Raw genomic sequence first — 70543 nt, 5'->3', positions numbered from 1 at the left:
TGAAAATACAAATATTATCCAGACACGGTGGCACGCGCCTGTAGTCCCAGCTACTCAGGAGGCTGAGGCAGGAGAATCACTTGAACCCAGGAGGCAGAGGCTGCAGTGAGCCAAGATAGTGCCACTGCGCTCCAGCCCAGGAGACAGAGCAAGACTCTGTGTCAAAAGAAGGAGAAGGAGAAGAAGAAGACGTAAGGAAGGCAAGGAAAAAAGGAAGGAAAGAAAAGAGAGAGAGAGAAAGTAGGAAGGTGATAGTCTTAGAATAATGAACATTTCTTTCAATGGAATAACTTAGGGGGAAAAAATCATCCAGGGTTCCTCATTTTTCTCCATTTCCCTGGACTAATAACAAGCTCACCATGAGCTGTGTGACTCTACAGTTTATTGCTGTGTTTTGTTTGCTTAGGAGCATTTGCTCTTTGCTATGCATAGAAGTGCAAGGAAAGCCCTCAGGCCCCGTCCCATGACGTATCTCATGACCATGTTTATTCCATCCCCTGAATACTGAAACTTACCTAAGACCTCTGAGGGAGGGCCACACTTTAGGAAACACAGTAATTCTGGTTGCTCTTAAAATAGGGACACAGGGGCCAGGCACAGTGGCTCATGCCTGTAATCCCAGCACTTTGGGAGGCCAAGGCAGGTGGATCACCTGAGGTCGGGAGTTCGAGACCAGCCTGACCAACATGGAGAAACCCTGTCTCTACTAAAAATACAAAATTAGCCAGGCATGGTGGTGCATGCCTGTAATCCCAGCTACTTGGGAGGCTGAGACAGGAGAATTGCTTGAACCTGGAAGGCAGAGGTTGCGGTGAGCCAAGATCGTGACATTACACTCCAGCCTAGACAACAAGAGCGAAACACTGTCTCAAAAATAAATAAATAAATAAATAAATAAATAAATAAATAAATAAATAAATAAATGAGGGGGTGGGCACAGGATTCAAGAGTCAGGAGAAAGTGGAATGTCTCAAAGTTCAGCCAGAACATCACCTGCTATGAAATACGAGAGTCAGTCGGTCTCTGCTCAAATGGTCACAGGGATGGAGGACTGGAAAAGCAGATTTTAACTCCTAAGCATGTGGACACTTGCCACCTGTACTTCTCATCCCTTGTTCTATGTTCTGTCTTCCAGGTTACAAAGAAGTCTTGAATCCTCCTCCACGATACCCACCGCACTATCTGTTAGCACAGCTGTGATTGTTTTCACTCCTAAGGGCAGTGGTGCCCGGCAAGGTGACCTGGAGCCAGGCCATCCTGGTTACCCACCCAGCTTTCCAGGAGCCTGTTAGAATTTGGAAGGACACTTAGCTCTGTTTGTAAAGCTTGGCTTTTTGTTGAAAGCCAGGGTCTCAAAAATTTTGTTTTATTAATAGAAGCTAAACCCCAAACATTTGGCTCTATTTTGTTCCATTTCCTTTTTCATAATCTTAAATATTCCCAAGACAATGGATAATTCTGCCTGTATCGAGGACAGATTGCTGATAGGAAAATCAACAAGAAATAAACATTATTATTTCAAAAATACTATCCTCATCCATTTAAAATTAAAGGGCTAAGATAAAAGGATATGAAGATTTACTGCTGAATGGGTTAGGAGTTTCAGTTTGGGATGAAGAGAAAGTTCTGGAGATGGATGGTGGTGATGGTGGCACAACAATGTGAATGAACTTGATGCCACTCTCAAAAATAGTGAAAATGGTCAAGTTTATGTTACGTCTATTTTACTATAAAAGAAATTGGTTTTCGGTGGGCAGGTGAATAAGGAAACCCTCTTGCCACCTCCTGGCAAGAGCAAGAAAAGAGGTTGGAATATCAGCAGTGCGACCTCTTCCGAGGGCAGTGGTGACAACCTGGGAGACTGGTGAAAGTAGCAAGGGCACGTTCAGGTCCCTGGTCCTAGAGCGTGAGTGTGGCAAGTCAGCCTTGACTTCTGCTTGCCTAGGAGACATCCTAGGAGGTGAGCCTGAGTGAGCAGGCGTGAGCTCTGTGTGTCCTGCATGGAGCAGTAAGTAGATGATCTGGCTGCCCATGCAGACTTTGTAGACTGCACAGAGTTGCCTAGAGGGAGGTCCTGCAGGGCCTGAATTTCAGCCTGCACTCAACTCATCAAGCCATGGGCTCTCCCGGGGCCGTGTCTGTCCACCCCTGCAAAGGGATGGGTGATCTAGATGGGTGATCCTGGGCACTAAGCCTTGACCATTCTAAAACACTATTTGGCACAGCCTGGATGAGGTTTGTACCTAAAGTAGATCCCTCGAGTTCCCTGAACACTATACCATGCGAGTCATGTAAAGTCAGCCAGGAGGAAGACAGGGTGTGGAAAACAAGAGCACCAGCCAGGAAGCATCACGCCGAAGCTGAGTGCATGAGGCTGATGAAGAGAACGTCCACACCATTAAAGACACTCTAGCATTCCTTTTCTATGTTTGTCAGCCTTTGTCTTGGTTAATGCCTGAGTAAAACTGGACATGAGAGTGTGGCCATGGGAATTACGGTACAGGCCTAAGAGAAGTTGTACACTTGAATTTTCCAAGCTTCATCAACACTTTACCATTTCTTCCCACTTTGTGGTAACTCATTAGCCCCTTTCTGTTTCACCCACGCAGTACCCTGCTCTTGGGCTTAATTACTCCAGTAAGCTTTCCAGAACTATCATATCACGTTAATCTTCTTGAAATTAATTTGGCTTAGATCACACTCACCCAAATCTAGTCTCTTTCATTGTTCAGGGAACCATTCGTCCTCCCCATGGTTGTGCAAGTGTCCTGGGGTCTTCTGAGTGGTCTGTGTTTGCTGCCTCTGGTCATCCCAACATGTCTGACCTGCCTCCCCACCCTCCATGCAACCAGGAGTGTGGAAATATTCCAGAGCCCACATGCTCTAAGCTCAGCCCCCCAAGGCATGAGTGCAAGGAGGTCACAGCCCTCAGCCTCTTGCAGAAAACTCGTCACTCCCCCAGTTTTGGAGATGACCCTTCTCTCCTCTTTCTTCAACTCCACCAAGCTATGGACAATTAATTCCTTCATAACACTGACATCTAAGTTCATAGGAGACATTTTCAGACTGGCTCCAGGAATTTAGAAAACCTTTTCCTCTCTCTTCAGCCTTGGCTTTTGGACCATTGTAAACTCAGAAATCTATTGGGAAAGTCTAATTCTGAACACTGATTCTTTCTTCTCTTTACATTCCTATTGTTAAAATCCTGATCTTCTGTGAGAAAACAATACTCCTGTCTGTATAGCAGAGACGTCCTTGTAAAGGGAAACACACACACACACACACACACACACACACACACACACACAAAATTATATATTTTCATAAAAAAGTATCACTACCCTTGTGTTATATAAACCACGGGTCTGCAGGCATGAGACTGAGGTCACACTGTGAGTATTCTCTCCTCCGTCCCACCCCACACCTGCCCTATGACCTGCTCCAGAACCCCAGGGAGAAGATAAGATTTTTCCAAAACTCAGTGGAAAGTCACAGAAAACAGGAAGTGCTTTTGAGGAAGTTTTCTATGGAAGCAGGAGGTGAGAGTTAGGAACCGTGTGGTGGGAAATGACCTCTCCGTTGGGGCCCTCGGGAAGGGTGCGGTGTCTTGGTCACTGCTCCTGGGAACTGTGGAGAAGGTCGGGTTTAGCACAAACCGTTCCCTGTGGTCCTCCTGCAATTCTCCTAACAACTGGCAGCCCTCAGTACCAGGGTCCCATGCTCCCCTGCAGCACCGCATCCCAGTTTGTCAGGAGGTCCACTTCCTGAGATCAAATCCTGGCTTCCTCTCTTCCTAGCCCTGTGCCTTTGGGCAAGCTCCATAACCTCACTAACCTCCCTGTACTCATCTGTAAAATAGGGATGAGGGTTATTCTGATGATCAAATGCCATAATACATGACAAGGTGACTGCAGTGCTTGCCAAGTGAGTGAGCAGTGGGTTCCCAGTTGACCACTGCTTCCACCAGTCCAAAAAGGACAGTGGGATTTTGGGTGAGTCTTTGGATATTTTTCCCCTCTTTGTCTTGTTTATCTGTATTTTCTATGTTTTTCATAATGATTACTTGTTTTATTTGTTTTTCACCTAAAAAATTGATTGAAAAATAACGGATGAAACTGCTAGAAAGATGAAGGCTCAGGTCCTCTGAGAATCCTTGAGAATAGCCACCAGCAAGTTATTCATTGGAAATTTCAAAGGGAGGAAACCAAGCCACCTCAACGACAGGCTTCGTGTTTTAGGAACAAGGTGGAAGGAATGTGGGACATTATTGCTTATAAGCCAGACAACCAGTGGGTTACTTGCTCTGTCTGGTAATTAAACATTCATATATTTTACATGTTTAAACAAATAAATGACTTTTTCATCAAATTATGAACAGGTCAAGAGTACAGACTGAAGTTTGAAGGCAGATGTTCACTCCTGTCTGCTCCACATCTGGTTTGCCAGGACAACACAGCAATGGTCAGTCCACTATAAGCCAAGGAAGTCATGATTCTTTTTTGCTAGAAATCAAGGAAGTCATTTTTGATGTGTTTATTATGTTTCTGTGAATATGCAAGAGAAGAAAGAGAAAAACACAAGCCTTCCAGAGGGGCCACTGCCAGTTAAGCTTGCGTTTTAGGCAGAGATTATGCCCACTTTTACAGCCTCTTTAGAGGCATCACACATATTGGGGCTCAACGACCGAGAAACAACAGGAGTAAAAGCAATGATAATGGGAGGCGGTTTGGCTGAGAAACCGCAAGCGCCTAGAAGCTCTTTCACCTTATATCAAACTGTAGAAAACAGCTCACCAGAAGTAGTTTGTGGGCATGGCTCCAGGTCATGTTTATGGCCCTACATCCCTAATCCATCCCTCTCTGCTCTGTCCTAAGACTTCGGTTGACTGGCCTTCCCCAAGTCTCAAGGGCTTGTCATATTCTCCATTACTTTTCTGTGTTTTTTGACAATTTTGACTGGCCTTCCCCAAGTCTCAAGGGCTTGTCATATTCTCCATTACTTTTCTGTGTTTTTTGACAATTCTATCTAAAATCTTCAGTAATATGTGTTTTTTGACAATTCTATCTAAAATGTTAAGGTATGGCTCCCATAAGAGTGTTTCAATAATTCAGGGGCACCCTAACCTTCCAAAACATTTTTAAGAACAGTAGCAGTGTGCTTGGAACTGCTTTCTAAGCACTACCTAACCTATATACTTCAATCTTCTCAACACCTACTTTTTTTTTTTTTGAGATGGAGTTTCGCTCTTGTTACTCAGGCTGGAGTGCAATGGCTCGATCTCTGCTCATCGCAACCTCCGCCTCCTGGGTGCAGGCAATTCTCCTGCCTCAGCCTCCTGAGTAGCTGGGATTACAGGCACGCGCCACCATGCCCAGCTAATTTTTTTTGTATTTTTAGTAGAGACGGGGTTTCACCATGTTGACCAGGATGGTCTTGATCTCTTGACCTCATGATCCACCAGCCTCAGCCTCGCAAAGTGCTGGGATTACAGGCTTGAGCCACCGCACCTGGCCTATACCTACATTTTTAATTCTTCTTTACAGGCAAGGAAATGGAAGCTCTACAGGTTTAAGTGTCTCACCCAAAGTGACACGGTTGTAAAGAAACTGAAATATGATTTGAACCCAAAACTATTTAATTCCAAAATAAGTGGCCTTAATTACTCTTTACTCATTTACTTGATTATTGTCTGTGTCTGCCTGTCAACCATCACGCTTACCACTCACCTGACAAGTAGTACGTCCTAAATAAATGTTTGTAGAATGGACAAATACTATCTTCCCTTGAGGCACGGAGATTGGAGGCCTCATGGTGGAACAGGAGCAGATCAGTGCTTCGCTTCACAGTTCACTGAAATATCCAGACCAGTGTCCTTGTGGCTCCTAAGGAGTGCAGACAACTTTGGAGTCCCTGGTAAAAAAGCAGGAATTCCTTGCTTACATGGCAGAAACATTTCATGTTGAGACTTTCGTAGTCTTCTTCCTTCTTCTTTTTTTATTTTGCTGTTTCTCTTTCATACTTTCCTTCCTTCCTTTCTTCCTTTCTTCTTTTCCCTCCTTCCTTCCTTCCTGCCTGCATGCAAGCTAGATCAACCAGTTTGAGTAGTTACAAAATGAGAAAATCTGAATCAAACATGTTTCAGAGGGGAGGAACTAAATCTAGCCTCAAATGAGACGCGTATTTTCCAAAACAGCAAAGCCTTTAAAAATTATGGGCAACATTGTTTTCCTTTTTCTATCAGGACACCAAAATCAAGTCTACAGGTGTCTGATTTTCATAGACTTCATAGATTTTGGGGCATGCCTCAGCACCCAGCCTCATACCTCCTCTTCTCTTAGATTCAGTCCCTTCTCCTAAGTTGGGAGGTTGTCTGGACAGTGTCCTTGTCATCTGCGTTGCTCCTCTCCCCACCACCCACGTGCATTTGTCCCATCATCTCTCAGTGCACTTCCCCCAGGATGTTCTGGCCACACTGATCAGGTGTCTCCATCTCTGCCCCTTCTCTTTCCCCTGAGTACTGTCCAGTGTTTGCTGGAACCTGTGAACTTCTTGTGAATGATAACTACTAAGAGCTTCTCAAAAGGAACCTCCATGTTCTAAACAGAACCCGCAGTCAGGATTCCAGGGAAGGTCAGCTGGCTCCCACCCCCAGAAGCACGCTTCTCTGTAAGAGGTTGTCCATGGAACATCAATATCACTTGGGGCCTTGGAAAGACATCCAGAAAGGGAGTTACCAAGTTTGCATTTCTGGAGATGTGTTTAGTAGGGAAAAGTCAATATAATACATGAATGAGCCACTGATTTCTAGAAGGCTCATGAATGTTTCTTTTTGAAACTCAGGACTGGACCTCTGAATCAGTGCAGAACATAAATGAGAGAGGTCAGGGGAGTTCTGGAGGATGCAGATGAAGGTTGGAGGGCTTGCAGTCACCCACATGTGCTTATCTCTAAGTGGTAAGAATGCACGGGCAGCAGGACCTGGCTTATCACTACCCTATATTTGTTACAGGAGAGATGACCTTCCTGCCACAGGTCAGAGCTTTTGTTAAGGTGACAGTGCAGGATGCCTTCTTACTCCTGACTTCTTGCTGTAAATAGAGTTCCTGAGTGGCGTTGGTTTGTTTCTAATTGGGAAGCCAGTTCAATCATGTGTTTCACTAGATTCAAGTTTGCTGAAAATACTGGCAAATCCCCTAACTAATAAGTCACTATAAGTTACTCAAGGGCATCAGTCCTGCTCCCCGAATAAAAGAGTACTGGTGCTGAGGAAATGGGACCACATAAATAAGGAACAAAAGTGATATGATGGGCCATGATGGTGTGATGAGTATCCCAGTGATCGCTTTGGGTAAATTTTGCTGGTCATATTGGTTTCAGTTCCTCTATGTAGACAAGGAAATGCTCCTCATGACTGACAAAAGCTCTTGCACCAAGGCTGCCTAGTCATTAGAATGGTCTCTAGAAGACAGTATCATCAGCAATCACTGTTAGCAAGGAGCCTGCTTCTGTGGTGCTGTGTTGCTGCTAATAGCTTTTGTTAGAGCAACTGCAGTGTGGGAGACCTGATCCAGGGAAAGCAGAAACCAAAGCCTGTGCTTCCAAGGAGGTTATGAGAAATGAAGAAACAATACCAGCCCCTCTGCAGGAGGAAGCTGGAAATGTTTGGAAGGGCCACCCATGGCTAGAGCCCCAGCACTTGAGTCATGACTCACCCTGAGCAGGTCAAGTGCAGGCCCCATTTCTTCAGGCCTTGGTTGTGAATCACACCCTGGATTCTTCTCTTCCAGGTATATCCCAGTTGCCACGATGCTCCATGAGTCAATGAGCTCTTTGGTCTGCTCTTCTGCTCAAGGAAAGCAAGAACCAAGGTGGCAGAACACGGATATATCCTGCAGGTGCTCCCGACATCTCTCCTGGCTCAGGTGCCAGAGGCTTGGAGTTTTCCAGCTCTTGACCTCACACCCTCGAATGTTTGTTTTCCAATTCCTTCATGAATAACAAGGTGAACATGGTATCCCTCCTGCTGGTGAATGGGGTTCCCGAGAGCTGAGGCCACAGTCCAGATTCTGAGGCTTTTCAGCAAGCAGGTGCTGTAGAGCAAACCACTCACTCGCAACTCTCTCTTTCTCTTTCAAATTTGGGAAAGAGGAGGCCATCTAAGCAGTTTCTCTCACACTCCCCAGTAAGGAAATCACAAAGAATCAAGCGAGCTCTAAGCGCCCAGTAGAAATATTCAGCTGTCCCAATGAATTTCTTGCGATCCTGAAATCTACAAAGTTAGAACCAAGACAGATGTAGGTACTCCAGTTATACAACACCACAAAATAGTGCTTCTATTTCATAAAATAATAAGTTTAAAAACTGCTGTGGTTTCCGTGTCTGCGCCCTCCAAATCTCTCATTGGAACTTATCTCCAATGTGGCAGCATTAAAATGTGGGGCATTTAAGAGGTGATTAGCTCACAGGAGCTTTTCCCTAATGATAAATAGATTAATCCATTCATGGAATAATGAGTTAATAGGTTATCTTGAGAATAAGACTGATGCCTTTTGTGTGCGTGTGCTTTTCTTACAGACAGACTCTCGCTCTGTCACCCAGGCTGGAGTTCAGGGGAGCGATTTCAGCTTGGCTCACTGCAACCTCCACCTCCCAGGTTCAAGAGATTCTCCCACCTCAGTCTCCCAAGTAGCTGGGATTACAGGCGTGCACCACCATGCCCCACTAAATTGTGTATTTTTCATAGAGACAGGGTTTCACTCTATTGGCCAGGCTGGTCTCGAACTCCTGACCTCAAGTGATCTGCCTGCCTTGGCCTCCCAAAGTGCTAGGATTACACGCGTGAGCCATGGTGCCCAGCCGGGACTGATGGCTTTAAAAGAAGGGGAAGAGAGACCCGAGATAGGACACTCAGTCCCCTGTAATGTCCTGTGCCACCTTTGGCCTCTGCAAAGAATCCCCACAAGCAAGAAGGCCCCCTCACAAGATGCACTCCTGGACCTCAGACTTTCCAGACTCTAAAACTGTAAGAAATAAATGTTGTTGCTCATAAATTACACAGTGCCAGGTATTCTGTTATTAGCATCAGAAAAGAGACTAGGACAGATATCAGTTAGATTGTATTCTACATGCTCTGACTGGTTCTCCAGGGAAGTCATGCATAAAAAGAGGAATAATCTCTAAATACAGTAAACAAATTCCTGCAGATAGGAAATATAATGGTGGATGCCTGCGCTAGGAGAGGGGGAATGGAACTTATCTTCTTCAGTTCAGGAAGTTAAGTTCTGGGATAAACAAGGAGTAATGGGAACACAAGGTGAATGTACTTCATGGCACTGAATTATACACTTAAAATTGATTAAAATGGTACTTGCTATGTTAGGCATATTTTAACCACTTAGAAAAGTATAGGTGATTGCGCTTTAAAAGAATTATCAGTTTAATCTTCAGTAGAAATCAATTGACAACAAATACACAGTGATTTCATTTTTAACAAAGTCAAAATATGCATAAGAAAAGGTCATGGGCCAGGCGCGGTCGCTCACGCCTATAATCCCAGCACTTTGGGAGGCCGAGGCGGGTGGATCACGAGGTCAAGAGATAGAGAACATCCTGGTCAACATGGTGAAACCCCGTCTCTACTAAAAATACAAAAATTAGCTGGGCATGGTGGCGCATGCCTGTAGTCCCAGCAACTCGGAAGGCTGAGGCAGGAGAATTGCTTGAACCCAGGAGGCGGAGGTTGTGGTGAGCCGAGATTGTGCCATTGCACTCCAGTCTGGGTAACAACAGCGAAACTCCATCTTAAAAAAAAGAAAAAAAAAAAAAAAGAAAAGAAAAGAAAAAGAAAGAAAGAAAGAAAAGATCATGAAGGAAAGGGCAGACATAATTAACTTTTTCCCCGGAAGGTATTTTCTACAATGAATATTTTTATGTAATAAAAAATGAAATGACAAAAGTTTAGAATGTTTGTGAGTTTTATTCCTTAAATCCTTAATTATATTAATATCCATATGGATTAAGATACATATTTTTCCTCTATCTACATTTCTCCATTCTCAATATCTTAAATCCTGACATTAAATGTCATTACATTTCCTAAATTTCAAGAGAAAGACTGTTACCAAGGAAGACATAATCCATAACCTAGAGAGTGGGCAGCTTCTAATTGTCTTGACTACTTTTCTTCTTCCTGTTAACCAAATGTTCCTGTAAATAACTCATTTCTGTTGGTTTCAGGAAAGACGTGGGAGAAGGAAGAATTCCTGAATGGAGAGGACGCGTGACAAGACGCTCCGGGGTCTCCTCCCTCCTAGGGTCTGGTCTTGACGACCGCATCTCGTGTTTGGGAAGTGCCTTTCCCCATCAGATTCTTCTAAAGCCCAGCTGCACCACCCGTAAGTGGGCGGTAATGCTTCTGCCCCCGGGCTCCGCGTTTTTCCACCCGGCCCCACCTTTGCTGTGGACTAAACAGGACCCACTGGACTAGAGCACACTGGCTCTCGGCTCTGCGGACTCCAAGACTAAGAAAAAGCAGGGTTAGGTTGAAAGTCCACACAGGGCTTGCTGTAAACGTCTTTTCAGGAGCCACCCGCCCAGGGCAGTAAGTCGGGTACTTAGTTGACCCGGGCGCTCCACGGAGACGCCCGACCCTATTCTGCGCGGCCCCCAGGCACTAGCTCCGCTTCCCCCAAGTCCAGTGAGGCAGGAGCGCCCCGCTCCGGGATGGTCAATACCAAGCCACGAACCGCGCCGGGGGTCAGAGGACCCGGAGGTCCCGCCCAGCTGCCGGCTCAGCCTATCGCAGCGCAGCCAGGCGGTGGGACGGTGCCAGCTGAGCCCAGATCCGATGTTTCAGAGGCAGAGTCAGGCGAAACTGGGCCAGAACCGCGACCTCCGCAACCTGAAGAGCAGCCTCCGCCGAGTGCGCCTGCGCAGCTACGACCGCAGCAGGAAAGCGCCGCCCGGCAGGCCCAGCTGTGGCCGGACCAGGACTGGAAGAGAGGACGCGGTGGAGGAGGTGTGCATCAGCCCCGGGAACGAGAACGTGTGCCCTTAGCTCTGCCGGCCTTGAGGTGGGGAAGCGGGGGAGGGCCATTGAGGACCCCCCGGAGGCGCGGAGACCACGCGGGCGGGGTCCCAGGTTGAGCGGGCCGGCCAGCCTCCGGGCGGGGTGGACGCCAGTATCGCAGCCAGGCCGCGCGGCGCCGACTTGGCCTGACCCGGCCAGACCGGGAAGCTCGGCCTCCGCATGCCAGACGGCGGGATTCCTGCTGGCGTCACCGCAAACATCCTCTGACCGCTACAGACTGTGTGTGGAGCAGGCGGCAGGTCCCCGGCACTGCCACGCCGGCAGCCCGCGCAGGGCGCTGGCTTCCCGTGTGCGGCCACTTGACCCCGTCCCTGATTTAGGGGAGCAATTTGGGGTGTCCGCAGCACAGGCCGAAGTGAGTGAAGGAGGGAGCAGTACGTGCTCTCCTTCCCAGTTTTTCTTGGGAAAGCATTTCAGAAAGATTTCCTATAAGAAGGAGAGGTTGGCCCGGGCGCGGTGGCTCACGCCTGTAATCCCAGCACTTTGGGAGGCCGAGGCGGGTGGATCACGAGGTCAAGAGATCGAGACCATCTTTGTCAACATGGTGAAACCCCGTCTCTACTAAAAATACAAAAAATTAGCGGGGCATGGTGGCGCTTGCCTGTAATCCCAGCTACTCAGGAGGCTGAGGCAGGAGAATCACTTGAACCCAGGAGGCGGAGGTTGCGGTGAGCCGAGATCGCGCCGTTGCACTCCAGCCTGGGTAACAAGAGCGAAACTCCGTCTCAAAGAAAAAAAAAAAAGGAAAGAAGGGGAGGTTGGTCGGGCGTGGTGGCTCACGCCTGTAATCCCAGCACTTTGGGAGGCCGAGGTGGGCAAATCACCTGAGATCAGGAGCTCAAGACCAGCTTGGCTATGGTGAAACCCCGTCTGTACTAAAAATACAAAATTAGCCCAGTGAGGTGGTTGGCACCTGTAGTCCCAGCTACTCGGGAGGCTGAGGAAGGAGAATGGATTTAATCCCGGAGGTGGAGGTTGTCGTGAGCCTAGATCACACCATTGTACTCCAACCTGGGCAACACACCAAGACTATCTCAAAAAATTTTTTTTAAAGAAGTTGGAAAACATATCTCATCTTCTGCTGTTTGTTAGTCAAGAAGGTGTGTGAAGACCTCTTAACTCTTGGGGGTCTCTTTGCCCCTAGTTGGGATCACACCTTATCATTAGTGAGGTTTTGCCTGGGCACTAAACATGGATTTTTTGCCATTGGTACAAAACCTGGATCAACTGTTTCCTGGTTTCCTAGTTATTGCCTTAAGCTTCTCACCCACAAGGTACTTTCTTACCTTTCTCATAACCTAAATTATCGTCGCATAAACCGTTTCAACTCCTACAGCTCTGGACAGGCTGCTTTTCATTTGGTGGATCCATCCAGCACCTCCACTTGCCCTGTTTTTTTCCAACTACATCCTTGGCCTCTTCCGCAGTCCTTGGGTAAATGCTTGGGATAATCATTTAAATATCTGTATTCTACCATGGTGGCCCTAGTACCTCAGAGGGCAGTAAGATGGCTTTTTAGTACTAGTCTAATCAGATCCTCATTTCTTTTCCCTTCTTAGGTTTTGAAACATGAATCCTACACTTATCCTCACGGCGTTTTGCCTGGGATTAGCCTCATCTGCTTTAACATTCGATCGCAGTTTAGAGGCACAGTGGATCAAGTGGAAGGCGATGCACAACAGATTATACGGCATGGTTAGTGGCACCTGAAACTGCTTCAGAAAGAACAGGCCTTACTGTTGAGAAGTTATAGCCAGAGAGTAGCTTCTGGAGGCCAGCTTTTACCAATAGTATAATGTAATACCCTAAGGGCACTGATTATGAGCACAACGTGGGCATTCATCCCTGTGTGTCTCAGTTTGGAGAACAGCAGCTCCCAGAGGTGTCAGGCCTTCCCTTGCCATGGTTTCTCTTCCATCTCTGTCTGCAGATTCACTTGGTGAGCATGAGTTGGGTTTCAGGTAGTTATAAAGAGCATCAGTTACATATTTTCCTCTAGAATGAAGAAGAATGGAGGAGAGCAGTGTGGGAGAAGAACATGAAGATGATTGAACTGCACAATCATGAATACAACCAAGGGAAACACAGCTTCACAATGGCCATGAACGCCTTTGGAGACATGGTGAGTGTGCTGTGGACTGCTGAACTCCTGTGCTTCCCCTCCTCCCTTTTGTACCAAAGTAATCTCTTGCTCTGCAACATTTTGTTTACTTTTCCTTGAAGACCAATGAAGAATTCAGGCAGGTGATGAATGGCTTTCAAAACCGTAAGCCCAGGAACGGGAAGGTGTTCCAGGAACCTCTGTTTCATGAGGCCCCCAGATCTGTGGATTGGAGAGAGAAAGGCTACGTGACTCCTGTGAAGAATCAGGTGAGACAGTGTTAGGTTCAGACCTCCCATCTTCCCAGGAAAGCCAAGAAGCGATTGACATCTTTGTTTTGGTAGACTTTAAAGCGATGTGCAGTTCACTTTTTAAGAGTATTCAGATATGTGAGCTGTAAAGTCTTACTATTTGTTTTTGCAAATGACAGCTTTTTAAATTTCCTCTTTAGGGTCAGTGTGGTTCTTGTTGGGCTTTTAGCGCGACTGGTGCTCTTGAAGGACAGATGTTCCGGAAAACTGGGAAACTTGTCTCACTGAGTGAACAGAATCTGGTAGACTGCTCTGGGCCTCAAGGCAATCAGGGCTGCGATGGTGGCCTAATGGATTATGCCTTCCAGTATGTTCAGGAGAACGGAGGCCTGGACTCTGAGGAATCCTATCCATATGAGGCAACAGTAAGTGGAGCTCTTCATCTTATCATTCCAGCTCAGCTTCTGGAAAGTGGAACACTTTCAGAGATAACAGATACCTTTTTCAGAATTAATATATTAGGGCTGGATGGGGTGGCTCACACCTGTAATCCCAGCACTTTAGGAGGCTGAGCCGGGCAGATCGCTTGAGCTCAGGACCAGCCTAGGCAACAAGGTAAAACCCTGACTCTATCAAAAATAATAAAATTAGCCGTCTGGGGTGATGTGCATCTGTGGTACCAGCTAGGCTGAGGTAGGAGGATTGCTTAAGCCTGGGAGGTGGTTATGCAAATGCACTCCTGTCTGAGTGACAGAGTGAGACCCTGTCTCAAAAAAAAAGAGGGAAAAAAAAAATTCACAGATGGTAGAATCTATCTGCAAATTGTCAGTACTGTCATTATAAATTATTAAGCCTTTGTGCAGTCCGGTGATTAGATGGTTAACAGACAACTGTTCTTGCTTCTATGTAATATGAAGAGTATACAAACCATTCTACATCTACACATTTCTTTATTGTGAAAAATTTCTTATGGTAATAAACCTGGGGTCTCATGGAAGAGACTGGAGCCAATTTTCAGTTTCAAATTAACTAACAGCATTTCACGCCCTGGGATGATTTATAACAATGGTGACTTGGAAATCCTAAGCTGCAAACTGCTGAGTGTTGTGGTTCTAACTCCTGTTGCCCAGGAGAGCAGTAATCAAGTCCTTTTTGCCCTTTATCTTTGAAAGGAAGAATCCTGTAAGTACAATCCCGAGTATTCTGTTGCTAATGACACTGGCTTTGTGGACATCCCTAAGCTGGAGAAGGCCCTGATGAAGGCAGTTGCAACTGTGGGGCCCATTTCTGTTGCTATTGATGCAGGTCACGAGTCCTTCCAGTTTTATAAAGAAGGTAAGTATTTTTTTCTTTGTAGAAATTGATGCAGAAAGAGAGTATGACATACTAGCATGATAGACTCTGGTTTGTAAAGTTCAATGTAGATACTTAGGTGCTTAGCATCATAGCTATTAATTCTGTACATGCAGTATTTATACCTGATGTTTCCATTTGACATGTTGAACACATCTCCATGAATATAAGTACTTTGTAACTTTTTATAAATTACAAATACCCAGCTATATTATTTACTGGGTAGTTTAATATACTTAAATATTCTGTGATTGTCGAATTTTTGTAATTTTTACAAAGATTTTACTTCTGTTTTTAAATCCGAGAAGAGCCTTTTGATTCAAGGATTTTGGTGTTCTATGCTGTGTTTTTAGATTGATAGCCTAGAGTAGAATTACAAGCTTTCAAAGAATGGTCCTTTATTCCCTTAGCAAAGTCTTTATATGAAGGATTTATGTTGATTTCTATTTCTGCTAGTTGTAGATGAGAGCCTAAATCCCTAGCCTTGACAACAATAGATCTAATTGTTAAGTACTATCTAGAATGTGTGTCACTTCACTGAATTCAGAGATGCCTCATTCCCTGTGGGTGACAGGATGGGTTACTGTCATGGTCCTCTGCAGCTTCTCACCCCAGCCTTCATTTTACTATCCCAGGCATTTATTTTGAGCCAGAATGTAGCAGTGAAGACATGGATCATGGTGTGCTGGTGGTTGGCTATGGATTTGAAAGAACAGGATCAGATAACAGTAAATATTGGCTGGTGAAGAACAGGTATAAATTGCCAATAATACTTATATTTGAAATTCAAAAGAGAGTACTTATTTGCAATCAGTGTTTGTATAGTTTCACATGCCCTTAGGCATACTTCTGAAATCCCAGAACTCTAAGTTGAACATAGAATGTTAATGTTGGATTATAAAGGTAAGGATGCTGGGTGTATTAATATAGTATTTGTACCATTGTACAAATGTGTATCTAAATCTGAACATTTTCTTAATTCTGAGGCATATCTGGCTGCAAAGACATCCTATTCCTTTCCTGTCTCTGATTGGCAGTTCTGTGAAATGTCATAGTTTTGAGACTGGGATGGAAGTTATGTGCAGATTCAGCCTCAATAATTTTTTAAGGATAAACAGGAACATGGCCTCTCTTGATTCTTTCTGTTAAGTCTGTGGCCTCTGGCACAGTGTTTAAGTTGGATGTTCCTGTTAATAACCCTTTGGGCTTTATTCTTTCTCTGACACGGAAAACCTGCTGTTTTTTCAGCTGGGGTGAAAAATGGGGCATGGATGGTTACATAAAGATGGCCAAAGACCGGAAAAACCACTGTGGAATTGCCTCAGCAGCCAGCTACCCCACTGTATGAGCTGATGGACAGTGATGAGGAAGGACTTGACTGGGGATGGTGCATGCATGGGAGTTCATCTCAATCTTCCAGCCCCTGCTGTGATGGATACACACTCGAATCATTGAAGATCCAAGTGTGATTTGAATTCTGTGATATTTTCACACTGGTAAATGTTACCTCTATTTTAATTACTCTATAAATAGGTTTATATTATTGATTTGCTTACTGACTTTGCATTTTTGTTTTTAAAAGGATGTGTAAATTTTTACCTGATTAAATAAATGTAATTTCAAATGTAGTGGCAAGGCTTCTTTCTATTTTTGATGCACTGAATTTTTGTGTAATAAAAAACATAATTAGGCTGTAAGCCCTACCTGCTGCCAGTGGCTCTCTAGGAGGAAGAGTGGGCGACCTTCTGGGTCTTCTAATTACAAACGTACAGATCTCACATCAGCTGCCCAGTGGCTGTGTCTGAGTCTGACTCAATCGTTGATTGGAGCAAAATTTGAAAATGATCTCTGAGGACAAAGGAAAATTGTTTGAATAAAGAAAAAAATTCACTTTTTAGAAAGGTGAACAGACATATATATGATTTTAATACTAGAAAAAGACCTTAGTGATTGTGTTTATTTCACCCAAGTTGGTTGCATCTTTAGTCAAGTTACAGGACAAAGGTCTCAGAGCCTATTTCTGGATCATCTTATCCCACTGCTGGTGAAGACCCTGTTGACACTTTGCAGTCGAGTTGGGTTAGGAACGAGTGCATTGCCAAGGCTGTTTGTTTTTGGGTCCTCAAGGGATGAGGAATAAACTTCAGGATTTCAGGCTGGGATTCAGAAATGGTGCTCTGGTGTCAGAAGGCAAAAGACAGGTGAGAGGCTCAGAAATGATCATCTGTCCCCCATTTAGAGCAAATTACCTGTAAACACCTGAATTACTGCTTAAATAAAAAAACTTCCCACATTGTACTAGCTAAACAGCCCATACTTCCATCACCTGTGTGTTTTCAGAAGTCTCATGTTCCAACTGAAGGAAATAGAAAGAACAGGTGAGACTGTTTAGTGACTAGACTACGTAATCCCAGAGGAGGGAAACCAGATGCCCAGTGGAGTCTCAGCTCAGAAAGCATGCAGCAGGGTCTGTCCAGTTCTGTCTGGATTGGACCATGTGCCATGCTGGATTCTCATGTGCCCTTTCTGAGTAGTTGCTAAAATTTCAAAGTTTTTGGCCTAAAATGACAAATATGGCATCTGTGAAATTCTTTGGGTTTTGTAATAAAAGTCACCAGTGGTAGCAAGAAGATTTAGGGAGGTTCCCAAGCTAAATCCCTCGTTCAGGTTGAAGCTTAGATTTGAGACAACTAGAATTTATATACAATACCCACTGCGTGCTGGTCATCACTACTATGGAAGAGACACACCCTGACCTCAAGGAATTGAACTGTTAGGGATCAGGGAGGGCTTCCAGGAAGAAGTTAAAACAGATGGCTAGAGCAGTTGGTCAATAAAGATGAAGAGGTGAGCACCAGCAGAGACTAGCACACCCTGAGAAAAGACCCTGTGGTGAAAAGACCGAAAGTCCCTGGGTCCAGGTGTTCCAGAGGGAGGTTTTCAGGATAAAGGAACCACTGGGAAAACAGTGAATAGATTGTTTTGGTTGTCTGTTTAACAGTAAAACAAACCATCCAGAAACCCCACAGTTTGGAATGTTTGGAAGAAACATCTGTCACATTTTCTGCCTGGACTCACTTGGAGGTCTCTTATCTGTGCTTGAGACATTTGTAGGTTTGACTGGACTGGACATCTGTGAGGGCTCACTCCCATGGCTGGCTGCAGATTGGCTGGACATTCAGTTTGGGCTGTTGACCAGAGTACCTGCCTGGGGCCTCTCCATGGCTTGGGCTTCCCACAGCATCGACAATGGAGGAAATATATATATAGTGAAATTCAGTGTTCAAAGCTTGCCAACTTCGAAGGTGTATATGTATACCTTTAAACACTGAATTTCACAATTGTTCACGATGATTTGTGAATAAGTTAATAAGAAAAATGATTTCCAGGAGACTTGGTCTTTTCTCCAGTACTACAGTTTAAACATTCCATAATTCACATGTTTAAAATTTTTTATTTACACTTTCAACAAGTATTCATTGAGCACCATGTATGAGGCAGTGCTGAGCTGCCAACACAAAAGTGAAGCAAATACTCATAACCCCTTCCTCTGTAGCTCACGTTCCTATGTGAACAAGCAAATCAAAGCCTGGCAGAAACCCAAGGGCAAGTGCAGCGCTAGGGAGGTCTCAAGGGAGCCCAGGGACAGTCAGGGCACACACCAGGGACATGTCACCCTCTAGGGTCAGAGTAGGTATGAGCAGGGGCCATCTGATGCCAATTTAAAGTGTTTATAGCTGTTATATCTTGGGCAGGATATGAGGGGACAGTTTCTCTTTGTGTGTATTATTTCAATTTTTAAGTAACGGACCTTCATTATTTTCACAACATAACAGATTCAGATCAGAAAGTATGCAGTTCAAAAAAAAAAAGTTAAAAGAATTGATAAAGGAGGAGGAGGAAGAGGTGGAGAAACAGGGTCCTCAGATAACTTGATAAAGGTGAGTGTCCCGTTTGGGGACTGATGTTCCTGAGATCTGCACGAACGCTGCTCAGCGGGTCCATCACACAGCGCAGGCGTGAGGAAGCGCCACTGCCCAGCTGGACTCCAGGGCGCTCCACCCATGTCTCAGTCAGACAGAACCTCTCTGAGGATGGTGGCTGTTGGCTCCAACTGACCATTCCCAGGCAAGAGAAACGGGGGGCTTTGCTAAGGGCTAAAGGAAAGGAGGGATGGACAATGAGGGGATGGACCAGGAACAGTTCTAATGAGGCTGCTTTAGTGAGGACGCAGAGTGGCTCTGCTCAGCACTCCAGAACACTTGCTCCCTTCAGCTGCCCCACTCCCCACAACCATGCACACTCCCCTCATCCCAACCTGGGGCAGCATGTTGAGCTCTTAACAGAAGAGCTCTTTCCCTGGCGTTTTATATTCTTTCCTCTTCAGTCACATTCAAAGCAGCACAAATTGCAAATCACCCAGTACTCAGAGGAGTCCAATATAGGTAAAAAATAAGAGCAAATTCGGCGTCACGAAGCGGTTTCTTGGCGCCACTACGCGCGGGAAGATGGCGGAGCTGGCCACCAAGTCTGTGCTGTTTGTGTGTCTGGGTAACATTTGTCGATCACCCATTGCAGAAGCTTTCAGGAAACTTGTAACTGATCAAAACATCTCAGAGAATTGGAGGGCGACTTCCAGGTAGGAGATAGGGAACCCCCCTGACTACCGAGGGCAGAAATGCATGAAGAGGCACAGCATTCCCAAGAGCCACGTTGCCCGGCAGATTACCAAAGAAGATTTTGCCACATTTGATTATATACTATGTATGGATGAAAGCAATCTGAGAGATTTGAATAGAAGAAGTAATCAAGTTGAAATCTGCAAAGCTAAAATTGAACTACTTGGGAGCTATGATCCACAAAAACAACTTATTATTGAAGATGCTTATTATGGGAATGACTCTGACTTTGAGGCGGTGTACCAGCAGTGTGTCTGGTGCTGCAGAGCGTTCTTGGAGAAGGCCCACTGAGGCAGGTTCGTGCCCTGCTGCAGCCAGCCTGATTAGACCCCACCGAGAGGCCCTGCGTTTCCCAGTCAGTGTGTAATAATGTTCCAGAGCCCAAAGCCCCAGCTCTTTGTTCAGTTGACTTACCGTTTCTTACCTTAAAAAATAATTGTAGGTGGAAATCAGTTGTGATTGGCAGAATAATAAATAAAAACCTTGGATTCAGGCAAAAAAAAAAAAAAGCAAATTCTTGGCTTTGGGTCCGTAATTCTTCTGGAAAAAAAAAAAATTCCTAGCAGCAACTTCCTGTTTCCATTACAGCATGGATGAAATTTGGAAGTTGTAACCATCTACTAATAAAACTCTGAAGAAATCTTAAAATCAACAACTCTTCTTAGATCCCTAAGACAAACAAAGTCATGGAGCAAACCACTGCCCTAATAACTGGAGAGAGAAAGGAATACCAAGAATCACAATTCACAGGAGCAGAGACCTCTGCAGGAACAAGTGCCTAGCAGGAAAAACCAAGCTGTAACTGACAAATTGCTGGAGGCAGGGTATGGACAAGTCTGAGCATTAAAACTCAGTGGTGGGTTTGGTCCAGGGTTCCGTCCTGGGGGTAACCTCAGGTTGCAGAGCTTCAGTAGCTCCACCAGACTCTCAAAGTGAAAATCTGAGAATTCCCTTATGAATCCTGCAGGGGAAGGGAAAAGTAACAATTTTGGAACCCGCCAGCGCGTTCTTTTCTTCTTAAGTCCTACACTCAAGAGACACTGTTTTACCAAACTCTAACCTATTTGGGTTTTATCAAAGCTTAACCAATCTGAGGGGTGGAAATATCCAACTCCAGCCTGCTTTAGCCTTCCAGGTGGAGAAGGGTAGGACCCAATATCAGCCTACTTTGGCCACACTGTTCTATCTAAGGAGGGAAAAACTAAGAAGCACTTGTGAATTCCATGGCGCAGAAACACAGACTTGTTAAAAAAACTGCAACTCATAGGACCAAGGAGTGCTTCTCCTAAACCACACCATCACTTTCCTAGCAGGTCATTTATCAGAGTTTCTTTCACCGTACGAGTTCCTCTTTCAACAGAAAATTACAAGGCATTCTAAAAGGCAAAAGGTGAGGCAGGAAAATAGGGTCTGGAGGCAGGGAACATAAGGCAGATTCACACTTCAGCTATGACAAGAAATATCCTCTCCCTAGGGTGTAGGCCAAGTAAATGACATTGTAACTTTATACTCTCCATTTACATATGGCAAACCCCAAGTAACCAATGGAATCCTCTTGAGGGTTTTTGTAAAAATTCTGTAAAGGGGTCTTTGAGTCCGTATGCTCAGGCCCTCCCCCCCAACTATGGAGTATTTTCAATACAACACTTTAGTCCTTCCTTGCTTCGTTTGTGCATTTTGTCCAATTCTTTGTTGAAGACACCAAGAACCTGGACACCCTCCACCATTAATAAAAGCACAACCTGAAGAGACAAAACCAGCCTCACAGTAAGAATTAGATTTGTCATGGGTCCCAGGAACTTGAAATAGCTATGATTACTATGCTAAGGGTTAATGGAAAAAATAGCAACCTGAGAACACATGGAGAAGGTAAAAAGAGAGATTAAAATTCTAAGAAAGAATAAACAAAATGGTCCCCCAAACTACAGGGTTAAGTTGTTCTCTGAAGCTGCCTTATCTGCCTAAACTTCCAGACCTTCCAAAGAGGAAAATAATTGCCTCCGTTTCCCTCTCTGAGCTTTCATTAACTGAGCTCATGTAAGAGGAAGGAAGACTGAAGTCTGTCAACAAACCTGGACAGAGTTTTGTCACAAACCACTGTCTGCTCTGTGGGCCCAACAATCTTTGTCCCAGACCGCTGTATGTTCTTCAAGCCCATCGAATTCTTCCTGGCCTTCATTTATTGCCCCTCAGCAGAATTCTTCTTCTACCCGCTCCCATAACCTGTTTTTCCAGGATCTAAGCCCTGACTTTGTAACCTCAAGAGAGCATATAAGCTTCTGCATCCCATTGGGAGTTGGATCTCCATTCTGAAGTCTCCACATATACATGTTAAATAAATTTGAATGCCTTTTCTCTAGTCAATATGCCTTGTGTGAGTTGATTTTGTAGTGAAGCTTCAGAGGGTGAAGGAAAAGCTTTCCCTTTATTCCTGTGCTAGTATTATTCATCTTAAGTATGTTTGGGAAGATTAGTGTGCCCCTGTATCACTGAAACACCCTCGTTGGGGTAATATTGTGAGATATGTCACTGAAGATTTTAGATAGAATTGTCAGAAAACACAGCAAAGTAACAGGGCATGTGACAAGCCCTTGAGACCTGGAGAGGGTTGGTCACCTGAGGTCTTAAAGCAGAGATGGACAGATAAGGGACACAGGGCCATAAACATGACCTGGAACCATGTCAACACACTACCTGTGGTGAGCTCTCTTCTATGCTTTGATGTGAAATTAAGGAACTTCTCTGCTCTTGGGGTTTCTCAGCCAAACAAGTTCCCATGATCAATGCTCTCTCTCGTTACTATGCATTGAGTTCCATGTATGCGGGGACACATATAAATAGGTCAACGGTGGACATGATCTCTGGCTAAAATGTAAGCTTGCCAGCCAGTGGCCCATCTGGGAAGTTTTTGTTCTTCCCCTTCTTCTCTTGTATATTCTCAGAAACATAATAAGCATATCAAAAATCACTTCCTTGGACTGATCATTGTTGTGATGTCCTGGCATGTGGAACAGACATGGGTGAACATTTACCCTCAAATGCTAGTCCCTATGCCTTGACCTGTTCATAATTTGATGAAAAAGCTGTTGGTTTGTTATAAAAATGCAGACTCTGTAAATGTTTACCAAATAGAGCAATTAATCCACCAGCTCTCTGGCTTATAAGCAATAATGCCCCCATTTCCTCCATCTTGTCCTAGAGTACTAAGCCTGCCATGGAGGTGGCTTGGTTTCCTCCCATTAGTGCTTCCAATGAATAACTTGCTGGTGGCTGTTGTCAAAGGAGTGTTTCCAGGGGAGTCCCATCTGAAACTGGTAAACCAAACCCTGTGTGACTTAGTAACACACTCACTACTGGTAAAACAACCCCTGTGACTCAGTAACTCTCACTAGCTCGGCATGCAGCTTCCTGAGACCGCCTTCCTGCAGCCCACAGGAAAACAAACTGCACATGCGGCTGCAGTCTAGGTCACCGGGGCACTCGCAGGTATCACCAAAATGGATAATAGCAAAAGAAAAAAAAAGGGCAAGGGAAAAGCACAGATACTACATTACTGTGTCCTCCTAGAACTAAAGCAGAGGCAGCCCATCCAACTGACACCCTAAGATACCTCTCCAGGTGAAAGTCCCTCTCACATAAGCCACTCTATACAGTTAGAAAAGGTGGCCATGTCAACAGCATCATAAATATAAATACAGGAGATAAGAAACATGATAATGAAATAAAAGTTGACACCACCAAAGGTGCACAATAATTCTTCAGAATGTTACCCTAAATAAATGAAAATTTTCAAATTGCCTCAAAAGGAATTTGAAATACTGATGTTAAGAAAATTCAATCAAGCCAGGCGCGGTAGCTCACGCCTGTAATCCCAGCAGTTTGGGAGGCTGAGGCGGGTGGATCACAAGGTCAAGAGATCAAGACCATTCTGGTCAACATGGTGAAACCCCGTCTGTACTAAAACTACACAAAAATTAGCTGGGCATGGTGGTGCGTGCCTGTAGTCCCAGCTACTCGGGAAGCTGAGGCAGGAGAATTGCTTGAACCCAGGAGGCGGAGGTTGCGGTGAGCCGAGATCGCCATTGAAGTGGTTTCTGGAGGGCTAAGATGTAAGCCAGCTGCTTCCCTGCTGCTAGCTTTGGAAACAAAGTTACTTTTCTCTCACTGCGCCCTTCCTTCTCGTGACTGATTTTGCAAGCGGTGGGCAGCCTAGTCTGGGCTGCCTTACATCAGGTCTTTGTGTGTGGGTGTGGCTGAAACCGGTGTTTCTCAGCTTGATCATCAGGGCTAGTAAGAAATATTTGGCCCCTCCCATGAACCAAATCCAATTTTAAAAGATGAAAGCATATATTAACTTAGACACATCTTGTTTACCTTGATATCTTTTTTTTTTTTGAGACGGAGTTTTGCTCTTGTTACCCAGGCTGGAGTGCAATGGCACGATCTCGGCTCACCGCAACCTCCGCCTCCTGGGTTCAGGCAATTCTCCTGCCTCAGCCTCCTGAGTAGCTGGGATTACAGGCACGCACCACCATGCCCAGCTAATTTTTTGTATTTTTAGTTGAGACGGGTTTTCACCATGTTGACCAGGATAGTCTGGATCTCTTGACCTCGTGATCCACCCGCCTTGGCCTCCCAAAGTGCTGGGATTACAAGTGTGAGCCACTGCGTCCGGCCTTGTAAAGTGTCTTCTTACTGACTCTGTCCATTAGAATTCACTCTATCTGCCATACTTCTCCAGCCAATCAGCCTTTTATCATTGTTGCTATAAAAACCATCAGAGGAAATTAGTACAGAGAAAAGCAACAGGTGAGCACAAATCAGGGGGTTGGGGAGGAAGTCAAGGGCTTGTTTCTCTATCCCCAGTTAGAATCAGCACATGTAAGAACACTTGTGGAGAGAAACTCCAGACTGCAGCCAATCATTAAAAACCTTTCATTTTGGCCGGGTGCGGTGGCTCACGCCTGTAATCCCAGCACTTTGGGAGGCCGAGGCTGGTGGATCACGAGGTCAAGAAATCGAGACCATCTTGGTCAACATGGTGAAATCCCGTCTCTACTAAAAATGCAAAAAATTAGCTGGGCATGGTGGTGAGTGCCTGTAATCCCAGCTACTCAGGAGGCTGAGGCAGGAGAATTGCCTGAACCCAGGAGGCGGAGGTTGTGGTGAGCCGAGATCGTGCCATTGCACTCCAGCCTGGGTAACAAGAGCGAAACTCCGTCTCAAAAAAAAAAAAAAAAATCGAACATCAATCATCAAAGCGGGAGAGCGAGGAGGTGTTCGCAGGAACCTGAGGAGGGGCACGGAGGGACCTGAGGAGGGGCCGGTAGGACCACGGATGCAGCCGTCGTGGGGAAAGGCAGAGGGGCCCGCGGCTCACGGACGGACTCCGCAGACGGGGCGGCACATTGCGGCCCCAGCTCGCACTGCGGGAGGCTGCGGACATCTTCAATAGTGGCTTGTCTGGGTCTTTCGTAAGGCAATACGTTGGAAAAAATGTTTCTTCGTCTTGAAAATGCAGATAAATGCTCTATTACGGAGCAACTGGACCCGGCATCCTATGCCCAGACACGGCTGGGCAGGGCTTGACAAACTTAAAGAGGGATGTGGCGCAGTCACGTCTCTAAGGACGGTGTCCTCAGTGAGACCTCCTCCTGTCTGGAGGGTCTCCCTGGCCCTGCGGGACTCTCCCCTGATGGCCCTGCGGCAGAGGAAGCCCTGGTTCCCTGGAGGGAAGGCCTAACAAGTCACGGCGGGCAGGATGATGTGGGTATGGTATGTGGGTTTGCGGTAGGTGCCCAGGTGCACTAAAAAGGGTCCTCCCTTCCCCCCCCACCACCACAGCACAGCATTTAGTTCAGGCCCTGAACTAGTTTTTCTTTCTTTCTTTTTTCTTTTTCTTTTCTTTTTTTTTTTGAGACGGAGTTTCGCTTTTGTTACCCAGGCTGGAGTGCAATGGCACGATCTCGCTCACCACAACCTCCGCCTCCTGGGTTCAAGCAATTCTCTTGCCTCAGCCTTCCGAATAGCTGGGGACTACAGGCGCGCGCCACCATGCCCAGCTAATTTTTGTATTTTTAGTAGAGACGTAGTTTCACCGTGTTGACCAGGATGGTCTCTCTCTCTTGACCTTGTGATCCATCTGCCTCGGCCTCCCGAAGTGTAGTTTTTCAGTTTCTAGCGGGGAAGGGGGGGGGGCGGGGCGGGGATTTCCTTTGGCCAAGAGGCGGGTCCATTCAGTCTGCTTGAAGGCTTGGTATATATTTTTTTTTTTTTTTTGGTCAAGGTATGCCAGAAGCAATATTGATGGCCAAGCTTTTACTTTGTTCCCACATCCAGGCTGTGGCTGCCTGCCCCAGGTCCATAATGTCTTTTGGTGGGACCCCTATGGCCCAGGGACTTAGAATCAAAAGACTGAAAGCCAATTAAATGGTCCAGGCTAGACGGGAATGAAAGTGGGCAGGCACTCATTAACTTTAAAACTCCTTTTAAGCAATGTAAGAGCCAAAAACCAAAAGTCAAAAGGCAAGGTTACAAACTTGACTTACCTACAAATCTATACATTGAGCTACTGTGAGCTTGGTTTGTAGAACTCAGCTGTACAAAACAAGCATATTGTTCAGCTGTTGATCCAGCTGTGTACTTGTCCTGGATTTGGAGGCTCTGAATTAATTTGATTCCTCAAGACCAGCCCTTGCAATCTCACATGCACATTTCTTCCACGATAGTCCTTAGGCCTGAAGGGTTTGAATAGTTTAAATTCTGGAAGTAAAGGCCGGGCACGGTGGCTCACGCCTGTAATCCTAGCACTTCATGGGAGGCTGAGATGGGCAGATCGTGAGGTCAGGAGATAACGATTATCCTGGCAAACACAGTGAAACCCCATCTCTACTAAAAACACAAAAAAATTAGCGAGGCATGATGGCATGTGCCGTAGTCCTAGATACTCAAGAGGCAGAGGCAGGAGAATTGCTTGAACGTGGGAGGTTCAAAAATAAAAATGATCAATAAACACATAAAAAATTTACCTCACTTATAAAGATAGAAATTAAAAGAAAAGAGGTGTCATTATTTTCCCCACCAATCAAATAATGAAGTTGAAAAGACAATACTATCTGGTGTTTGTCAGGATAAATTAAAATAATCCTCTTATCACTGATGGTAAAGGTATAAATTGATGCAACCTTTCTGAAGGACAGCTTTTTAATATGTATCAAAAGATATTTTATCCAATAATTTAAATTATTTGGAATTTCTGTTGGGAAAACCATCAGAGAATCATGTATTTATGACCTAGATTGTTAATCTCAGGTTGTTTTGTTTTTCAAAAAGTTAGGAGCCATCAAAAGGATAGGAAGCTCCTCCTCTATTTCTTGTTTGCTAAGACTTTTTTTTTCAGAGACGGTTTATATTATAAACAACTCTACACACATAAATTTGACAACTCAGATGAAATGGACCAACTTCTCAAAAAGCACAGTACTCTAACTCACCCAGTATCAAATAGATAATGTGAAAGGCTAGTTTCAGGGCTCAACCATTAAACAACAGAATTCAAATAAGAAGTCTGCAGGCCCAGATGTTTCACGAGAAAATTATACTAAATGTTCGAAGTTTATTCAATCTCTTCCAGGAAAAAAAGAAGAGAAAGGAACCCTTTCCAGTTCATTTTATAAAGCCAGCATTACCCTGATGCAAAAACCAGACAGTGATAGTAAAACTGACCCAATATCATAGACGGTTCTTTTGCAGAAACACAGAAAACGACCTTTTTGTTCTTAAAGCTTGAAGCTTACATTTGTTTTATCTGAGTTCTTTTCTCAGAAAAGGACATTCAGACCTCACAAAAAGAGTATTAGAGAACTGAAGCTCACCAGATCACCCCATCCTGACAATGAGAAACCTGAAGCCCTCACTCCTCATGACTCTTCCTTGCCCCTTTCTAGTTCCTATATTCTTACACATTGTCACATTTCTTCTCTGTTATATAAACCCCTAGTTTTAGTCTGTCGGGGAGATGGATTTGAAACTGAGCTCCCATCCTCTTGGCTGCAGCACCTGATTAAAGCCTTCTTCCTTTGCAATACTTGCTGTCTCAGTGACTACCTTTTTGTCTCATAAGCAGCAAGACCTAGACCAAACCCCTGGTGTTTGGGTAACAATAGTTAAAAAAATCAATAAACGCAAAATCCCTTAACAAAATATTGGCAACTAGAATTCAACAATGCATAAAACAAATTATACACCATGACTGAGTGGAGTTTAGTCTGGTAATGGAAGGCTGTTTAGTATTCAAAATCAGTCAGTGTAATTCACCATATCGACAGGCTAAAGAAGAAAAATCATATAATTACATCAACTGATGGAGAAAAATCACTTGAACAAATTCAAAAATCACTCATGACTTGAAAAAGAAAATCGCTGAGGTGGGAGGACCACTTGAGGCCAGAAATTTGAGACCAGCCTGGGCAACATAATGTGACACCATCTCAAAACAAAAAAAAAACCAAATTAGTCAGAGAGGTGGATGGTGGTACATGCCTGTGGTCCCAGCTACTTGGGAGGCTGAGATGGGAGGATAGCTTGAGCCTAGGAGTTGGAGGGTGTAGTGAGCCGTGTTCCCAACACTGCATTCCAGGCTGAGCAACAGAGTAAAACCCTGTCTCTGAAAAAAAAAAAAAAGTCTTAGCAAACAAGAAATAGAGGAGGAGCTCCCCTCAACTCTATCAGGTACATCTACAAAAATCTATAGCTAGCATTATATTTAATGGTGAAAAAGTGAATGCTTATCCTCTAAGATCAGGAGCAAGGCAAGGATATCCTCCCTCACACTTTTACTCAGCATACGTAGTCCTGGAAGTTGTAGTCAGCACAATAAGGCAAGAAAAATAAGGAAAAGGAAACAGATTGGAAAGCAGTTAATAACACTGTCCCTCTTTGCAGATGGGGTGATAATCTATGTAGGAAATCCCAAGGACCTCACAAACAAAAACCCAAAACACTCCCGAGAATGAGTGAGTTCAGCAAGGTCACAGGATACAAGACCAAAATACAAAACCAACTAGATTTCTATATATTAGCAATAAACTCATTCATAATAATAATTAAAATTTAAAATATGTACTATTAACAATCAGTAAAAAAAAAAAAAAAAAGAAAATTGGAGGGCTGAGCAAGGTGACTCATGCCTGTAATCCCAGCACTTTGGGAGGCTGAGGCAGGTGGATCACCTGAGGTCAGGGGTTCGAGATCAGCCTGACCAACATGGAGAAATCTCATCTCTACCGAACATACAAAATTAGCCAGACGTGGTGGCACATGCCTGTAGTCCCAGCTACCTAAGAGGCTGAGGCAGGAGAATTGCTTGAACCCAGGGGGCAGAGGTTGCAGTGAGTAGAGATCATGCCATTCCACTTCAGCCTGAGTGACAAAGCGCGACTCCATCTCAAAAAAAAAAAAAAAAAAAATGGAATAGTATAATTTAGTATAACTCTAAAATTAATCAAGTGTAGGATTCTTATGCTGAAAACCACTACAGGTATGCATATATATATTTATGTGTGCGTGTAAACTTACATACATATGAATCTGTGTGTGTGTATGTGTTAATTGAATGTAACAAACATGGCCCAGATTGTGTTATGAATAAGACGGAGTGGGTATCTCCCTCAGGTTGCTTACAGTATAGCTGGGAAGTCAGACACTAAACCCATGAATGAAAATGTGTTGGGGACTTCAAAGAAGCCACTGAGCGCTCATTGCATCAAGCACCTGGAAGACCAAACGATGAGGTCAGAGCATGGAGGGTGAGACCATTCGGGTTTACAAGGCTTCTAACTCTACATCACCAGAATGTCCTCTAATTCTACATTTCTGGAGGAGAGAGGCTGATTGGGTTACTCTGGGTCAGGACTCTATCTCCTATGCCATCAAGAGTGTGTGTGTGTGTGTGTGTGTGTGTGTGTGGTGGGTGGTGGCATGAATCAATATAAACATAGCAGCCAAGAGTCCTAATTTTGAAGAAGGAGGCGAGGAAGAACCATTTGCACTGGCTGGATGCACCAAGGGCTACAGTAAAAACTAGGAAGAACACCAAGATTTAAAGAGCCGGAGGAAGAGGAGCTGTGGGGAAGAGAAGCAAATGAGGAGCATCCACAAAGTCAGAGAGAAAGCCAGAGTCAGGGCTTCCGGCTGCTGAGTGAGTTGTGCAGCTGCTCCAGCTGCAGTAGATTGCTAATTTCAGGTTGTTTTGTTCTCAGAGTTCTCCCTCTGAGCCACGGAGGTGACAGTCCTACATACTTCCGAGGATGTTGAGTGTGCAGAATAAGACGCTGCACCCTCAGCTCAGTGATACGTGAGGTGTGACTATACTGACTCAGGAGTGCGGCTTATGACGAAGAAGGGCTGTGATTTTAGCATCTGGGAGTCCTTTTCTTGGCAGGCTGCAGACACATGCGTTTGGAAAATACGAAGGAAGAAGTCCCAAAATGGCCTTTGCCATGGCGCTCAGCTAGAATTGTCGGTAACATAGCAACTCATTTCCTCTGGATAGATTTGTGGCAGCTTAAAATTCTAAGAACTGCACTTCCTTCAGTGGTTCAAGGATATCTGAATCCCAGGCCTCTGACAAAGAATTCTCTCCTAAGAAAATAACATACGATATTTCTCTCCTCTTTTCCACAGACCTCAGAGGATAAGCCTTCTGAAAGGGACACCCTGCAGCCTGGCCACAACAATGTGGCCACAGATTATGCCCTAGAGGGTGGCACAACCCTGGTGGCGCTCTCCACAGGGCAAGGTGTGGACCTCTTCATGCTTGACCCGGTATGTACAGAATATGACAGCATCTGGGCTTGGGGACCTGATGGGCCTCTGTGCTTCAGTGCGAGTCCCCTGGGGTGATTTCCTGGTCATTCCTAATACTTGTTTTGGGGGTCAGAGAGCCTGGAAGCCTGGTTTTGGGAGCTAGCACCATCATCAGAAGCCATGAAGGGCCTCTTTTCTAGTGAGGGCACCGGGGGTAGGAGTGTCCTGCAGAGCCGGTTGCATCAACTCAGGCCCTGTCCTCGAGTTCATTTTTCAAAAATGCAGTCAATCTCTTTGGCTTATGAGAACTTCATGATTTAAGAATCGCCACACTGCGAGTTCCCAGACAGAAGCATGAATTCTTTAGAGCAGCCCCATCCAGTAGAATGCTCTGTGAATTTTGCTTTTAAAGTGGATGCTTTGTCTATCACTTGTGAAATGCTTTGCCAAGTATATTGAGGTCTTGTGAAAACTCAGATAATGTTGACCAATGACCACTTCAAAACCTCTTGTGTTCACTTAGATGAAAGGTCAGTATTTAAATTTAATTTAGATGTACAGATGTTACTGGGCAGGTGCTGTGTCCCAAAGCACCATTTCAGGCAGTGGAGATACAGCGTTGACACATGGCAGCCTTTGTGGAGTTCACATGTCAGTTTATATATGTGGAGAGAGGGGGGTTGCAAATTTCAAAACGGAACAGTTAACTAACAAAACAGCGTTTACAGTATGGAAATCTAGAAACTTTTCAAATAGAATCTTTTCACCTATAAACCCATTAGACCAAGGCCCATTGCTGTGCCAATTTCCCAATGCCACAGTTTCCCTTTATTTCCAAAGAAGCCAGAAAACCCTGAGAAATCTATGGCTTACACATATTACTCTCGGGCAATTATAGAATAACAGCTAACACATAATTCTTAATGAGTTGTAGGAATGTAGGTACCTGTCCTAGGGAATTTACATCTATTAATGCATTTAAACATGACAGCAGCCCTGTGAGGTAGGTCCTACCATTATTTATATTTTCAGATGGGGAAAGGGAGGCACAGAGAGGGTGAGTTGCCTAAGGTCAAGCTAGTGACCGGTGGTGTCAGGTGTCACACTCTGGCACTCTGTGCTTTAACTACTATACCAGACCCAATTTCAAAAACAAATGCTCTTGAGTACAAGTAAAATATTTCCAAGAACATTCTGAGCAGTTCTAAAGGCAATGGGAGGTGCTTTGACTCTGGGAACTAACTCGAGGATTCCCAGGCACAGACAGAGCCTGCTTTCTACCCTGAAACATGACAGCAGGGCCCAGTCCAGACATAGGTGGGCACCAGAGCTTGTCACCATGACAAAAGGAAGAAGTGAACCATAGCATAATCTTTCCTGATCTCCGTGTATTATCCTGAAATCCCTTTGGATCAAGTCACCCAAGTATAAAGAACATTTGAGCAAAGGAACATTTGAGCAAAGACTCTGCACAAAGCTTAGTGTCTGTTTGGGATGTTGACGTCCAGTGGACGTAGCTGGTGGCAGTTGTCACAGATAGAAATGCCATGGAGGGCAGCCAGCAGTGATGGAGGCAGCATTCTTTAGTGGCTCAAACCCAGCCTGTGAGATCTGTGGGTTTGCAGAGCTGGTGATTTGATTTTGTCAGAACACTCATATTGTTCTGCACAGAGTAACCACCTCCTGTTAACCAACTCCCCCTTGTGGGATAAAGCTCAATGTCAAGGCATTCGTTGACAAACAGGAGCCCTTGTTTCTCAGTGACAAGGAGTTGGTGCCTGATCATCAGGGACCCTCTTATCCGAGTGCATGAGAGCCCATATTAAAAATCAGCGGTTGCTGGTGACCACACAATCAGAATAAAAGGACGTATTTTCCAGGTTAATAAAATGATGGAAATAACATTCCAGGGGCCTGAGAGTCCCTGCCCCAGCCCCGGGAGTGGATCAATCCAAGGCATTTTCACCCACCCTGATGCAGAATGAGCTCCTCCGTTCAGGTGGAGAGTGAGTACCACTGTTCGGATGACAGCTGTGCATCTGCACGCTTTCTGCTGAAAAGCAAGAACAAAATCGAACCTGGCTCAATTAAGTGAAAGGAGTTACTGCATTGATGGCGATACGAGAAGAGGGGCAGGGAAATGCTGGGAGGGTCTCTGGTGAGGGCTCCACCCCTGGGCCTATGCCCACGGAACTAGGTGAGGACAGGTATTTCTGTTTCAGTGCCCAAATGTTGTATTTCCCAAGACCACCCTGACCTGCCACACCCCCATCCTGTGCCTATAAAATCCCTGAGACCCCGGTAGGCACACACACAAGCAGCTGGATGTCAAGAGGAACATATTGATGGAAGAACACACCAGCATTGAACAGCGGATGGTGGAAGATAAGGCAGGGGCTCTAATGCAGGCTGCCTGTGGACCCACGGATAAAGTGGAAGAGCACACTGTAACATCCACCCACTGGGGCTTCAGCTGTAAACATTCACAGCTAGATGCTGCCATGGGGTGGGAGCCCCACAGACTGCCTGACTGCATGCCTCCCCCTAGAGGTTTGAGCCACAGTGCAGGGACACAGCAAGTCATACCCCATCACATGCCCTGCGACGAGGATAAGGGAACTTCTCCCGTTTCAGTGAGACAGCTGGGGGCCTTGGCTAGGACTGGGCAGGGTTAGAGGACCAGGAAGCAGGAAGCACGTCACTGGTGTTGCAACACTGCCAGTCTGTCCTGGACACCAAACCCGGTGCTGTGCCTCTCACTCAGGTTTCAAATCCCGGGGAGCGTGTCTTGATTTTTAAGCTGAGGCACATGCCTGACCTTGGACTAGAAGAGGCCCAGATACGAATCTTTCTGCACTGGCATCCAACTCTTTAAAAGATGTCAAGGCATTTTTCAGAAGTGGAACTCAATGCTGGGCTGCTCCAAAGCAACACATGCCCACAGCGAGTTAAAGCTCATGAGACAAAGACAATCACATGCACATCTGTAAGAAAAAGAAGTTCAATTTATTGGGCAGGGGAATTGCACTGCAAAGGAACCATGGAATTGTCCTTGGCCATTCTAAAGAGGGTTTGAGGAAGAGAGGACTGGTCTGGATTGGATATTGCCTGGAAGTGGGTGCAACTAATGATTGGTTATCTTAATAATTTTTATTTAGGAGCCAGGGAGATTAAAATGAAGTCGTTGGTAAAGAAGCAGTTGTCATTTTTGTTAGGAGAAGAGAGGAATGTATAGCTATTGAGTCTCCTAGCCACTGTCTTATTTCAGAGATGGACAGCATGACCTTTCCTCTCTGTATTGTGGGAATATCTCTGATGTTCCTTGGGAACCTCTGGGCTAGCTGCCAGCTGTGAGCTGTCATTCTTGAGTTTCTCACTTTCTCAAAATATTTGATGTCCACTAAAGTGAATCTGGTTTCCAGGCCCCGATTTCCCCCTAGTGACTTAGAGGGACATCAGCATTTAAGGTGGTATCCACTGCGAGCTGATCACATTTTGTCACCAGAACTAGATAAAGGGGCCTCTGAGGGATGCCCTGCAGCTATGGACCATGGTGGGCATAAGGGGACTGGAGAGAGGGACTGAGCACAATTTTATCAATAAGTCCCAGGATTCCTTTAGATTTTACCAACTTTTTCCTTATGCCAGGTGAACACAATTTCCAATTGAAAGAACTTCCTCTTTTCCCCAGGTAAGAGTAGTTGGGATACCAGAAACTTGTAATGGTTTCTGAGACTGAATCATTAACATAAACAAAATACTGGACCGCAAATTAATGGCCAAAATGCATCCCTCACACATTAGTACAACTTCTCCTCTAACTGTTGATGGCCAAAGTCTTTCTGAAAACTTTAATCTGGGGGTGAGAACTTGGGAGATAAACACAGTCATGTTCCTTATAAATAAGGGGCTTCCCTGACAGTAGCAGTTACAATGAGAAAGAAGACCATGGGCCTCTTCCCTTTGAATTGTCCTCCCTCTTGCTATGTTACTGCTTGAGCTTCTTGTGTGGGCTTCATATTATCGCTGTCTTTCCACCACTCGGGAAGGGCAGGCTCCAGAGTGACCACGGCCAAGCCCCAGCTCTGCCAGCAGGCCCCATCTTCTCATGATTGTGTGGGCTTCTGTTTCCTGGCGTTTCTCTTCTTCCTGGTATCTTTCTTCATCTCGCTAGACTCTTGGTGAATTTTTACTGGTGGAAAAAGATGTGAAGATTAATAAGAAAGGAAAGATTTACAGCCTGAATGAGGGCTATGCTAAGTATTTTGACAGGGCCACCACTGTGTATGTGCAGACAAAGAAATTCCCCGAGGTGAGTGAAGAAAGCCCAGCTGGGTAGCAGGAAGAATGCTGTCTCCATGAGGTCCTGTTTGGTGGTGGCTTCAGGGGGCCTTGCTGAACGAGGTTGGAGCCACCGTCCATAGCTCTAGCCAGTATGAGAACAGTAGACTCTGCCTTTTTTCATAAGTAATCAGTATCTTTTATCACTACAATGCACCTTCTAAAGGTAATATTTACCTTTACATTTAAGTTGTTCCAGGAGAAATTGTTTATAAAAAAAAAAGTTAGGAATTGGCCAGGCGTGGTGGCTCATGCCTGTAATCCCAGCACTTTGGGAGGCCGAGGCGGGTGGATCACGAGGTCAAGAGATCGAGACTATCCTGGTCAACATGGTGAAACCCCGTCTCTACTAAAAGTACAAAAAAATTAGCTGGGCATGGTGGCGCGTGCCTGTGATCCCAGCTACTCAGGAGGCTGAGGCAGGAGAATTGCCTGAACTCAGGAGGCGGAGGTTGTGGTGAGCCAAGATCGCGCCATTGCACTCCTGCCTGGGTAACAAGAGTGAAACTCCATCTCAAAAAAAAAAAAAAAAAAAAAAAAAGGAATCATACTTGCAAAATTCAGAGCTTAGGCCAGAACCTCTGTGAAGTCACTTGTTTAAGCCCCAACCTCTAGATTCACTCACTCAGTTGCATTTGTTTTTCAAAGGAATAATTATACAAGAGGACTTCAAAGAGTGCATGGAACAAATAAAATTAAAAGATAAAAATATAAAATACAATTTTTTTTTTCTCAATATACCAGTCATTTAGTCCAACTCTAAAGGTCCTGGGAATTTAACCTGCAAAGGCAGTCTTTTTAATGTTATTTGCTCAAGAAAAATGGGTGCCCTTTAAAAGTTTCTTTTTAATATTAGGAAACAATAAGAATTCAGAAGGAGGCAAATCAGGGCTGTAGTTATTTTCCATTAAAACCTTTGCAAAATTCCCTTGTTTATTGAATTAAGGAGAGGAATTAACAGAGCACTGCTGTGCTGGAGAACTCTCTGGTGAAGCTTTCCCGGGCTTTGTCTGCTAAAACTGTAGCTAAATTTCTTAGAATACTCTCTTAATAAGCTTATGTGGGCTAAGGAGCAACCATATTCCCAAGGTTGTGAAAATGAATGGCTGTGATTAGTTAAGGCCAAATTGTATCCTGTACCTTCAGAGGCCCTCGCTCTCCTCCCCCAACTTATGCCCATCTATAGTTATCCATCCACCAATCCATCCATCCATCCACCCATCCATCCATCTATCCACCCACTTATTCTTATATCCCTTCGTCCTATCTATCTATCTATCTATCTATCTATCTATCTATCTATCTATACTTAACTGAGAGATTTCTCACATCTTTTCTTTCCAAAGCAAAGGTAAGTTGAAGAGTAGCAACACCTCTCTCTGTTATGTGGAGTTATTTTGGGCTAAAAATCTAGGAGTTTAGGAATGTGAGTTCTATCTTTAGTTCCTGGTAATTCACTGTGTGTCTTCTGAAAGATTCTGTATTTCAATATTTTGGTTTCCTGACTTAATGTTTTCTCTTAATATAAAATTGTGTGCATTCATGTGTAACATGTGGAAGGCACCAAAAGAAGAAAAAAAGAAAGAAAATGTAAACAAAACCATGTGTAAGTTTCTTCACTCTCAGTAACCCCACTGTGAACATCAGGATGTGAGGCCAAAGGGGGAGGAAAGTTGAAAGCATCCTGCCTGGACTATGATTGGAGGAACCGACAGTTTAAAGTCCAGCAATCCACCAGGAGATGAATGTATTCTTATTGGCCACTGGTCCAAAAAGTGTGAAACATATGTGAAGTCAACTTGAATCCAACCTGCAATCTGGAGCAGTCACCCAGGATTGCAACAATGTTAGTACCATCAGCCCCTAAAGTAGATGAACATTGACTGTGAGCAAGGAAGAATAGTGAAACTCCGGGAAGAGTGTGGCTGGGACATTCTTCAATGAGACGGGAAGCCAGAAAAATCTGAAAAGAGCAAGAGCCATCAAACTGGAAGATCGAGGGAGTCAAGCAGAACATTTCCGAGCAGCCATGCCTGCTTGTCAAAAAGATGACAAACTAGATACACCCTTTCCTTCTGCAGCACCAACTGATCCTAACAAGACAGCCCAAACCCACTGGCTTATCAGTACTGATGACGGCGTTTGGGTGAGAATGGGATCCAACTCTCTTCATCTCCCAAGACCAGATATTGATTTACATTTCTGACAGGAATAAATAGAATTTTTTTTTTCTCAATGATTAAAAAAAAAAAAAGAGGCCGGTCGCAGTGGCTCAAGCCTGTAATCCCAGCTCTTTGGTAGGCCGAGGCGGGTGGACCACGACGTCAAGAGATCGAGACCATCCTGGTCAACATGGTGAAATCCCGTCTCTACTAAAAATACAAAAAATTAGCTGGGCATGGTGGCACATGCCTGTAATCCCAGCTACTCAGGAGGCTGAGGCAGGAGAATTGCTTGAACCCAGGAGGCGGAGGTTGCGGTGAGCTGAGATTGCGCCATTACACTCCAGCCTGGGTAACAAGAGTGAAAAACTTTGTCTCAAAAAAAAAAAAGAAAGAAAGAAATCACCAGAAGACTTGGTAATTTCTTGCCTGCAATGTAGTTTCAAGGGGTGCAATAGAGGACAGTATAATATAATGATGTTCATTATAATTCTGAGTTGGAGCTGTTTCAAGATGATGATAATAATAGCTAACATTTACTGGGTGATTAATATGTAGTAAGCCCTGTTTTAAGTGTTTTACATGCATTAATTCCTTTATTCTCATAACAACTCTTGGAGGCAGGTACAGAGGGGGAAGATGAGGCACAGAGGGGTTCAATTACTTATCCAAGCTAAGTGCCTGAGCCAGGATTCAAACCCAAACATTCTCGCTGCCAACCCATACCCTTAACCACAACATGACCCTGCTTGGAAACACACAAGTGGGGAAGAACCTTCATCTCCCAAATACTGGGGTGCATGGCTTAGGGCTGCCTAACCTGCTGGGAGACAGTGCCTCTTCTTTGCTGGCTGCGGAGGTTCTGCCTCCTTCGCCTTGGTTGCCTTGGTTCCTTTTCCCACTTTTTGAGCCGTGCGCCTGCTGGGTGTGGGCAGGGCAAAAGCCCAGGCGAAGAACACCCAATTCTGCATCTGGAAGGGAAGAGGAATATGTATCAGGCTGTTCTCAGCAATCTCGTGGCAGAGGGGATGGAGGGAGGAAATGAATAAGAAAACACTGCTATGGGGGTTTAGCATTTTGTTTTTTCATTTGTTTTTGACAATTGTTAGAGTATCGGGCTTGCCTAATTAGCAGTAATATTTCCTCACATTTTTCACAAATTCCACCTGGTGCAATGCCAGATGTGATCTATAAAATCAGAATTCCTAGAGATGACGGGTCTGGTGGTGATGAATTCCCTCTGTATTAGCTTTTCTGCAAAGGATCTTATTCTCCTTTACCAGTGTAGCTTAGTTTGGCTAGATATGAAAGTCTTGGTTGGAGTTTCTTTTCTTTAAGAATGTTAATCATACCCTATGACTCATGGGGGGAAAAAGCATGTTGAGCATAAGCCCCCAATCTCTTCTGGCTTGTAGGGTTTCTGCTGAGAGGTCCACTGTTAGTTTGATAGGCTTCCCTTTGTAGGTGACCTGACCCTTCTCTCTAGCTGGTTTTAACATTTTTTTCTTTCATTTCAAGCTTGGAGAACCTGATGATTATGTGTCTTGGGGATGATCTTCCTGTGAAGTATCTTACTAGGGTTCTCTGCATTTCCTGAATTTTCTGTTGGCTTCTCTAGCTAGGCTGGGGACATTCTCACGGGTGATATCCTGAAATATGTTTTCCAGATCGTTTCCATTCTCTCCATCTCTTTCAGGGACACCAGTGAGTCATAGATTTGGTCTTTTTACATAATCCCATATTTCTCGGAGTTTTTTGATTCCTTTTTATTCTTTATTCTTATTCTTATCTGTCTTATTTCAGAAAGCCAGTCTTCAAGCTCTGAGATTCTTTCCTCGGCTTCATCTATTGTGCTGTTAATACTTGTGATTGCATTATGAAATTCCTGTGGTGTATTTCTCAGCTCTATCAGGTTGAATACATTCTTTCTCATACTGGCTATTTTGTCTATTTTGTCCGTCAGCTCCTGTATTGTTTCATTGTGATTCTTAGGAACCTTGGATTGGGTTTCAACATTTTCCTTAATCTCGATGATCTTCATTCCTATTCATATTCTGAATTCTGCATCTGTCATTTCAGTCATCTCAGCCCATTTCAGAGCCCTTGCTGGAGAGGTGACGCAGTCATCTGGCGAAAAGAAGGCACCCGGCCTTTCTGAGTTGTCAGGGTTGCACTCATTCTTTCTCATCTGTGTGGGCCGACGTTCCTTCAGTCTTTGAAGTTCTGTCCTTTGGGTGATTTTTTTCTTTTATCCTGTTTGAAGACCTGGGGGTTTGATTATGGTACAAGGTGGGTTCAGTGGACTGGCTTTGTTTCTGGAAGATTTTAGGGGGTCAAAGCTCAGCTCCCAACTTCCGGACTGCATGCTCTAATTCTCGACTTTTACTGGGCCGACTTTGTTCCCTGCCTCCTTGAGGTTAGGAATCCACTGTGTTGGGGATGTGGAGGTGCTCCCAGATAGCTGGTCACAATACTTGGATGGGTGATGCCAGCCAAAGCACTTCACAAGGTGGTGGCAATGGAATCTGTCCTCATTTGTGTATGCCAACAGCAGTGGCAGTGGCAGTGTGGTGGGGTGCATGCTTGTCCACTGTGGTGGGGCGCTAGTGTGTGCTGGGTTGCTAGTCTCTGTGCAGATGTTCATTCACAGTAGTGGTAGAGGCAGCATGGTGTCAGGAGGAAGATGCCCTAGCTGGTGTCTTACATGTGTTAGCACTGGTGATGGTGTTAGCCCGTGGGTGGGGTGTTGATGGATGCAGGAGTGTGTGTGTCCTCTGTGTGTGTTACTGTGGGTGGCAGGGACCACTCAGGGTAGACATGGGTCCATTATTCTCCATGCCTAGTTTCAGGCTGGTGGTAGCTTGGCACAGGGGTGGGGCATTAGTGGGGGGAAAGTCTAGCCATACACAGATGCTCTGGCAAAGCCATATGAGGGGTGGCTGTGGTGGAGTGTGTGCAGGCAAAGCAGCACAGGGAAGGCTGCAATTCAGGGAGAGCAAATGCAGGCTGTTGTGTGTCTGTGGGGGCTACTCTGCTGGAGCCCTCTGCTGGTCAGGTGTGGCCTGCAAGCACAGGAGCTATGATGTGGGCCACTAGGAGGTACCCTCTGTGGGCACCTGAGGCTGCACTGCAAGCAGGCTTGGCCAGGCCGGTGCCCCAGGAGAGGTCAGGAGACTGAGGGGTGCTCAGGTTAGACTGGCCCCATCTCATGGACCACCATGCAGAGTTCAGGTCCCACAGTTCTCCTAGGGCTTGAGTCTCCTATAGGAGCAAGTTGAGCCTAGGGAGATGGGTGTCCCTGGCCATGATCCAGTAGAGAAGCTCCTGTAACAAACTCTCTGGGCTCCACATTGGCAGTATTTCTGCCCCTGCCCCTTCTCTAAGCAGCTCTCCCTGCCAACTCAAGTGTCCATGGTGGTTGAGGGGTTTCCTCCTGACAGGATTTCAGATGCCTGTGGCAAGAGTGGGATACTCCTTACCTGTTCAACTCACCCAGAAATCAGAAATGATGTTTCAAGAAGGAGCTCATAGTCAACAGTAGATAGTGCTGCTTGGAAGTTACATAGAGTGTCCATAGGCTATGGTGACTCGGGGCATTGGTGCCCTTGGGGGAAGTGTGTTCCACTGGAGTGATGGAATGGAAGTCAAAGAGCAATGGGCAGAAGAATGGGGGACGATGGTGGAGGTGGTGGATGACACACCTCTAGGCCTAAATGAAATGTCGCAGTGGGGGATCCCAGGATGGAACTACGGTCTGATGTGGGGCCTTTGGATGAATTTGTAATCAAATGGGGGATCCCTGAGCCCATGAGCTGAGGCTAAAAGAGAAGCTGAATATGTGAAAAGAAGAGATGGAGGATGATGGATGTCACTGAGTCTGTGAGAGGCAGGAGGGGGAGGAATCCAAAGACAAGAAGAGGACGGTCTTCAGGTGGGAGGAGGATACCACTTCTGTGATAATGGGAGGAAAGGCAGGATATTTGTCCAACACTTGTGAGTACATTTACCTGTGAGTAAATTTACTCACAAGTGTTGGACATTTACTCAAACAAGGAACATGGTCCCATCTCCAAGAAGCTACGGTCTGGTTGGAGTGGCAAGACATTGCAACAAAAAAAGAATAACTCAGTGTGGATAAGCCTACAGGAACAAGTGCTATAGTACTGGGTAGACATTTATAAGAAATACTTCAAGTCAGGTTTCACTTATGTCTGCAAATCAAGTAAGGCTGAGGTCCCTTAGGAGGCCTCATTGGCTTTGCTCAGAGATTTCTCAGGCCTGGTTTCCATCTTAACTTACTTTAATGATTCGCTGGCAACTAAATGCATGTGCATGCACACACATGCGTGCACACACACACACACACACACAATTTCTAACCAAAACACCATGAGAGGACATGAGTTCACGTTTGATCTTATTGGCATTTGCTCAGTTCTTGATTCGTTACTCACTCCAGCTCATGTTCAGGTCTTTACACTTGGGCAGGTTATTCTGCCAAAGTACCAGCCTCGACGCTTACTTTGTGTGTCATTACTCATGACTGATACCATGCTGGGTTAACCCCACACTTTTTTGGAACACAAAGCACTTGATGCCTGCCCTAAGAAATTTGCTGTCTTCCTGTGCACTGTCAGAGAATTATTAGAGAAAGAAATCATAGACTGATCACTGAATGGGGAGAAACAAACCTGCCTCAGGGAGCAATGTCACCATATTGTCATGCCTTTCCTCTTATGCCTACTCTAAAGAACATCATGACTTTGACGTGTTTCTCTCTCATCAGACATCCTCTTTGTTACATGTATGGGTAGTGAAATCGAGGTTAACAAATCAGTTGTTTTCTTTCTTTAGATGATTGCTAACGGTGTTTAAGATTTTACCATGGATAAACACTGCATGCAGTAAGAGCAGAATGCTTCAAGGAGCTGCCAAACAACTGTTCTTCATGTAGACTTCCCTTCTCTTTCTTTCTTTTCTTTCTTTCTCTTTGTGTGTTTAGCTGCTCTCTTAAGACTGTTACTGGATATCGTTCCTTAGTTTAAGTGGTCCTACATTTAATAAGTCCAATCACATGTTGACATTTGAGGGTCTCATGATAAATGAAATGCACAATTGTATCATCTTTTCAATTCCTACACTAGTGGGTGGATGACAGGGAGTCAGGAATGTAGAGGTCACCCCAACTGGACATGTGACCTCAGAGCATTTACTAGCTAATCCCAAAAGCCACTGGATTTTTGTCTCTTTCTGCCTTCTAGGACAGCAGTGCTCCCTATGGGGTCAGGTATGGTGGCATGTATGCACCACATCTTGGTCTACAGAAATCTTCATGTACCCAGGCAACCAGAAGAGCCCTAAGGTCAAGGGAATTCTCCTGTGTCCACTGACTGTGCATCTGGTCAGGGAGCAGGGGCAGCTTTCTCCCCCCACGCCTGCTGTTTGGCTGCTGCACTGCTCCTTAGCATGTCTGTGTGATGGACAGGGCAAGAGAAACCAGCTCTATATCGCCTGAGTGAGCCTCCAGACTGTGGTAGGTTTGAAGAAGAAGGCTGAAATGTGACCAGTGATTCTCTCTATCCTTCCCCTCCGGCCTCATACCCATCATGCACCATGAACCAGCTGTGTGTCTTATTTGCCACAGGCTGCATCTGATTTTTAGCTTCGGCACCAACTGATTTGGGATCATAGGCCCCATAAGGAACCTAATGAAATTTATCAACACACATCCCAGAAAAATGCATATAAAATACACATTGCATGCACCTTACAGATTTAGAGAGTTCACAGATACCCTGAAGTCCACCCAAGAATCCCCTAGAAAACCCCAAGCCCCAGAATAAGAACTTCTGCTCAGAACTCATTAAATATGATGGGAAATGTTGTTCTTGGAAGGTCTAACTGCAACTCAGCTCTATCCCATATCAGCTCATTTCAGGAGAAAGGCCAGCAGCAAAAGTTGTAACTGACAATTTTCTTTTGTGGAACCTGTGGTTGGCAGCTCTGGGTGGAGAACAGCCCTTGATGCAAGAACTGAAGGTCCTTCCCCAATATCAGCAAGCCTGGGGAGCTGAGCAGGTGGTCTGTATCCTGCACTTCCTGGGCCACCTTCTCCGGCAGCAGGGAGCAGCCCCGGGCGGGATCAGGGAGCACAGGGAGATGGGTCAGGCTTCTTCTTCTTTTTTTTTTTTTGAGACAGAGTTTCATTCTTGTTACCCAGGCTGGAGTGCAAATGGCGCGATCTCGGCTCACTGCAACCTCCGCCTCCTGGGTTCAGGCAATTCTCCTGCCTCAGCCTCCTGAGTAGCTGGGATTACAGGCACGCACCACCATGCCCAGCTAATTTTTTGTATTTTTAGTAGAGACGGGATTTCACCATGTGGACCAGGATAATCTCCATCTCTTGACCTCGTGATCCACCCGCCTCGACCACCGAAAGTGCTGGGATTACAGGCGTGGGCCACCGCGCCCGACCTCTATTTTCTCTTTTTCTTAGGTAGTCCAGTTAAGGGTTTGTAATTTTGTTGATCTTTTAAAAAATGTCATTCTTGGGCCGGGCGCGGTGGCTCATGCCTGTAATCCCAGCACTTTGGGAAGCCGAGGCAGGTGGATCACGAGGTCAGGAAATCGAGACTATCCTGGTCAACATGGTGAAACCCCGTCTTTACTAAAAACACAAAAAATTAGCTCTCTTGAGCTCGTGATCCACCCGCCTCGGCCTCCCAAGGTGCTGGGATTACAGGCGTGAGCCACCGCGCCTGGCCCTGGGTCAGGCTTCTTAAGGGGAAGGACCTCTCCAGCAGGGCTGAGCTGGGGACAACATGGCCCTTCCAGCAGGAGCTCACTGGAGACACCTGGGCCTTGTCAGTCAAGTTATTTTCTCACAGGCTATTGGGGTAAACATTTCCCTCTAGGGGCCCAGGACTGTCCCTGACGGAACTAAGGTCTCCCCGGACCTCCAGGGCCCTGGATGTGGGTATCCTGCGGAGAGGAGGGGGCTTTTCTTGTCCTCCTGCCCCTGGGTCACTACCTGCTCCTCCTCCTCTATCGCTCCTCTGGGCTTTCCTTGGGTCCTCACCTTGGTCTGATTCGGGAGCCTGGCTGGGATCGGGATCGGCTTCCTAGCCCCGACCGCCTCCTCCTGTGGTCTGAGGGTGAACGTGCTGCTGGGAGGAGGGATCCTCACAGAGCTGGGGTGTCTCAACACCAAGGAGTTGCGAGCCGACAACACGGTTCTCCTCCTTAAGAGGAGCCTGCAGTCCACAGCAGGCGGGACCGCCACGGGGGCGCCCGTGTCTGGCGGTCTCCTGGGGGCGCCGAAGAAGCTGCCTGGAGAAGGCTTCCGACTCTGCTGACCGTTGAAGAGAAATCGGTAAGGGCCGGGGGTAAGCGTGGGCGCCACAGGGGGAGCCGGGCCAGGCTGGGACGCCTCCCGGGCTATGGGAGCGCGTGGGACACGGCCAGGCAGGGGCCTGCGGCGGGACCGGGGGCGAAATATACTTAATAAATTGCCCATTGAGTGCAAGGTACAATGGCGAGAAAACGGTCAGTAACGGAGGCGGAGCTCGGTAGTCACCAACTTCTCTACTGCCACGTGCGCACTGGGCAGCTGAGCGCTTGTGACGTCCCAGTGGGGCTGGTGACCGAGCCAGGGCTCGCGAAGCGCGCAGGAGCCCCCCTGCCCAGGTCGCCTAACAGAGGGGTCAAAATGCTACAAAATAAGTAGCTTTTTTTTTTTTTTGAGATGGAGTTTCGCTTTTGTTACCAAGGCTGGAGTGCAATGGCGCGATCTCGGCTCACTGCAACCTCCGCCTCCTGGGTTCAAGCAATTCTCCTGCCTCAGCCTCCTGAGTAGCTGGGATTACAGGCACGCGCCACCATGTCCAGCTAATTTTTTGTATCTTTAGTAGAGACGGGGTTTCACCATGTTGACCAGGATGGTCTCGATTTCTCGACCTCGTCATCCACCCGCCTCGGCCTCCCAAAGTGCGGGGATTACAGGCTTGGGCCACCGCGCCCAGCCGTACAAAATAAGTAGCATTTTTATACGACAGTAACATCAAGGTGAAAACCCAATAAAGCATTCAATCCCATTTACAATGGTCAAAACAAATATAAATAAATATGTAAGAATACATCTAACTAAGGAGGTGAAGGATCTCCACAAGAACTACAAAACACTGCTGAACAAAATCAGAGATGACACCAACAAATGGAAAAAACATTACATGCTCATTAATTTGAAGAATCAATATTGATAAACTAGCCATACTGCCCAAAGCAACGTGTGGATTCAATACTATTCCTATCAAGCTACCAACATCATTTTCACAGAAATAACCAGGAAAAAGTATTCTACAATTTTGTGTGTGTGTTATAGCCTTAAACTTTATCAAAAGCATGTCAGCAGTTCCAGGATTCTTTTGGTGGAGACTTGGATTTTCTAGGTGTGGAATCATGCGGCTTGACTTCCTCTTTTCTTATTTAGATTCTATTATTCCTTTCTCTTGCTGATTGCTCTGGCTTGGACTTCTCATTATGTCAACTGTATCTGAATATTTAAAACAACGTATTAGAGACAGAAGTAAACATATCTGCAGCATCGGTAATCGTTGCAGACCAGGGGTTAAGAACCTTGAAAATCATCATCTGAATCTTTTTCTTTCTCTTTTTCTTTTTTTGGTGACTCACTGACAGTTTCCTCATCCATGCTCAGGATACTCATTGAAGGCTCTTCATTGAATAGCACTGACCCATGCAGAGCCTGCACTCAAGAATCAAGCTCAGGTTTTTTGCCACTCAACTTCCAAGAAAACCATCCATATGGACTCTCTCAAGTGTGGGCTGCTGAGGAGCTTTCTCAAAAGGTGAGGTCCAGACTCTCCTCTCCCAATGACAGCAGATTTCCACCTTCACCCATGGCTCTAAGCCTGCAGGTGGAGCTTGGACACTGGCTCCTGTCTCTCCAGCATGTGTTGGCTTCTATTCTCTCTCCCATCAAGGTCTAGGAGGCGGAAGGGTTTTGCATCAGTCCTTGACCTATGGCTGACATGGTGGCCTTGGTGGCTTTCAACTGTGGTCTAGGCTGGCTGGTGACCCTGTGTGCATCCCTTGTTTTCCAGCAATGGCAAACTGACCCAGCAAGAGCAAAACAAGGGCTCCACTGAAATCACAGCCACAGACACAATAGTCCATCATCATCAACGTGCCAACTGCAGAATTGCATCATGTTCTACTTAAGGCTCTGCCCTTAAAAAAAAAAAAAAGCTTGGACTCACACACGTCCAAGCATATCACAGATCAAATACTGGCATCAGGAGGAATCCTCAGCTGTTATACTTTCTTCCTGGAATGCTGCAGGGTGTTCTAGAAAAGGAAAATGCAGAGGAAAGGCTGGGAGAGAGAAGGCCAAGGCTGGGAGGTACATGATGCCCTGTACAAGGGGTCCCTTGAGTCCTTTCTGGCCTGCAGCCTCCATGAGCATCAAAAACCTGTACCCAGACTTTGAGAACATAGTGTGAGGAACTGCAGAATCATGTTGGAGTCGGGTTACCCCAAAGCCATGCTGGAGGTGTTTGTGGCCCTGTTCCCCACCTGGAGAGATGGCCTGGGTGTGAGGCCAGCATGCCCTCCTCACCTGGGCACGAAAGTCAGCCAGGTAGCAGCACCTGCCTCCTAAAACAATTCATTCTTTGCCCCAGTCTTCGGTGACAAGCTGAAAAACCCACTCCAAGTTGTCCTGCTGGCTTCCGTGCCAGCTTCATGAATGCTCCTAAACCATCTGGAGGCGACTTTGGAAATGACAGAGATACATCACTGCTGAAAGAGATTGAGTGAGAGTAGGTGAGGGTCAGGTGCTGGGCCTCTAACCTAGGGGCAGGCTCCTATCCCAGGGAACTGAATCAGGGCTGTGGAAGCTGCAACAGGAACCACTTGAACCAGGAAAAGAATTAAAGGCCTTTCTTGCTTAGCTTTTTTGGTTGTACTTTTCATTTTTATCAAATCAATGAATTCACATAACAGCAAATCAAATAAGTGAAGAGCATGTGATGAAAAGTAGCTGTCCTCCCTGTTCTTTCTCACCTCCCAGCACCACTGCCTGGTGGTGACTTCTTTCATTCTCTTACTTTCAGTGCCTTTCATGATTATTGCTCAAAATATAAGTTGCAAACCACTACAGGATCATGAATTTCATTTAGGTGAAGGTCTTTTTAAAATTTTAATTGATGCATAATATTTATAGATATTTATGGGATTCAAAGTGATATTTCAAAACATGTATATGTAGTATGATAATCAGTTCAGGGTAATTAGCAAGCCATCATGTGAAATTTATCATTTCTTTGTAGTGAGAACATGTAAATGGCTCTTCCAGTTATTTTGAAATATGCATTATTGTAAATTACAGTCACTCTGCTGTACAATAGGATGCCAGAAGCTATTCCTGCTGTCTAACTATACTTCTGTACCTGTTAACCACTCCCTCCCTAGTCTCCGGCAACCACTGTTTCATTTTCTACTTCTATGAGATCAACCTTTTAGAGTCCACATACAAGTAAGATCATGTGATATTTGTCTTTCTGTGTCCAGCTTATTTCATTTAACATAATGTCTTCCAGGGTCACCCATGTTGTTGCAAATTAAAGGGTTTCTTTCTTTTTAATGGCTTAATCGGATTTCATTCTGTGTATATACCATATACAAATCCATGAGTGCATTGATAGACACTTAGGTTGATTCCATTTCTTGGCTACTGTGAATAGAGCTACAATAATCATGGGAGTGCAAATATCTCTTCAGCATACTGATTTAATTTTATTTATATGCCCAATAGTGGGATTGCTGGATCTGGTATTTCTCTTTTTAATTTTTGTAAATTTCATTTATATATTTCAGAAAACCTACTTGAATACACTTTGAAACAAGAATACCACAAAATAGAATATACTTCAAATATTGAATACACAAACTATTATAGTTCAAATCTGAACACTGGTAATTTCCCTCATAAAATTCAACTAAAACCCAAAGAAAGAAAGAAGGAAAAGAAACAGAAGGAAAGGAAAGGAGACAAAGACAAGCTCTGGGTATTAGAGCTGCCTGACAAAAGTTCAGGCTCAGCCTGACTGTAGCCCTGAGGCTGGCGTGTCTGCACAAACGCCAGGGCTAAGCAAGTGACACAGGCACGCTACGGCAGAAGGCCAGGGCCAACTGTTAATTTGTCCACAGTTAAGAAACTGACGGACTTAAACTACCATATAAAATGTTACATGTAAATTCTATAACAATACTGTGCTAGGTACAAGAATTAAAATTTTTTTCTTTTAATAAAAAAGCTTCACACAAAAAAAGCCATTAGCTTATTTTAAGAAAGAAAAACAATTAGTCTAAGGGCTTTGTTTTAAATCAGCCTAAGCTATAAGATAGATAGATAGACAGACAGACAGACAGACAGATAGATAGATAGATAGATAGATAGATGATAGATGATAGATGATAGATGACAGACAGCATACTGGATCTTTTTTTGCTATCCTTTTTTTGAAGTTTTCGAATCCATTCTTCAATTCACCTACATTATCAGGGTCTTCACATACCACCAGTTAAGTGATTATTGCGCAAATACAGTAACATTTGCTGGTATGCATATAAAATGCATCAAAAATTGCTATATATAACAATGAGATCACTCATTCCAACCCCTACCCACTGAAAACTACACAACCTCTTACAGAATGTTAGTGTTCCAAGTCTTAGTGTAACTTGATCTCGTAGTGAGCTGCTTGGTCCCTTTCAATCCTTTTAATCTTAATTTAATTTAATTTAATTTAATTTTTGAGACAGAGTCTTGCCCTGTCACCAAGCTGGACAGCAGTGGCACTATCGGCTTACTGCAATCTCCACCTCCTGGGTTCAAGTGATCCCCCTGCCTCAGCCTCCTGAGCAGCTGGGACTACAGGCACACGCCACCATGCCCAGCTAATTTTTGTGTTTTTAGTAGAGATGGAGTTTCACCATGTTGGCCAGGATGGTCTTGATCTCCTAACCTCGTGATCTGCCCGCTTCATCCTTTGAAAGTGCTGGGATTAGAGGAGTGAGCCACCGCACCCGGCTTCAATCCTTTATATTGATGGGTCCAGTTGTTTCCACAAGAGCAGTTTTCTGTCAACATCTCAATATGTAGTTCATTTCCCACTGAAACATGAGATAGGTAGTTTATTTCCAGTAAGTTTGATCTTTTTTTTCTTTGAGATGGAGTTTTGCTTTTGTTACCCAAGCTGGATTGCAATGATGGGAATCTGACTCACTGCAACCTCTGTTTTCTGTGTTTAAACGATTCTCATGCCTCAGCCTCCCAAGTAGCTGGGATTACAGGCACCCACCACCAAGCCTGGCTAATTTTTGTGTTTTTAGTTGAGATGGGGTTTTACCATGTTGGCCAGGCTGGTCTTGAACTCCTGACCTCAGGTGATCCACCCACCTTGGCCTCTCAAAGTGCTGGGATTGTGAGCTACCACACCCAGCCGATTGATCTCTTATATGCATTAAAAATGTCTTAAAGTCTTCTTTGACTTTTCTTGATGACTTCCCATGCAAATGTCTATGTTACTACTACCACCAAAAGCCTGAAGTCCATGATGGACTTCCTCACATGTCACTAGTCCTTCGTTTTCATAGTTACAGGAAGAGGCAATAGCTGAAGGTGCACGGACTCACTATGTGAGTAACTGTCTTATTTTCATCTGCCGGTTTTTCTTCTTCCGGCTGCATAGTGTTCACATTATGTTCTTACTTTCTTGCCACTGCTTCGGATTAAACCTCTGGCCCCTTTATGACAGCACTGATAACTCAAGGAGGAGTCTGACCAGATGCTGTTGAGTAGATGCTGATAGTCAATACAGGTGTACCATAGGCTATTAAAACGGGGGTAAGGCTGGGCACGGTGGCTCACGCCTATATTCCCAGCACTTTGGGAGGCCAAGGCAGGTGGATCATGAGGTCAAGAGATCGAGACCATCGTGATCAACATGGTGAAACACCGTCTCTACTAAAAATACAAAAATTAGCTGGGCATGGTGGCGCTCGCCTGTAGTCCCAGCTACTCAGGAGGCTGAGGCAGGAGAATGGCTTGAACCCAGGAGGCGGAGGTTGCAGTGAGCCGAGATTGCACCATTGTACTCCAGCCTGGGTAACAAGAGGGAAACTCCATCTCAAGGGGGGGGGAAAAAAAGGGAGTAAGTGCTCTCATAGCCAAGGGAATGGCAACAATGTTAATGCTTCCTGATCCAGTCAAATCTGACTTTGTTTGCAGTTACCACTGTGCAAGCCGTGTAGCTGGGATGGTGATAATTTTGGCAGGCTGTATGGTGATTTTGTTTCAGTTTTCAGTGGAAGCTGGTATCATGGTAAGGCTTATCTCAATGACTGCCTTAGGAGAGGTCACTGTTGTTGGACTAGTGCTGGTTATTAATGGTGCACCTACATTAACTGACTGAACTGCCACAGTTGAAGCCTTCTAACCCAATAATGTCATTTCAACAAGTACCTGCACTGCCACATGAACTGTCCTTGGAGCTGCTGTTGCCGATATAGGCTCAGTGGTAGCTGGAAACCTGGGTGAAGCATCGTGGCCAGGGGAAGTGATATTCACAACTCCAGCTACACCCTTCTCTGCCTGTAGAAGTTTATAGGGGATGAATTTTGCCACCACAAACAGAGGATGCCGCTTTCAGGAGACTTTCTGTAGACAGTGGCACTCATCTAATGATTTTTCATTAGTAGCTCCTGCTAAATCTTCATTACAGGTTTCATTTCTATCATCATCTATGACCACTATGTATTGGGGCATATCCTTGAACTGATATACAAGCCTCTGTCCTTCAGGCTTTGCAAGATTTCCCCTTTGATAATAGTATCTCAGAGCTCATTCCATAGTTTCACAGTTCACGTTTGGTTTGTTCATATGCTTTTCCTAAAGCTTAGAGACAGCCCTTGAATCCACCAGTTTGAATATGCCTTGTTCTCTCTGGATCCATTTAATATACTGGGGACAAGTATGTTTATCTTGAAGTAGATCTAAAAGAAACTCCCACAAATAGACTGTGTTTCCTTTTCCTTCTCTCAGTTTCCTTTTTATGCCTAACTGAGGGGACCCACGGGAAATTGGTGAGTGTTGGATCTTTGCTTCATGGCCAACTTTTTTCTTTTTCATTGGTTCATGGCTATTTGGTGACGTAGGAATAGGAGAGGTATGTATTGGTTCAGACTCCTCAGTTGACGCCTCCTCCGGTTTCTGTAATGACATCTGGCCTCATAGCAGCATGGATAAATTCAGGACTTCTTGAATCCCTCAAATAGGTAGGAGATTCCATAAGAAACAGGGCTTCAGCAGCTTCAGTTGTCTTTTGGAGTCATATTCAAAATAATCTTGCTCAGGCCAATGTCTTAAAGCATTTCTGCAGTTTTCCTCTAGTAATTTCACAATTTGGGGTCTTATATTTATGTCTTTAATCCATTTTGAGTTTATTGTTCTATCTGGTGAAGAACACAAATCCAGTTTCATTCTTCTCTCTGTGCATATCCCATTATCCAAGGACCATTTGTTGAAGAATCTGTCCTGTTTGCAATGTGCGCTCTTGGCACTTTGTCAAAAATCAATTGGCTGTAGATGCATGGAGTTGTTTGTGGGCTTTCTGTTCTGTCCCTTTTGTCTATTTGTCTTTCTTTATGCTAATGCCATCCTGTTTAGGTTATTATAGCTTTGTAGTGCATTGTGTATTTTGAAGTCAGACAGTATGATGCTTGGAGCTTTCTTGTTTTTTCTTCTCCAGAATGCTTCGGCTATTTGGGGTCTTTTGTGGTTCCATATGAGTTTTAGGATTGTTTTTCCTATCTCTGTGAAGAATGTCACTGGTATTTTGTTAAAGATTTCATTGGCTCTATAGATAGCTTTGGGTAGTACTGGTGTCTTTAAAATGTTAGTTTTTCTTTTTTAAAGTTTGGACACTTTTACTTTTTATGGAAAAGACGATTTCCCTGGATGTTTTTCCTGTGAGAATGAGCACTCCAAAGCCCCAGCGACGCCAGGCAAGGTTCGTCGGTTATTTTCGGTGGACAGCGCATCTGCTTCCCGAGGGGAGTTGCGAAACCGTTTTCTAGCGCGCACAGGGCTTTCATCTCTCCCGCGCCTGCGAATGGCTCCCCGAGAGGCCCACTTAATGGACTCGGACACAGTTACCTTTGTTACAAATTAACTTCTGGGACTCAGGCTGCCGCGATTAGGAAAGTCCCGCGATTCGCTGCGGAGGTCGCTGCCCTCACAAGAATGTACTCTGCACATGTTAGTTTTTCTAATGCAAGAACACAGGACCGCTTTCCATTTATTTGCATCCTCTTAATTTCTTTCATCAATGTTTTATACTTTTCAAAGCAGAAGTCTTTCAGCTCCTGGTTAAATTTATTTCCAAGCATCTCATTTTCCTGTGGCTATTTTCTATGGAATCATTTTCTATATTTAGTGTATGTATACAAGTGCTACCAATTTCTGTATTTTATCTTTTTTTTTTTTTTTTGAGACGGAGTTTCGCTCTTGTTACCCAGGCTGGAGTGCAATGGCGTGATCTCGGCTCACCACAACCTTCGCCTCCTGGGTTCAAGCAATTCTCCTGCCTCAGCCTCCTGAGTAGCTGGGATTACAGGCACACCCCACCGTGCCCAGGTAATTTTTTGTATTTTTAGTAGAGACGGGGTTTCACCATGTTGACTAGGATAGTCTCGATCTCTTGACCTCGTGATCCACCCGCCTTGGCCTCCGAAAGTGTTACAGGCTTGAGCCACCGCGCCCGGCCTCTGTATTTTATCTTTGTATCCTGCGACTTTACTGAATTCATTTATCCTAACAGGGTATTTTTGTTTTTGTTTTTTTGTTTTTTTTTGGCAGAGTCTTGGTGGAATTTTCTGTATATACATTTATAAATGTAGAGAAAAGTAAACTCATACACTGTTGGTGGGAATATAAATTAATAAAGCCACTGTGAAGAACAGTTTGGAGGTTCCTCCTAAAACTACAAATAGAGCTACTATACAATTCAGCGAACCCGCTGCTGGATATATACACAAAAGAAAGGAAATCAGTATATTGAAGAGAAATCTGTACTCCCATGTTTGTTGTAGCACTGTTCACAATAGCTAAGATTTGGAAGCAACCTAAGTGTCCATCAGCAGATGAAAGGGTAAAGAAAATGTGGTACACACACGCAATGGAGCACTATTCAACCATAGAAAGGGATGAGATTCTGTCATTTGCAACACTATGGATAGAATTGGAGGTCATCATGTTAAGTGCAACAAGTCAGGCACTGAAAGACAAACATGGCATGTTTTCACTTATTCAAGGGATCTAAAAATAGAAACAGTGGGGCTCATGGACATTGAGAGCAGAAGAATAATTGCCAGAGGCTGGGAAAGGTAGTGGGAGGGGATTGGCAGGGGTGGGTGGGGATAGTTAATGGTTATAAAAAAAATAGTTACAAAAAAAGTAATAAGACCTGCTATTTGATAACACGGTAGAGTGGCTATAGTCAAATATAATTTAATTGTACATTTAAATTAACTTAAGATGTATAATTGGATTATTTGTAACAGAAAGGATAAATGCTTGAGGGGATGGATACCACATTCTCCATGATGTGATTATCATGCATTGCATTCCTGTATCAAAACATCTCATGTATTCCATAAATTATACACCTGTTAGGTATCCACAACCATTTTAAAGCTTAAATTTAAAAATGTAAAAAGAGATGCATCCTTTGGTCCCTGAAGCCCTGAGGTGCTGCTGTGAGATGCAGGGACTCTTGGTGGTATCCACAGCTGGGATGAGGTGGGTGGAGATGCTGGTGATGGAAAGTGGTACTACTCAGGCACTCCTCTCCAGTGGGAGTCCTGGTGAGCTTCGGAGAAGGCCACTGGCACCAGTGCTGGTAAGATGCCTTATGCTGGGGTCAGGGTGGCCTTAGGCCAGGTTCTGCCTCTTTCCATCCCAGCTGTGTGAGAGGCTGGTGGAGATCAGCCTCCCCACACCCATTTCTCTTCCTGGACCCATAGGAAGACTACACTTCCCAGCTTCTCTTGTTCTTAGGTGAGGGCCAGGGGTTTTGTCAAATGGGGTGGAGGTAGAAATTACATCTAGGTTGTCCCCAATGCACAATCCTTCATTCTCTCTCTTCCTTTATGAGCCACCGCTGAAGCCATGCACTTTAGAGACAGGGTCACCACTCGGCAGGGGCCTGGAGGCCTGAGCCACTTACCCTGTTGCTGTCAGCCTGGGATGGGAAGGAGAAACAAGCCTTTGCTGTACTAAGCCACTGGGATTTCAGGCTTATTTATTGCTGCAGCATAACCTATGCTATCCTGACTAGGGTAGACTGAGCTTGACAACATTTTAAACCTCTCTGAGTCTCCCTTTCTTCATTTGCAAAATGTTAATTGTAATATGTGTTGTAGTAGTCAAGGCCATCTTCACTGTAGGTAACAGAAATCTATTCATTCTGGCTGAAGCAGAAAGGGAATTTTTGCAACGTTTCAGGGGACTCATGAAATCCAGCACCCACTGCTTTCCTAGTCCCAAGGACACATTCTTCACGTCCCAGCATTGTCATTCAGTCCACTGTGTCTCACAGCAAGTTCCAGAAGAAAAAAATCTGATTGTCTTAGTTTGTGTCAAATCATCTATAGCCAGAGACCAGGGTCACATAAGACAAATGCGGCCTTGGGTTTTCTTCTTATGAGCAGGGTGCACTTTTCTGTTAGATAGGTATCAGGAGGGAGAGGGATTACCAGTTCCATGTGCAAGGAGTCTTCTCTGCCCTGTAAAGAGATCCAAGGGAAGGCCTGCTACTTCAACCACCATCCAGCCCAGCTGTCAACCCCTTTCAGGCACATTTAAGTGTTAGACATTTGAGTCACCTGCATGGTCTGAAATTGCAGTTGGTGACCTTTCGGCAAATCTCAAAGTTCTTCCAGGGCACACAATAGTGTGGACACACAAAGCAGCTGAAAGGCCCACAGGGAGGGAGAGCAGTGTCCACATCACAGTTATTTCAGCGCCACTGATGCATAGGTGACCACAGAGCTATTTATTTATGGGCTTGCTCTGCTTGGTAGAGCTCCTTACAGGCCTGCGACAAAGTAGTGAGAATGAACGGAGTCTCCAAACAGTAGGATAGTCTGAGGGCAGTTCACAGGGCGGGGCCTCCACCTGTAGGCTAGGATCTGAGCTGTAACTCTGTAGAGTACTAGCAGAGGGCACATTCTCTGTCAGCAAAACCCTGCTAGGATGCTTTCCATGCACCCTGTCAAGTGATCCCAACATACGGTTTTGCATGAAACCTCAGCATTTCTGCGTACAGCATGGCAGACACCTTTGGGACATCTGCTCAGCCGATGATCCCCATCTCATACAAAAGAATAAGGACATGATCATCATCGCCTTCTTGGCATGTCCAGGGCGGGCAGTGCCCTGCTCTCCATTAGAAGATGCTACTGAGCCAGGATCAATCTATCTTGCTTTTCTTTAATTTCTGAGTTTCCTCTATTTCTTAACATTTGTTTCCTGGAAACAAAGGGTTGCACACTTCTCTAGTTGGAAATCTTGTGCTGTCAAGTGAAAGAAGACTTTATAGTAGGACCACGATTCATTCAAGAAATAGTTCAGAGTGATGGACGGAACCACCTTAGTGGATGGTTGTTCATGGCTGTTCACTTAATCTGTCAGTAACAAGTGACACATCTTTTGGGGCTAGAACTTGTAGAGTTCCTGGGAAGAGCTGTAAAATAGGGCCCAGTACTCTCACCCCCCCTGCTTGTCTCCACCCCCACCCTCACCCGACACTTTGCAAGGGGGTTGTGGTTCCAGGAGGGATTTCTTCCTGCCTGATGAGCTGTTAGACTAGTCTAGAAAGGAAATCAAAGGACCCCGTGCTCTTGCCTAACACGATGGTAAAGTTGGTTAGTGCAGGGCATGGCTAGGGAAGGATTGTATTCACCATGGCTCCACGAATAGTTTTTTATAGAGAGAGGTTTGCTGGTGGCCAAAAGGTTCAACCAATGTTCAGCAGCAATACAGTAACAGAGAATAGATGCTGGGGCGATTTGCCCTTCTTTTACACATTGGAAATTCGGGACAAGAGGCCATTTCTTTGTGATTAACTGGAAGAATGGAAAGGTAAAGTAAAGCCAAATGTATTTAACCTCTGCTAAATGCCAGGTAATGTGCAAGGCACGTTTACACTTGTGTCATGTAATTTAAGCCACAGACTTTCAAGTTCACTTGATATGACCCTTGCTTCTCTCCGGTCTAATCTGCCATTGTCTTCTACCACTGGCCTGAACTACACAGGTCTTCACGCCAGCTCTTGAATACTCCAGACTTGCTGATCTCTCTGCCTAAAACTCTCCTCTCTAAGTTAAGCACACTGGCTAATGCCTGCAATCCCAGGGCTTTGGGAGGCTGAAGTAGGAGGATCACTTGAGCTTAGAATTTGAGACCTACCTGGACAACATAAATAAAAATACATAAAGTAGAAAACTTAGCTGGGCATGGCGGTATGCTCCCATAGTCCCAGCTATTCGGGAGGCTGAGGTGGGAGGACTGCTTGAGCCCAGAAGTTCCAGGCTGCACTGAACTGTAACCACACCACTGTACTCCATCCTGGGCAACAGAGTCAGACTCTGTCTCAAAAAAAAAAAAAAAAAAAAAATCTGTTCTCTGGGCCTCTCTGTGTGTCTTCATTCCTTAATTGTAGTAGGGCCTGTCATCAAATGTGACCCTCCTTATGGCTCTCCAGCCCCCAGTCTGAGTGAGTTTTCTTTTGGGCACACACTACAACCTTCTTGTGTATGTGCTGACCCGTGTGCTGCCTGTTCTCCCATTAGAATGTCAGTTCCAAGAAATCCAGCCTCACTGCCAGTATCACCACCCCCTGAAATCTCAGTGCCCTGAACAGTTCACAGCAAATGCTGGAAGCTCAGAAAGTATCTGTTGAATGGATACATGCATGAATGGGTTAAATTGGATCGCTTTTGGATAAATCACATTATTATAGAGATGTTGGAGAATTTCTATGTTTATAGATTATCAAACTCTTTTGTCTGCCTCTGACTGAGCATGGGAAAAAGCAGAAACAAAGCTCAAGTGAAGCTAGGCTAATGCTCATTGGCAAGTCAGGGGAAACTCATGTGAGTGGAGGGAGAAATGACCCTCATCTCACTTGAAGTTCTGTTACCAGTGTCTAGTGAGCCAGGGGCTCTGGTCCCCATCACTAAGGGCTCTCTCAGGACCTTGTACACAGGTGGCTGTACAAAGGACCCGGGGACTTCCCTCCATGGCTGGAGCTGCCTGTGACAGCAGACTGGCTGGGTGTAGGGATATGGGTCTTTCAAGACCCCACCCACTTTATCTTCTGGTCTTCACATTGGACAGGTGAGTTGTCCAATACAAAACCCAAAGGAGTATTTTTACATAAGCTGACACACCCTGCCCTCCATAAGTTATGGTGGTTCCTGATAAGGATATATCATGGTTTGAAATCTCTTTTTTTGATGTGGTGTTCTCTGCCACGCACAGCCTAGTGCGATTGTGCTCATGGGAGATGTGCTGACCGAATGGTGCTTCCTTCCCTGATTTAGAGGAAATACATGGTCTGCTTTGCCCTACTAGATGGATCTTCCAACACTGAGTGCCTGGCCTCCATCAAAACCATCTTTGCTGTCTACAGAAAGGTGAGTGGACAGACAAAATGTCAGGAGGGCTGAGATTTCCTGCCTCACTCCTGGGGTGGTCTCTGGAAGGTTCCCAGGCTGAGAGTCGCGAGTTTAGAGTCCTAATCCCTGTCTCCTGACTAACTAGAAAAGCCCCTGCAGCAAACCACAGACTTCTCTCTTCCTGGGGCTCCTCAGTAGAACTGAATTGATGACTTTCTGTGCCTACTTTCTATTGTTCCTGGGATGATTACATAGAAGGACAGCAGAGATTTGTTTTGAAATCTGGATGCAACACCAATGTCAGACATAGTATTGGGTTCCAGGCAGCATCCAAAGACCCACTCTATTCCTTCTTTGTGCATCTCACTTCTTATTGTATTCATTTTCCTTTGTTGCAAGAACAAATCACCACACACTTAGAGGCAGCAAACAACACCTGTTGATTGTCTCCCACTTCTGTAGGTCAGAAGTCCAGCTGGCTTGGCTCATAGAAGAAGTGGAGAGTAGAATGGTGCTTACCTTGAGATTGGGGGATGGTTAGGGAGAGGTTGGTCATTAAATACGAAATTTAGACAGGAGGGAAAAAAGGAGGGAAAAAAAGGAAGAACAGCCATAGACCCATCATTCTCCTCTACTAAATTAATCTTCAGAAATTCAGACTTAGTAACTCCTTTTCTGGATGTCTTTCCAAGGTGCCAAGTGACCTTGAGGTTCCATAGACAACGCCTTACACAGCAAAGTGCGTCTGGGGGTGGGAGGCAGCTGACCTTCCCTGGAATCCTGACTGTCCATAGACAGAGCCTTACACAGCAAAGTGTGTCTGGGGGTGGGAGCCAACTGACCTTCCCTGGAATCCTGATTGCAGGTTCTGTTTAGAACATGGGGTCTCATTTTGAGAAGGTCTTAGTATTTAACATTCACAAGAAGTTCACAGGTTCAAGAAAACATAAAACGATATTTAGGGTAAAGAGAAGCAGCAGAGATTGGCTGGGCACAGTGGCTCACACCTGTAATCCCAGCACTTTTGGAAGTCAAGGTGGACAGACAACCTGAGGTCAGGAGTTCCAGACCAGCCTGGCCAACGTGGTGAAACTCTGTCCCTACAAAAAATACAAAACTACTGCTAGATTCCACATAGAAGGGAGACACTTAGTATTAACATTTCTCTTTCTGTGTCTGGCCTGTTTCACTCAATGTGATGCCCTCCAGACTCACCCATCTTGTGGAAAATGACAGGATTTCCTTCTTTTTTAAGGCTGAAGAGTATTCAACTGTGAATGCATGCTACGTGTAAAAATTCATTCATCCACTGATGAACTGGCGAAGTGCAGGCAAATGCTTCCAGCATCTGTGGAGCTGTGAGGACTTGGTATCCCCATCCCTTTCAGCAGAACCTTCTAGACTCCATGTTCAAGGAGCCCCTCGAGGCTGTTTATCTTTGTCATCCCTCAGTGGGCTCTTGACTTCAGCTTCTGCGTCAGCCAGAATGGGAGGAGTTGTTGGCCAAGCATTGCTAATCAAAGTCTGTCTTCCGTATGTATGAACATAAACCCCCACACACCTAATTGCTTGGCACCTGAGCACACCCAGTACTGGAATTTGGGTTTTGAAAGTCAGAGCTGTCTCAGAGGCTTCCTTGGAGAATGCATCACTGATGATTGAGGAGGGAGCTGAGGAGCAGGCAGTGCCTCTGGAGGAAGCCAGGAAAGGGACTGACCTGCAATTATAACTTGGGTCACCTGGAGGAGGAGACAGTGGGGCACGTGATATGGGAGGGGGAAGGGAAGATGAGGTCATTCACCCTTCGGAGCATCTTAGGACCGTTTTTTTCCTTTTCATGTTCTTTCTCCTTGGTATTTCCCAGTGTTTCTCATAGGGTGCCTTTGGGGATTGAGGTGAGTGGGAGGTCCTGTCCTTGCAGGGTATTTCTTGTCCATGGCTGCCAAGCATCTACCATACTAGCATCCCCTATAGCCCCATATTGTGAAAGCCAAAGAATACCTCACAAGCTGCCACCCCCTGGGTTGCTGCCATACTCTGCAAGAACCACTGTGGAGTAGGTCTCACACAGTGGTGGGGAGAGGTCTGTATCTGGGACAGCTGAGGAAGGCGGTCATTTTATTTGGCTTCCAAATGGGCCAAATGAGCAAAAAAATACTTCCCATGTTCCCAGCTGTTATCAGTTGACATTGTCTAGGAATGTGGTTTTAAACTTCATTTGCTAGTGTATCGATGGGACTGGGCATCTGGAAATAAAACGAATGTCCTCTTGTTTCCCTGCACCAACGAGGGTAGGCAGGGCAGAGGGACTGGCTGTTTCATTTCTTTTTTATATAAAAGCATTTTAAACTTTATTATTAATACTCAGGACATTAGGAATTTCCAGATTTTTTTCAGTAGCATTTGTAGAACTACTTTTGATAACAAATACAGTAGTTAGAAATATGCATCCAATTCAGAATACATAATAATATTTATCCTGAATCCTTTCCAGCTAAAAACAGGGCTGGAGCTGTGATGAGATAAAGAACGAGAATCTACAAAAAACACTGTAACATGTTTGTTTTTTCCCAGAGGCTACATCCTCTTTTGCTGGAATACTTTATAAATACATATTTAAAAGTAAGGCAACAACTCCAAACAGTCCAAGCTGTTTGCTCAACTCTTTTCCCAATTAGCTTTGCAATCCTGGCTATCAATTTCATGGTTGTATTGTTTAGTGTTTGTCTTTAGTGTCAACATTCAAAAGGATGTTTTCCTCACATTTCCGATACATCTCTGGTATATGTGTTCAATGATGTATACAACTAACACTGGTCAGGTACTGAAGCCTGTGATGTCCCAGTGCCTGTTTTCAAAGGATTCAAGACTCTGATTTGGATTCACCATAAACTGATGCGTGAATCCAAAATTCCCTTTCCTACTATGTTTATCACCTCTTCTCTTTTAACTCCTAATTTTAAAACTAAAGGAGGACCAGGACTACCTGGTTACTGGAAATGTTCACCCCAGTAAACAGAACTTTTATCAGGGACCCTTATAATTCATGGCCCCATTCCACATGGACATTCAACTCAGGAAGACGTGCAAAAGAAAAAGATGTCAAATTACAGTCAAGTGACCCAGAGGAGGATGTTATACAAACTTATAAGGAAATGACAGTCTTTTTTTTCTTTATTATAAATACATTTAACAGCTTAGCAGAAAGACAAGCTAAATTCAAGACTGTTCACCTTTGAAAATTGTGTCATACTCTCTGCTAGTGATAAATAAGGAACCCCCAATAATGGAATTTTAATATAGCAATTTCATCAACAGATCTTTGAAGACCAATTTGTTTTTTAGAGAGGGTTAGAAGAATGATTATGATTGCAAAGTTCTGAGAAGTCCATCTACTGTCCAAACTTTGGATTGAAGTCCTTATTTTTTTTCCCTTTACTCAGAGACAGGTATATACAGAGCTGTTGTAATAATGAAACAAATGTGAAATCTACTGAAAAGCTGCACAATACAGAAAACTGTTGCTCCATCTTCTACTACATAAATGTGTGACTCCACAGGTCAGTAATGTTGTTGTCATTATTTTTGCTAAGTTGGAATTATTCCATCACATCTAAGACCTCTCTTTAACTCCAGATCCTCCAATTTTTCCCACAGTTCTTCATGCTCCTTTTCTTTTTCTCATGCTGACGATCTGACTTGTATGTGGCTGTCAGCTCGTCAAACATGGTGCTGTTCATTTCCATAAGTGCCTTCAAAACGTTGTATACTAACGCCACAATAGCCGGATTCCAATGTTCTTTTGAAATCCTATAAAGGCTGGAAAACATGATGGGAAGGATGACGTTAGAGTTTTCTTCTATCAAACTCATGATGTATTCATCATTCCAGTAATAAAGTGCTCTTTCGGCCACCTGAAAATGGGGGCTAGATACACACTTGGCAATTTGTTTAAACAAAGGTTCTTGGATTTTAACAAATTGTGAAGGTTCAATCACATCCAATATTTCTTCCAGTTCCCCAAGGAACATGACCTCTTTTTGACTACATGTTTCAGACCAAAATTTCATTAACCCTCTAATAACTGGTTCTGTGAGTGAGGGATCTTTCTCCAGAAACTGTACTATACAATATGCCAGCTGCGAGTGGAACAGAGATAAGTTCCTGACAGTGTGTAAGGGGATCAACACTTTCACCAGAAACTGTTTGTGTTCTGCCTTAAGAGGTAAAGTGAAGCCATTGAGAATACTTCCTAATATTTCCAGCAGTTCAGCTATACCATTGAAGTGTTCTGTTTCATAAACAAACCTTAGAAAAATATTGTTAATCTGTTTTCGGATAAATGCTTGAAGACCAAGAAACTTGACAGAAATTCTGTGTAAAACTGTTTTTAAGTAGTTCCGTTCCCAAGGGTCTTCACTGTCAAATAGCTCCAGAAGCTGTAATACACATTTCTGATCTATATGTTTTTGGCAATGCTGGGTTGGAATTCTTGGCTTTCCAACAATCATATGAAAACTTCATATACAAGCTGTAAGTGTGGCCACGATGCCTCAAGGGTAGGCTCATCTTCTTCTGGATCAAATTCATGGCTGTCACTAGGAGGGAGAGTTCTGAATATATTGCAAGATGCCATTCTAACTACTTCAGGGTAAGTCTGCTCTGTCAAGCAGCCTCTGCTTATTGGAATACAGCCCACCAGTTCGTTAAGAGTGGAGCGCTTGCATTCTTTCATTTTAAGATCAGATAGCGTGTCCATGAAGTCAAAAATGACACGGCACTGCTGAAGTTTCTTTAGGAACAGTTCAGGCTGCTCTGAGGATGGAACGTCATTTAGCAGCGGCAGAGGTGTTAACTCAGCAGGCTTGCCTTGAGACCTAAACTGTGAGGAACTTTGCGACCTCTTCTGTCTGGCTTTTCTGACGGGCTTACGAGAAAATCCGTCTACTTTACCCACTGATGGAGGAGTAGTTGGTGCTGAGGACATACCCTACTTGAAGCTTCGGAGGAAGAATCCGAAGATGATCTGTGGCTTGGAGGGGCTGGAGACGGGCAAGGGGGCCGCAGCGGGGACGGACGGCGGGACCGGGACGTGCAGGGGGAGGTCCGGGGAGCTGCTGGGAGCCCGGGGCGACGGCTGTCGGCTACGGCGTCCCTCCGGTTCCGCGGCGGCGGAGCCTCTAGGCCTCACGGCCGGACCCGAACCTCCGCGCTCCGGCGGCGGCGGCCTCACGATCCTCCCCCGCGGGCCCGTCCCATCAAATCGGCACCGACCCCGTTGCGGCTCCGCCGGTGGCTCCTCGCTCACATTCCTGGCGGGTGGCGCCTCAGCTCCTTGCCCGGGACTCGGCGGCGGCGGCGGCGACAACGTGGGGATGGGGGAAAGGGAGGGAGGAAGACTGGATCTGGCAGCAAGAGAAGGGGACCAGAGAAGGAGGAGGCGCCTCAGGAGCCGGAGCCGCCGCTGCCAGAGCCACAGTTCGCTATCCGCGGTGGGTCCCAGTCAATTTTCCCACTGTTTTCATTATTAAACAGTGCAGGGGGCTGCCCCATGGGAAATAGGACCTTGCAAACAGGGCATTCCAGGGACCCAAGTGAGCTCCCCAACTGGGTGGGTCGGGGCAGAGCAGACTTGAAGGTGACTGAGATCAAGGTTGGAGTTCCTGGGGAAAAGGAAGAACATGGGCCGGGGCTGATCTGTGTGGGATCTACTCTGAAAGTCCACAGGAAGGGAACTAGGGCAGTGACTTGCGGGAGCCTCGGTGCTGTCCCTGAGAGCTGAGCATGCCTTCCCAACTCAGTGACATCACATGGTGTACTTGAAATCAGCCAGGGTGGGAGCATTTACACCACAGGAATCAGCAAATGCCACAGATCAGTGCCTGCCTGCCCACCAGAGGTCGCTGACCAGCTCACCATTGTTCTAGGGGTCTCTAACAGCTCCCACAGCTCTACCCTGGCTGTAGGTACCACCTTATTACAGAAGAGGGTTGCACCTTCTACTTCCCTGTGCTCACTGCTACCAATAAAACAAAGGCCAGTGCAGCCGAGGCAGGCTAGGTAGTCAGGAAATGACCATGTTTTCAGGACGCAGCAACCATGATGACCAGTGACTGTACAGCCAACACAATAAGTCTTACCATTTGCATCTTCAGTAGACTTTCCCTTCCAGAGAGCATGCGCATTTTGATTTTACCGCTCCTCCAAATGACCCTTTGCTCATAATTGTAAAAAATACACCACTGGGTAGAGATTTAAGATATTAATGAGACGTGATGTATGAAAAAGCATGTGCAGTTACTGCGCATGTGCACCCAGAAGACCACTCAGAACGTGCTTATTAGCAAAATCTCTTCCCATCTCCTTATGAAAAATCATGTAAGACTCCCATAAAGGGGTTTTCTCCAACAGCAAGCAATGCTGTCTCACCCTAACCAGCAGCCACCCTGAACGCTCTCTCTCAGAGTGTAGTGTCTATTCTGCATCTAACTTTCAAAATACTCTTTTTCCTTTGCAATAAAATCACTCTATGCTGCATCTCCTTTGCTGTTGCCTTTTGTTTACATTCTTTTAAACCAAGAAGACAAGAACCAAGGTGTTGCATCAGCCGTCAACAAAGCCATCCAAACCTGCCTCAGGATGCTGGTGTTGCTTAGCCAAACTGAATTCTTCTAAAAGAAAGGAGGGACTCCTTCTGTGACAGGCAGGGATGGGAGTTGCATCTTGATTTTGCATCAGCATTCATTTCCACTACAATCAATGCAAGTCCCATTCTTATTTTATTTTAAAGTAAGAGTTCCAGGAGTTGGCATATTTTTATTTTGTTTGATTATCCTTCCAATCAGATTTTCCATGAGTTGATATTAAAAGTAGTTTGCCTAATCCCAGCTACTCGGGAGGCTGAGGCAGGAGAATTGCCTGAACCCAGGAGGCGGAGGTAGCGATGAGTCGAGATCGCGCCATTGCACTCCAGCCTGGGTAACGAGAGCGAAACTCCGTCTCAAAAAAAAAAAAAAAAAAAAAAAAAAAAAAAAAAAAAAGTAGTTTGCCTTGCCAGGCATGGTGGCTCATGCTTGTAATCCCAGTGCTCTGGGAGGCTGAGGCGGGCAGATCATGAGGTCAAGAGATTGAGACCATACTGGCCAATGTGGTGAAACCTCGTCTCTACTATAAATATGAAAATTAGCCAGGCATGGTGGTGTATGCCTGTAGTCCCAGCTCCCTGGGAGGCTGAGGCAGGAGAATCTCTTGAACCTGGGAGGCAGAGGTTGCGGTGGGCTGAGATCATGCCACTGCACTCCAGCCTAGGTGAAAGAGCAAGACTCCATCTCAAAAAAAAAAAAAAAAGTAGTTTGCCTTTACTTCATCCAGTGAAGAAAGGTGCTCAGGAATATTTTGAAAACTGAAAAAAAAATTGGGAGTTTGCCCAGAATGAAAAATTCACCACCTGTAAACTGCATTTGTGTAATTAAGAGGTGCTCTCCACCCGTGTGGTCTCCCTGCACCCTGCCACATAGGCGCTGCCACATCGCCTCTCAGTGCTCTTACCCAGCCTTCCCAGACTGTGGATTGTCTCCTCATTAGCATGCAGACGATTACTCCTCTCTTCGGATGAGAAAAATGAAAATAAATTTCCAGGGCTGGGGCTGGAATAAAGGAAACTAGGAACTAGGAGATTCACCAGGGCTTCTGAGAGCAATGCTGTTACCAAATAACATTCATTCACTCACATGCTGAAAAGATATTCTACTGCAGGGACCACAGTGAGCAAAATCGGAAGAACCAGCCAGCAAACAAACAAGAAAAATACCTGATTGCATAAGTTGGATCAGAGGATGATAAACAATGGCTTTTGTAAATAAAGTTTTATTGAGATGCAGCCACGCACTCTGTCTGTGGCTGGTGTTAGTCTTGTCTGAGGCTGGTGTTCATAATGGCAGAGTTGAGTTGCCATAGAGACTATCTCGCCCTCTACAGAAAGGGCTGCTGCTTCCAGGGGTAGGTGCCATGCAGGGAATTGAAACAGGGTGAGGTGAGATGAAAGGATGGAAGGATGGTGGTGTCTATTTTCTTCTGGCTGATCAGGACCTCTCTGATGTGACATCGAAACCAAGACCCAAAGGGCAAGAAGAAGGAACCAGCCCGAGAAAGGGCTGGAGGAAGGCAGAGGAAGAGGGAGTGCAAGGGGCCAGGGCAGTGAAGGGTTGAGTGAGCCCCAGCATAAAACAACAAAGGAGGGTAGCTGGGCTAGGGCCACAGGATGGGCCTGGGGGTGCAGGCAGAGAATGAGGCGCCACGTGACCCAAGAGGCGGCACTGCTTTATAGACCTTCCCCAGGGGCTGAGGAGATCGGGCTTTGGCTAAGTGTGTTAAGCAGGCAAGTGTGAGACCTGTCTTAGGTTCAGGAATCCCTCCAGCTGCTCAGACTGGAGTCTTGGGGTCAGGAGGCAGAGTGGAAGGACCAGATAGGAGGTGGTCTTGGCAGCCACGGGAGACATGATGGTGCTGGGACTGGGGCTATCCAGGTTCTATTACTTAGTGAGCCTTGGGCAAGAATATTAGGGAGGCTCCCACTTCTGTGTAAATATTTAAAGTATGCGATTAGCGTTAATACAGGTGAATAGAATGTGTCCTATAAAAACACCCTATGATCACCTGGGAAGTCTCACTTTAAATTCTGTGGTCCTTGGAGTTCAGTACTGCCTCTTCCTCTTCCCAGCCTGGTCCTGCCTTGAGGTCTGCCCACACCCCAGATGCCCCAGGTCTCCTGAGTACCCTCCGGCTACACCTACAGACCTAGGGGACACACACTGGAGATCACTTCAAGGCATGAGCCAAAATGTCGGTGGCACCATAGTTCCTGCTCTGCTCCCCCAGGGATGCTGGCTGCACATGGCTCCCACCTGGCTCAGCCAGGGGGACCCCACCAGCCCGAGGTTTGTGGCCAGCTGGGGTCTCAGGGTGGTCTTGTAGCTTGTGTTAAACACATACTGTGGAAAGACTATTGAGCCCCAGCCCCACCTCTGCAAATAAATCAGTATTTGTACCACCACGTGGACTAGAATTTCTAGCCTGGAGCCCTTCTTCTGGGTTGGCGACAGAGACCACTGGGGTGGATGAAAGCGGCTTTCCCAGCGCGCCTACCCATTCCTGCTCTGCCATCTGGTGGCAAAAAGTGAAAATGCGCCTCCAGCGATGAGAAAATTTCAGATTTCTATGAAGGATGGCTGCAACAAATTCCGAAGTGCTTAGATTCTCCAAGGTTCTTAGTGAGCAGAATGAGCTGAGATTTCCTTGGGAAGTGGGACATCTGGGGATATTTTTTATTTTCCTTGTCTTTCAAGATGATGGTGAATTCTCTCAGTCTGGGTGAGAGAGTAGTTCCTGCCCTCTCTTCCCAAAGACATGGTGAGGGTGAGTGAGTGCATCTCACATAAGGCCATAGATGGAGAGGAAAGGAGTGCACCAGGGACGTGTGAATCCCTCTCTGGAAACGTTTCACTCCAAAAGGTGCCCTGACTGGGAAGTGGCTTCTGAATGGGATGCCCTCCTTGGATGGTCCTCAGTGCTTGTAACTCCAGCACACAGCTGTGGGGTTCACCTTCAATATGCACATCCCTGTTGATTTCTGTCTTCTCTGTTTCTGGGGGTCCTGCCACCTCCCTTTCAGTGTCCAGCAGAGGGAGGAAGACCTGGTGGTGAGTTCTGACTTTGCTCTGTTGCCTTGGGCAAGTGCCTTGGCCTCTCTGAGCCTCGATTTCCTCATCTGCAGGGGAGAAGGATGGTATTAACCACAAAGGTTCCTTGGAGGTTTCCATAGGGGATGTGAGTGAAGGAACAGCATGAGCTGGAAGGCGCCATGCACGTGGAAGTTACTGCGGCTACAGGAAAAGTGTCTGTCTCAACTCCTCCTGCTGCTTCCCCCCTCCTCCTCCATTTACTGGGCTGGCCCATGAAACAGGCAAACAGACTGCCAGGAGTACTCCCCACCCAGCCATGTATGGAACTGGAAGGAGTGAGCCGGACTCTCAGAGCCAGTGAGGCACAGGCATAGCTTGCCCTCACTCGCAGGAGCAAATCAGCCTTCAGGTTCAGTCGCCTCTAGAAGCCTCTCACAGGGCAGCGGCGTCTGTAGGTGACCATGATTTGAGTCTCCTGAGAGTGGAAGGGCCTTTGCGATTCCTGGAGAAGGAACGAGCTTGCCCCATTCCTGCAGACAGGATGGGCGTGTGCACCAAAGCTCAAAGTGTCAAGATCCACAGGCACGAAACAGGAAGAAAAGAGCCGCAGGCAGATTCATAGCAGTTTATTTACCAAAATTGGAGGCACCCGGGACCCAACCACTAGATTTAACCAGGAGCAGTTTTCTACCTTCCCCCCATCTCAGGTGAAGCAGATACGGGCTGGTACCAAGGATGTCTGTGTGGGGGGAGCTGCATGTCAGGAAACTGCTGGGGAAGTTTGCTTCTGCCCCATGGGACGCTCACCTTGGAAGGTGACCACTGCTCAGCACGGTGGACGCAGGTCAGGTGCTCATGCATGGCATGGTGTGGGCACGCCTGCAAAATCATAAAGAAGACCCAGGGCTGCTGCGGAAGGCTGGAGTAGACTGGGAGGAGGAGTTGCTCCAGGGTCGCTGCCAGCCCAGCAGCATGGGCGCACCTGCAGCAGTAGGTGGCGCTGGGGAGAGATCAGCGCCCCAATTTCTTCCAGCCTGGCAGGTGCTGCCACCAGGGCTGCTCAGAATAAGAAACTGTGCAGCTCTTGCACTGACTGGGGTAATCAGGAACATGGTTGGCAAGACCCCCAGCCCTTTCCTTCCTCTGCAGTGCTCTGTCTCTGAACCTTTTGGGATTTGAGGTCAGAAGAAGACACCAGAGTAAGGACTACCTCACGTTCTACAGATCATGGTTCAGTGCCGTGGCCTCCACCCCAGCTGTCCCAGCATTTTGCAACATGCCTTGTGTCATGTTCCCTTGACCATCCTAAAGTAGAAGTTACAGACAGGGGCGCATTTACAGTTAGTTTCGAAAGATCAGTAGTGTGCCCTAACTGTAATATAACACAGACCTGTAGGAGCACCCGCATAGTGAAATACTCTGGGTGTCCGCATGCACATGCTAGGATACAGACAGGAGAAGGCTAGGGAACCCCTAGGGAACCCAGCTGGTCCCTGCACCCCCCCGCGGGATCACTGAGTGCAACCCCCACAGACCCCCACAGACACTCGAGGGCTGGGATGGCATTTCCAGTGCCACAGCAGCGTGCTGAGCTGATGTCCAGAAATCAGAGACAGCACTCAGGAAAAGTAAAAGTTAAAAAAAAGCAAAGTGTATTTATTTACCAATCTACAAAACAGCAGCCTTCATGGACAGCTCAGGATATAGCAAACGGAGTCTCCCCAAAACACTGTGGGTTCAGTGTAAAACACTTAAGTTCTCAGCTCAGATGATTGTAAGCAGGTTTTACTCAACAGATGCTCAGAAGTCAGGGGACTCAGGAGACTTCTTCACTGTGAGGGACATTTTGTGTTCACGGTACCCGGACACCCAGCCCCCAGCCCCAGGAGCATCCCCCCAACATTGTGAGAACAAAAAATGCCACCACAGGTTTCCAGGTCCTTGCCAAGGGTTGGTATAGTTCCTGTTGAGAAACTCTGGTCCTACTTTAGGAATAAAAATGGGAGCCATCAGGGGAGTTATGAGTTTGTAGCAGCACAGTTACAACAGCAAAGTAACGCTGGCTCAGCTGGAAGAGATCAGCGGTGCATGAGGGCTCCCAGGATTTAGAACTGAAGGAATGGTCCTGCCTGGTTCAGATCACATGGACACACCCTTGCATGGATTTCTCTGAGTTCTGTCACTTATACGACAGCTCTTTATGGAGTATTCTACACGCACCTGGGCTAAGGATTCCATATCTCCCCTCAGGTTGGCTCCTAGTCTCGAAGGGCAGAGCACCCCCTAACCACATGGTCAGGTGAGGTCACCATGGAGAGCCATGCATGGCCCAAACCAGTATTGGGTGGAAGCTTTCAGGAGACTGGAGGCAAGATAGGTTTTGGGGGTGCAAGGGAGCTATAGATGAAAGCAGAAGGGATCCTTCTGGTAGCAGTGAGGAAGAGGCCTCAGGCTGCACTCAATGGCTCCATGCAAGTTCTTGTTAGGGAGCAGGACAGGATGGGGACGGTGGAAGAGAGGGTGGCATGTGAGGGGGAATGACGTTAGAGTGGCATAGTTGACCTTGAACAGGTTCCCTTGAGTGCACTGAGCACCTTGCCTACACGATCCTGTTAAAAGCTCTTATGTGATGTTTGATGTGAAATTTTCACATTGTCTATATCTCCCTAAGATGAGGGATCTGGGCTATGTCTTCACGTTCTCAGCACTGTGCTCAGCTCAGGGAGGCCCTCCCTAAATGCTAGTTGATGAATGAAGGAGTGAGTGAGTTGTGAACTATCTCATGCTGTGGGGCCTCCTGCTTCTCCCTGTGGGACTGAGAAAGGAGAAATTGATGGGGATGTTGTGTCCCTGGCCCCCTTTACAGCATAGAGCTTCTACCTTGTGATGTCCCTTCTCCCATCCTCTTGCCCTGTTACAGCCTTAAAAGGACCCAAACCACCCTACACAGAAAGAGACAGGTACCTTTGCTGGTCAGACAGGGCTGATACTATTTCATATTTAAATCAAAGGCTTTACAATTGCTCCAACCAATTTGTTAGGCATCAAAATGCAATGGAAATAGTACATCCCTAGAGACAGAAAACAGATCTGTGGTTGCTAGGGACTGAGCAGAGTGGGGAATAGCAAGTGACTGCTCATGGGTACAGAGCTTCCTTTCAGGGCAACTCACATGCTCTGGAAGGAGACAGCTGATCCAGTGTTGTGAGAACCTAGAGCGACACAATGGCATCCTGGAGGGGCACGGTTCCTGCTCAGCTCCGAGAGAGCCTTTGGTGTCCGAAAGCTCCTTAGCGGTTGTCAGTGTTGCTCTGTTCT

General features: G+C 45.6%; 2 protein-coding genes, 1 long non-coding RNA gene and 2 pseudogenes across 5 annotated transcripts; 3 read left to right on the top strand and 2 right to left on the bottom strand.

Moving 5' to 3' along the window:
• Positions 1–10848: 10848 nt before the first annotated feature.
• On the top strand, positions 10849–16422 carry CTSL (cathepsin L). 3 transcript variants are annotated; one of them, XM_008992442.4, is made up of 8 exons: positions 10849–11017; positions 12649–12784; positions 13089–13211; positions 13313–13459; positions 13642–13866; positions 14614–14776; positions 15430–15547; positions 16043–16422. In XM_008992442.4, exons 2-8 carry the CDS (start codon positions 12659–12661, stop codon positions 16140–16142), a joined length of 1002 nt encoding a protein of 333 aa, XP_008990690.1. In that variant the 5' UTR covers positions 10849–11017; positions 12649–12658; the 3' UTR covers positions 16143–16422. The 3 variants fall into 3 exon arrangements, with proteins under 3 accessions (XP_008990690.1, XP_002742739.1, XP_008990687.4); XM_002742693.5 differs by having other exon boundaries at positions 10849–11072; XM_008992439.4 differs by lacking the exon at positions 12649–12784.
• A 2838-nt stretch (positions 16423–19260) lies between these two features.
• LOC144581477 (low molecular weight phosphotyrosine protein phosphatase pseudogene) lies at positions 19261–19823 on the top strand (annotated as a pseudogene).
• Positions 19824–29518: 9695 nt separating this feature from the next.
• On the top strand, positions 29519–46750 carry LOC144581476 (uncharacterized). The gene is made up of 3 exons (XR_013532345.1): positions 29519–29995; positions 30157–30297; positions 45480–46750. It is a non-coding gene; the product is annotated as an uncharacterized LOC144581476 (long non-coding RNA).
• Positions 32938–44385, bottom strand: LOC100390313 (nuclear pore-associated protein 1-like). The gene is made up of 3 exons (XM_078365619.1): positions 43861–44385; positions 37603–37753; positions 32938–34471 (listed from the first exon to the last, which is right to left on the bottom strand). The coding sequence occupies exons 1-3, from the start codon at positions 44296–44298 to the stop codon at positions 34386–34388; spliced, it is 675 nt and encodes a 224-aa protein (XP_078221745.1). The 5' UTR covers positions 44299–44385; the 3' UTR covers positions 32938–34385.
• A 14383-nt stretch (positions 46751–61133) lies between the features above and the next one.
• LOC100390672 (serine/threonine-protein phosphatase 2A 56 kDa regulatory subunit epsilon isoform pseudogene) lies at positions 61134–62862 on the bottom strand (annotated as a pseudogene).
• Positions 62863–70543: the final 7681 nt, after the last annotated feature.

The sequence above is a fragment of the Callithrix jacchus genome, chromosome 1, assembly GCF_049354715.1.
Source record: "Callithrix jacchus isolate 240 chromosome 1, calJac240_pri, whole genome shotgun sequence".
Taxonomy (NCBI): Eukaryota; Metazoa; Chordata; class Mammalia; order Primates; family Cebidae; genus Callithrix; species Callithrix jacchus.
The sequence above is the reverse complement of the archived record's forward strand: the minus strand, read 5'-3'. Positions and strand labels throughout refer to the sequence as shown.

Coding starts and splice junctions, on each gene's coding strand:
- LOC100390313 (XM_078365619.1), bottom strand. CDS start 44,298: ATGGGCAATTTATTAAGTATATTTCGCCCCCGGTCCCGCCGCAGGCCC. Junction 37,754..43,860: donor GGCTCCCGAATCAGACCAAG/GTGAGGACCCAA, acceptor CTTCCCTTCCAG/ATGCAGAATTGGGTGTTCTT. Junction 34,472..37,602: donor GAGGCACTGTCTCCCAGCAG/GTTAGGCAGCCC, acceptor TTTTTCCACCAG/TAAAAATTCACCAAGAGTCT.
- CTSL (XM_008992442.4), top strand. CDS start 12,659: ATGAATCCTACACTTATCCTCACGGCGTTTTGCCTGGGATTAGCCTCA. Junction 13,212..13,312: donor TGAACGCCTTTGGAGACATG/GTGAGTGTGCTG, acceptor TTTTCCTTGAAG/ACCAATGAAGAATTCAGGCA. Junction 14,777..15,429: donor CTTCCAGTTTTATAAAGAAG/GTAAGTATTTTT, acceptor TTACTATCCCAG/GCATTTATTTTGAGCCAGAA.